The 70,167-nt window shown below is 40.1% G+C and overlaps 1 protein-coding gene and 2 pseudogenes across 3 annotated transcripts; all 3 read left to right on the top strand.

The window, feature by feature from the left end:
* The first annotated feature begins 21,406 nt into the window (after positions 1–21,406).
* Positions 21,407–22,306, top strand: LOC126955676 (WD repeat domain phosphoinositide-interacting protein 4-like; annotated as a pseudogene). Its single transcript, XR_007726042.1, has one exon. The product of XR_007726042.1 is annotated as a WD repeat domain phosphoinositide-interacting protein 4-like (transcript).
* A 3,366-nt stretch (positions 22,307–25,672) lies between these two features.
* LOC126954380 (toll-like receptor 2) lies at positions 25,673–42,672 on the top strand (annotated as a pseudogene).
* A 2,849-nt stretch (positions 42,673–45,521) lies between these two features.
* TLR2 (toll like receptor 2) lies at positions 45,522–66,561 on the top strand. Of its 2 annotated transcripts, XM_050792523.1 has the most exons (3): positions 45,522–45,601; positions 49,124–49,231; positions 64,001–66,561. In XM_050792523.1, the coding sequence occupies exon 3, from the start codon at positions 64,017–64,019 to the stop codon at positions 66,369–66,371; it is 2,355 nt and encodes a 784-aa protein (XP_050648480.1). In that variant the 5' UTR covers positions 45,522–45,601; positions 49,124–49,231; positions 64,001–64,016; the 3' UTR covers positions 66,372–66,561. The 2 variants fall into 2 exon arrangements, with proteins under 2 accessions (XP_050648480.1, XP_050648481.1); XM_050792524.1 differs by lacking the exon at positions 49,124–49,231.
* The last annotated feature ends 3,606 nt before the right edge of the window (positions 66,562–70,167 follow it).

Here is a 70,167-nt window from a genome sequence, read left to right as displayed (position 1 = left end):
GGGGCCCAGTGTTGAGAGGCGGGGCAAAAGAGGCAGCTGCGGGAGTTAGGAAGGAAGACTCGCTGATGAGGGAGCAGAAGCTGTGAAGGGCAGGGAGAGGTCACGTGTGTTGGTGCCACAGACCGAGTCATGTGGACAAGGAGAGGGTGTGCATGCTGGGGTGGTGTCGGTGGCTGGCGTCCTTGCAGCCAGTCCAGCTGGAGTAAGTGGAAGAGAGGACAGAAGTTGAGATGGATGCAGAGGTGGCCAACTGTAAAGGGAGCTGCAAAGGGCAGTCACTGGAGGGGATGTGAAGCTGGCGGTGGGCGACTGCTGGGGGCTGGGAACCAAGGCTCAAGCTGAGGCCTAAGCATGAACTGGAGCAGGAACGCTTCACCCTTTGGAACGCATGTGGACAAGAATGCGAGCAGCTGGACTTCATGATGGGAAGAGAAGCTTCAGCTGCGTGCATGCTTCTCAGCTTGCAGACTGGATTTTTCTGCCTCCCCTGTACCCACGTGGGACTGCGTTGCACATGAGCAGAAGTGATAGGTCAACTGTAAGGAAGGGTTGTGCTCTTCCCTGTCCCTGTCTCCACTGGGAGAAATACTCAGCAGACTGGGTGCTGATGAGGACAACACACTAGGGCCTTGCTAAAAGAGTGGTCTGTCCACTGCTTTGACTTTATCCCAGGGCCTGTTGGAAACGCAGATTTACTGCACCCGAATTCTCATTTCGGCAAGCTCCTCAGGTAATATGTATGCACATCGAAGCCTAAGGAGCATTGCCATAGTGGGAGGATCAGCAGATTATGGCCTGTGGCCTGCTTTTTGAATAAAATTATATTAGAACACAAACATTCAATTACCCGCAAATACAGAGTTTTGACAGGCACAGCCTAAAATAATGACTCTCTGGTCCTTTACGGAAATTTTGCCGACACCTGCTCCAGGGTATGGAAGAGCAACAAGGTAAGTGCCTGGGCCTCCTAAACCGTAGAAGCCCCTGCCATTCTAAGCCCTGGGCTCCTGCCCCGGGGACTGTGAAATGGAAGAGAAATAGAGTGTCTTGTTTCAACTACTACTGTTGGAGATCTGTGTTGCAGTATCACAACTAATACAGCCTTGCCTGCTTGTCTGAGTGTTGTCTCTAGTACCCGTGGTGCTATCTGGTGTACAGTAGTGTGTATGTGAAAGAAAAAGTATGGGAAAGGATACAATTACCTAGTGGTTAAAGAAGCGAGTCTTTTTTTCTGAGAAAGAGTCTCACTGTTGCCCAGGGTGGAGTGTAGTAGCGTGATCATGGCTCACTGCAGCCTCCAGCTCCTGGGCTTAAGTGATCTTCCCACCTCAGCCTCCCAAGTAGATGGGACTACAGGTGCAAGCCACCACGCCCGGCTAATTTTTAATTTTTGTATTTTTTGTAGATACGGGGTTTTGCCATGTTGCCAGGCTGGTCTTGAACTCCTGGGCTCAAGTGATCTGCTCTCCTCAGCCTCTCAAAGTGTTGGGATTACAGGCGTGAGCCGCCATGCCTGGCCAGAAGTGAGTTTTAATTACTAGAGAATATTTCAATTATCCTGTGGTTGCGAGACAAAGTACCACAGGCAAAGACAGGAAAAAAAATTTTACTGCAGTCTTTACGATGTGAACTTTCACACACCAGTCTCCACATATAGACATCCACGTGATGATTATTACACACTGGATTATGCTCACGCTGGGGGAAACGAAAACCACCTGAGTAATAAAGGAGGCAGCGGAGAAAACCGCTGCTGGTTTCTAGAACTTTCCATTTTAGTAGAGGTTCCATTAAACAGCATATTCTTTGGGGCCAGGCTGCCTGGATTCTAACAGTTTCACCACATAACTAACCTCTCCATGCCTCAGTTTCCTCCTCTGTGAAATGGGGATGATAACAGCAACATAACTCATGCAGTTGTGAAGTTTAACGAATTAGTGTTTGGATAGTGTTTGGCACATAGCACCCCTAATTGACTACTCACTGAAACTGACCAAATTTTCCCATAAGCAGGGTGCCCATAGAACTGAAGCTTGAGAACTTACAATGAAGCGCACCTGCTACCTGCTGACCTACTCTTCTTCCTTACTCCTCCCTAATTCCCATTTCCCTGCAGTGGTTACAAGGAGACCCTAGACTCCTCATTCAACCGTCTGCTGCCTGTTAACCAACTCATCTCCCTTGCCCCACCTGTTTTCCTTCCTTGCTATATAAATCCTTAACTTCAGGCCTGGGGAAGGAACGGATTGGAGGTTTGGCTTCTGTCTCTTCAGCTGACATCACCCGTAATGTAATAAAACCTTCTTCCCTAGCAACACTTGTCATCTCAGTGACTGGCTATCTGTTTGGTGAGCAACGGGGCCTAGACTGAACTCTGGGTGTTTCAGTAACATTATTATTCCATATAATTGCTATCATCAATTTAAATGAAAGAACATGAAACAACAGGAAAAATATAAAATTGGGCCTCAGGACTGGTGGGGGCAAGCGAGGCAGGCACTTTTATACATGGTGGGATGGGATTATAAATTGGTTGTTTGGCCGTATATGTAGTGCACCTTAAAACCTTCTAGCAATTCTAAGGAAAACAGCAAAAGATATGCACAAAACTTAGGTATTAGTGTGTGTGTGTTTTTTAATGCATTCATTATTGTAACCAACTTTCTCCCAAAATAGATTTATAGCATTTAATAATTAAAACACATACGACAAAAACATTGTGTAGATATAAACATATTTTAAAAAATTTACTAGTAAGTATGAAAATCAAAAACAATTCCTAAGGTGTCATTTTATTTTCCCTCCATTACTGGCTCTTTCCCCATTTGGAAGCTTCCTTTATGTTTTTTAAAGCTGAGCAAGGATGACATGTGTTCATGTATATTATACAATGTAAAGAACAAAACTGGCTGTGTAGTAGCTCACACCTGTAATTCCAGTGTTTTGGGAGGCCAAGGTGGGAGGATAACTTAAGGCCAGGAGTTTGAGACCAGCCTGGGCAACATAGTGAGACCCTGTCTCTACAAAAAAAAAAGAAAAAAAGGAAACCAAAACAAGGCCACATTGATTGGGCACTCTGGACAGAAAAAAAGTGATTGTACTGACATGTAATTGATATGTATGCTTGACAAAAAAAAAAAGATTCCATTTTTCATGACTTTCTTTTTAATGCTCTACATGATTCTTTGCATGGCTTTCAGAGCACAATGATCATGTCTACTTGATTTTCTTCAAAAATTAAGATAAAAATCTTTTACTTGAGAGGGTGACGTGGGAGGATTGCTTGAGGCCAGTAGTTGGAGACCAGCCTGGGAAACATAGGGAGACTTTGTCTCTATAAAAAATAAAAAATAAAAAGAGAAAGCTCTTAAGACTTCACTCAGTAGGTTTTCCTACCAAAATAACTGGTTACTGATGGTTTCATGCAGTTCACGAAATTAACTGACGATTTTAGTTGCAGCTTTTATCTTTCTGAATTCTGCCACTCATGTCTCTGCTTTCACTTCCTGTATCCACAATCTGACTGTGACATGTGATTATTAAAGATATAATCTATGTTGCCCCCTAGTGATTAATATGAACATAGGAAAAGTCCTGTAGACTTCCTCAGCTGTTCAGAGCTGTGGGGGCTTCTTATCATGCAGGATCTACCTGCTAGTTTCCATTATTTTATTGTTTAAGTCCTTTAATAGCTTGAGTTTTTACATTTTATTATATTACACAAGTCCAAGCTAAACTGTTTATTCTATGTAAAAGACAAGCAAGCAAAAGCAAACCAAGAAAACATTATAATCAATAAAATATTATCAAACAAGAAAAAGAAATACACCTCCTTTTAAAATTTATTTCTAGCTCTATTTTTGTGGACTGTTTTTAACCAGAGAAATAACCTAAATGCATGGTCTATTAAAAGTTAATTGACCAGGCGTGGTGGCTTACACTTGTAATCCCAGCACTTTGGAAGGCTGAGGCAGGCAGATCACTTGAGGTCAGGAGTTTGAGACCATCCTGGACAACATAGTGAAACCTCATCTCTACTAAAATACAAAAATTAGTTGACTGTGGTGATGCGTGCCTGTAATTCCAGCTACTCAGGAAGCTGAAGCAGAAGAATTGCTTGAACCTGGAAGGCAGAGGTTGTAGTGCACCGAGATTGTGCCACTGCACTCCAGCATGGGTGACAGAGTGAGACTCTATCACCAAAAAAAAAAAAAAAAAAAAAAAAAAAATCGATTTTCTTACTTTTGTATTTCCTGAAAATAAAGAATGACAAGCAGGATCTTGAATACCTTGTGAAAAGGTCTGAGATAACGCACAGTGATGCTGTCTATGAGCCTTGTCTTATGAGGCCTTCATCTATAAGTTTTTCCTTACCCCTTTGGTAGGCACCCCCACCCCAGCTTTTTTTTTTTTTTTTTTTTTTTTTTTTAAAGGACAGGATCTCACTCTGTTGCCTAAGCTAGAGTGCAGCAGCACAATTTTGGCTCACTGCAGCCTCAACCTCCAGGGCTCGAGTAGTCCTCCTACCTCAGCCTCCCAAGTAGCTGGGATCACAAGTATGTGCCACCACGCCCAGCTAATTTCTTATTTCTTGTAGAGACAGAGTCTCACTATATTGCCTAGGCTGATCTCAAATTCCTGGGCTCAAGTGATCTTGCCACCTCAGCCTCTGAGTAGCTAGGACTACAGGCATGCACCACCACACTCGGCTAATTTTTGTATTCTTACTGTAGAGACAGGGGTCTCATTTTGTTGCCTAGGTTGGTCTTGAACTCCTGGGCTCAAGTGATTCTCCTGCGTTGGCCTCCCAAAGTGCTGGGATTACAGGCTTGAACTATGTGCCCAACCCCCTTTGATTTTTTTGTTTTTCTTCTTGTTTGCTTTACTCATAGGAAAGAATATACACATTTATAAATACTGATTCAAAGACTACTTTTGTGTGAGGGTATTGAGTTTGATTTTTTTTCTCTTTCCATCTAGGTGGTGTGGCCTTTGGGAGGTGTGTGTGTGTATGTGTGTGTGTGTGTGTGTGCGTGTGTGGTAGGATATGTGTTTAATTTTTTTAATTTATATTTTGGTGCTGTATGTTGTGAAAGATTTGTTCATAGTGGATCAATGAACCATCTTTTCTAGGCAGTTTTGTTGAAAATGAAGGTTTCTCTTTGATTTCAAGAATGACTAAATTAAAAAACAACAACAAAGTATTAATTTTCTATTACTACCATAAAAAATTCTCACAAACTTAGTGGCTTAAAACAACACAAAGTTATCTTAGTTTTGTATATCAGAAATCTGACACCTGCCTCCCTTGGCTATAATGAAGCTGTGGCAGGGCTGTATTCCTTTCTGGAGGCTCTAGGGGGCAGTCTGTTTCTGTCCTGGCCTTTTCCAGCTCCTAAAGGCCGTCTGCATTCCTTGGCTTGTGGCCTCTTCCTCTGTTGTCAGAGCCAGCAATGCAGCATCTCCCTGACCCTGCTTCTGTCTCACATCTTTTTCTCTGAACACAGCCAGGAAAGGTTCACTTATTTTAAGGACTCGTGTGATTAGATTGGGCCCATCTTAAGGTTCTTAATTTAATCACGTATTTTATTATGCAGAGTCACATATTCAGGGGTTCCAGGGATTAGGATATGGACCCTTTTGTGGCAGGAGTTATAATTCTGCCTATTACAAATGATGTAAGAGCATATACATTACAGTGTTTAAAATAGTAATGAGTTGGAAATAAATATTCTACAATAAGAAAATGCTTAAGTTATAGGACAAATATTGGAGTACTAGGAAGCCTCTAAAAGTCATTGTAAGAGAATAACATAGGTGATGAAAGAAGTAGAATACAAAATTTATAAACAGTGTGATCCAGTACTGCATGTGGGGTGGGGTGATGCCCCACTGGGTGTGTAGAATTGTGAGTGATTTTCATTTTCTTTTTTTGTATCTTTCTTTTTTGGGGAGGGAGGGTACTGTCTGCTGTAAGAATGTGTTACTACTATCACATCCATCTCCCCCAAAACTTTTAATTAAATCTTAAGGGAAAGTGTATTTTATTTAACAGTGGTAAAAAGTAAGTATCTTAAAAGCAAATGCTAAAGTCCTAATAAAATTTACATTATGCTATAAAGGGACATAATTTAAAGGCAAAGGCAAAGTGAAACTTTCAGTAAGCATTTCCTAATAAAAGTCCTATAAAATGAGGTATGTAGTAATTACTTGGGCTGGGATTAAAGGGACATAAGAATGTCTTTACATACAAGTATAGCCAATATACAAAATGCACAACAGTCTAGTCACCATTAATCAAAATGGTGGGCAAGTATTATAAAAGTCACCATTAAAATACAGCTTTGTTAAAATATATATACCATAATATTTATGCAAACTAAAACTGACATTTCAAAATAATTATTTCTGTGTGCCCTAGACATTTGAGCAATTTAATACTTCTGCTGGAATACAGAGAGGAAGTCAGTAAGATGGAATGTATTTGGATTTCAACCAGTTATTTTTAAAGGAAAGCTATTACTTTAGAAACTAAAAACAAAACAAAAAGCAAAAACTTTAACCAGTGTCCCTTCATCTAGCTAATTAAATGTTGTTTTTTTTTGTTTTTGTTTTTTTTTTTTGAGACGGAGTCTCACTCTGTCGCCCAGGCTGGAATGCAGTGGCCGGATCTCAGCTCACTGCAAGCTCGGCCTCCCGGGTTCACGCCATTCTCCTGCCTCAGCCTCCCGAGTAGCTGGGACTACAGGCGCCCGCCGCCTCGCCCGGCTAGTTTTTTGTATTTTTTAGTAGAGACGGGGTTTCACCGTGTTAGCCAGGATGGTCTCGATCTCCTGACCTCGTGATCCGCCCGTCTCGGCCTCCCAAAGTGCTGGGATTACAGGCTTGAGCCACCGCGCCTGGCCGCTAATTAAATGTTGTTCGTTCACTATAGATATAGAATTTATTTAAAACCTCAAAATGATTGAAGTAACAGACTCAGCACTGTGACTTTGGGATTGAGTAGGCTATAAGACTAGGGTGCAATATGACCACACATTCTCTAATTCAATATTAAAACAAATTCCTGCAACCAAAGAAACAAGTAGCACTGGGTTAGGCCAGGTTCCCAAGTTCATTGTGTATTCTAGATCCATAGTGCTAATAAAGAGAAGACAATCACTTGTTTGCCTACCTTATTTCATTGTTAAAAAAAAATCACTAGGTCAAAATAATGGGTCAAGTTGTTGATTGAAAAACCCAGAATTAATTTTTTGTATTTGCTGGGATAAGCGAGATGTCTTAGTTCATTTTGTGCTACTATAAAAGAATACCACAGACTAATTTCTAAAAAAACAGAAATTTTCTTGTAGTTCTGGAGACTGAGAAGCCCAAGATGAAGACACTGGCATCTGGTGAGGGCCTTCTTGCTGTCTCATCACATGGCAGAAGGGCAAGAGCACAAGAGAGAGAACCCATTCCGGAGAGTGTTTTTCATAATGGCATTAATCTGTTCTTAAGGGTGGAGCCCTCATGTCCTAAACACCTCCCATTAGACCCCACTTCCCAGTGCTGTTACATTTCGGATTCAGTCTCTAACACATGAATATCTGGGAGACACATTCAAACTATGGCACTAGGTTATTCTGTACTAACAAATTATTCCCTAAACAGGCACAGATGACGCTCCAGGGCAACTGTCCCCTGGTGTGAATCAGCAATTCAGGTCACTTGACTCTTGTGATTGTGGCATCACAGGGAGACAAGAGGTCTCCCTGTTTTCTTTTTTTTTGAAACTTTAAGTTCTAGGGTACATGTGCACGACGTGCAGGTTTGTTACATACGTATACATGTGCCATGTTGGTGTGCTGCACCCTCCCCCCTACCCCTTCCCCACAATAGGCCCCGGTGTGTGATGTTCCCCTTCCTGTGTCCAAGTGATCTCATTGTTCAATTCCCACCTATGAGCGAGAACATGTGGTCTTTGGTTTTCTGTTCTTGTGATAGTTTGCTGAGAATGATGGTTTCCAGCTGCATCCGTGTCCCTACAAAGGACAAAAACTTACCCTTTTTTATGGCTGTATTCCATGGTGTATATGTGCCACATTTTCTTAAACCAGTCTGTCATTGATGGACATTTGGGTTGATTCCAAGTCTTTGCTATTGTGAATAGTGCCGCAATAAACATACGTGTGCATGTGTCTTTAGAGCAGCATGACTTATAATCCTTTGGGTATATACCCAGTAATGGGATGGCTGGGTCAGATGGTATTTCTAGTTCTAGATCCTTGAGGAATCGCCACACTGTTTTCCACCATGGTTGAACTAGTTTACAGTCCCACCAACAGTGTAAAAGTGTTTCTATTTCTCTACATCCTCTCCAGTATCTGTTGTTTCCTGACTTTTTAATGATTGCCATTCTAACTGGTGTGAGATGGTATCTCATTGTGGTTTTGATTTGCATTTCTCTGATGGCGAGTGATGATGAGCATTTTTTCATGTGTCTGTTGGCTGTATGAATGTCTTGTTTTGAGAAGTGTCTGTTCATATCCTTTGCCCACTTTTTGATAGGGTTGTTTGCTTTTTTTTTGGTAAATTTGTTTGAGTTCTTTGTAGGTTCTGGATATTAGCCCTTTGTCAGATGAGTAGATTGCAAAAATTTTCTCCCATTCTGTAGGTTGCCTGTTCACTCTGATGGTAGTTTCTTTTGCTGTGCAGAAGCTCTTTAGTTTAATTAGATCCCATTTGTCAATTTTGGCTTTTGTTGCCATTGCTTTTGGTGTTTTAGACATAAAGTCCTTGCCCATGCCTGTGTCCTGAATGGTATTACCTAGGTTTTCTTATAGGGTTTTTATGGTTTTAGGTCTAACATTTAAGTCTCTAATCCATCATGAATTAATTTTCGTCTAAGGAGTAAGGAAAAGATCCAGTTTCAGCTTTCTACTTATGGCTAGCCAATTTTCCCAGCACCATTTATTAAATAGGGAAACCTTTCCCCATTTCTTGTTTTCGTCAGGTTTGTCAAAGATCAGATGGCTGTAGATGTGTGGTATTATTTCTGAGGACTCTGTTCTGTTCCATTGGTCTGTATTTCTGTTTTGGTACCACTACCGTGATGTTTTGGTTACTGTAGCCTTGTCAGATAGTTTGAAGTCAGGTTTGAAGTCAGGGAGATTTTGGGCTGAGACAATCGGGTTTTCTAAATATACAATCATGTCATCTGCAAACGGGGACAATCTGACTTCTTCTTTTCCTAACCGAATACCCTTTATTTCTTTCTCTTGCCTGATTGCCCTAGCCAGAACTTCCAACACTATGTTGAATAGGAGTGGTGAGAGAGGGCATCCCTGTCTTGTGCCAGTTTTCAAAGGGAATGCTTCCAGTTTTTGCCCATTCAGTATGATATTGGCTGTGGGTTTGTCATAAATAGCTCTTATTATTTTGAGATACATTCCATCAATACCTAGTTTATTGAGAGTTTTTAAGCATGAAGGGCTGTTGAATTTTGTCAAAGGCCTTTTCTGCATCTATTGAGATAATCATGTGATTTTTGTCTTTGGTTCTGTTTATATGCTGGATTATGTTTATTGATTTGCATATGTTGAACCAGCCTTGCATCCCAGGGATGAAGCCCACTTGATCATGGTGGATAAGCTTTTTGATGTGCTGCTGGATTCAGTTTGCCAGTATTTTATTGAGGATTTTTGCATTGATGTTCATCAGGGATATTGGTCTAAAATTCTCTTTTTTTGTCGTGTCTCTGCCAGGCTTTGGTATCAGGATGATGTTGGCCTCATAAAATGAGTTAGGGAGGATTCCCTCTTTTTCTATTGATTGGAATAGTTTCAGAAGGAATGGTACCAACTCCTCCTTTTACCTCTGGTAGAATTCGACTGTGAATCCATCTGGTCCTGGACTTTTTTTCGTTGGTAGGCTATTAATTATTGCCTCAATTTCAGAGCCTGCTATTGGTCTATTCAGGGATTCAACTTCTTCCTGGTTTAGTCTTGGGAGAGTGTAAGTGTCCAGGAAATTATCCATTTCTTCTAGGTTTTCTAGTTCATTTGCGTAGAGGTGTTTATAGTATTCTCTGATGGTAGTTTGTATTTCTGTGAGGTCGGTGGTGATATCCCCTTTATCATTTTTTTATTGCATCTATTTGATTCTTCTCTCTTTTCTTCTTTATTAGTCTTGCTAGTGGTCTATCAATTTTGTTGATCTTTTCAAAAAACCAGCTCCTGGATTCATTGATTTTTTGGAGGGTTTTTGTGTTTCTATCTCCTTCAGTTCTGCTCTGATCTTAGTTATTTCTTGCCTTCTGCTAGCTTTTGAATGTGTTTGCTCTTGCTTCTCTAGTTCTTTTAATTGTGATGTTAGGGTGTCAATTTTAGATCTTTCCTGCTTTCTCTTGTGGGCATTTAGTGCTATAAATTTCCCTCTAAACACTACTTTAAACGTGTTCCAGAGATTCTGGTATGTTGTATCTTTGTTCTCATTGGTTTCAAAGAACATCTTTATTTCTGCCTTCATTTCGTTATGTACCCAGTAGTCATTCAGGAGCAGGTTGTTCAGTTTCCATGCAGTTGAGCGGTTTTGATTGAGTTTCTTAGTCCTGAGTTCTAGTTTAATTGCACTGTGGTCTGAGAGACAGTTTGTTATCATTTCTGTTCTTTTACATTTGCTAAGGAGTGCATTACTTCCAACTATGTGGTCAATTTTGGAATAAGTATGATGTGGTGCTGAGAAGGATGTATATTCTGTTTCTTTGGGGTGGAGAGTTCTGTAGATGTCTATTAGGTCCGCTTGGTGCAGAGTTGAGTTCAATTCCTGGATATCCTTGTTAACTTTCTGTCTCGTTGATCTGTCTAATGTGGACAGTGGGGTGTTAAAGTCTCCCATTGTTATTGTATGGGAGTCTAAGTCTCTTTGTAAGTCTCTAAGGGCTTGCTTTATGAATCTGGGTGCTCCTGTATTGGGTGCATATATATTTAGGATAGTTAGCTCTTCCTGATGAATTGATCCCTTTACCATTGTGTAATGGCCTCCTTTGTCTCTTTTGATCTTTGATGGTTTAAAGTCTGTTTTATCAGAGACTAGGATTGCAACCCCTGCTTTTTTTTGTTTTCCATTTGCTTGGTAGATCTTCCTCCATCCCTTTATTTTGAGCCTATGTGTGACTCTGCATGTGAGATGGGTCTCCTGAATACAGCAAACTGATGGGTCTTGACTCTTTATCCAATTTGCCAGTCTGTGTCTTTTAATTGGACAGTTTAGTCCATTTACATTTAAGGTTAATATTGTTATGTGTGAACTTGATCCTGTCATTATGATATTAACTGGTTATTTTGCTCGCTAGTTGATGCAGTTTCTTCCTAGCATCAATGGACTTTACATTTTGACATGTTTTTGCAATGGCTAGTACCTGTTGTTCCTTTCCATGTTTAGTGCTTCCTTCAGGATCTCTTTTAGGGCAGGCCTGGTGGTGACAAAATCTCTAAGCATTTGCTTGTCTGTAAAGCATTTTATTTCTCCTTCACTTATGAAACTTAGTTTGGCTGGAGAGGTATCTCTGTTTTCAACTACAGCAGAAAGCATGAGGAGTATGCAGCCCACCTCTTCTATGCTTGGCCCAGTGGTGAAATACAGTATATTTCTTCTGCTTACAGCCCATTGGCCTGAAATGGTCATGTGGTCCCACTCAAGGGGGAAGGAGGCTGGGAAATGGAAGCTTCTATGTGTCCTGAAAAGAAATGATTGGCATACTGCTGAGCACTACTTATGTTTAAACACACCCATACAATTTTGGAGAAGCTTTCCTTTATTTTTTATCCAGTTGGAGAGACTTTGGTCTCTAAACTTCAAAGCTGCGGGTAAGACCTGATCCTCATTCTAGAGAAAGTAGCTCTACTGTCCCAGCAGAAAGAAGCCTGACTTGAAGCTCCACCACTTTGGCTATCTTCAAAAGTGTTGGGTGTTCTTCAAAAGTGAGTGCCAATTCACTGTGGTACCTGGCACCTGGCCTTCCATGCTTTCATGTATTAGGGAAACTAGATATGTAGCACAGCTGCTGGAGAGTATTAGGATCCTAGTAACCTGGCTTTACAAACATGGTGTGTACTGCCTAGTTTTGCTTTTATTTCAGAAAAAATAAAATGTAAGATAATAAGAACAAATACATTTGAACTGCTGGACAACTATTCAAAAATAGTTTGCCAGAGTAACTTGTAAGCCTGAAATCTGTGTAGCCATGAAAGGGCTGATCATCAGCTTAATTCTGAAGCAGAACTTCGTGAAACACGTGGTAGTTATCTTGGAGGTAAAATGCTGGCTTTCCGATGGGAAGTGAAAGTGTCAATCAAGTTGTGTTGGGAGATGCAATAAAGTCTGAGGCAGTCTTGCAGCCCATGATTGTATGCACAGGCTAAGATGAGAAGGATGTTTCAAAAAACCAGGGGATATTATTGTAGCTTTTGAGCATGAGACAGCCTCAAAGCACTGGGAAAACTAGATGCTAGCAGGAGGCAGTAGAAGTGCAGGTGTGAGAAAAATAAAGGCTGGGCCAGCGTGCTGGCAGGAAATGGATAAAAAAGACAGGTTTGATAAATGTTTCAGAAAAAGAGAGCTGTCAGGATGAGGTAGAGTGAGCTTGGCAGCCTGGGTGTTGGCATGCCATTGATGGTCAAGACCAAATGCTGCTTATCCTATGCAGCCAGAAATTTTGCTTTAGAAATGACACTAGGGTTTTGCTCACAGCAACCACTGTCCTCTCTCTCATTCTCCCTGTCACTGGGTTACCTCCTCCTTGTCAATGACCTCTTCTGTGATACTGTCTCTTCAATCCACCATGGGCTTTTTCTCTGATTTTTTAAGAATAAGTGGAAATATCTAAATTGTTTGTTCTTTCGGTTGTAGAAAACATTGAAAACCAAAAGGAAAGAATTTAAAAACACTGTAATTGCACTACCCACCAAGAAGCGCTTATGTTGGTATACAGTCATGTGTTGCTTAATGGTGGGGATATATTTTGAGAAATGTTTTATTAGGTGACTTCATTGTTGTACAGATATCATAGAGAGTATTTATACAAACCCAGATTGTATAGCTGACTACACACCTGTGATAGATGGTACAGCTGGCTGCTCCTAGTCTGCAAACCTGTACAGCATGTTACTGTACTGAATAAGGTGGGCAATTGTAATGCAATGGGAATCATTTGTTTATTTAAATATATCAAAACACATTTTGGTACAGTAAAAATACAATATAAAAGATAAAAAGATAAAAAATGGTTCACCTGTGTGGGGCACTTACCATGAATAGAGCTTGCAGGACTGGAAGTTGCTCTGGGTGAGTCAGTGAGTGGTGAATGGATGTGAAGGCCTAGGACATGGCTGCACACTACAATTCATAAGCACTACACTTAGGCACCTGACATTTATAACAAATATTGTTCTTTAACAAGAAATTAACCTTAGCTTACTGTAATTTGTTACTTTACAAACTTTTTAACTGTTAACTTTTCGATTGTTTTTTAAGCAACATTTAGGTTAAAACACAAACTCATGTACAGCTGTACAAAAATATTTTCTTTTTAAATATCCTTACTCTATAAGCTTTTTTTATTAAAAAATTATTTTTACTTTTAAAACTTTTTGTTAAAAACAAAGACACAAATACACACATTAGCCTGGGTCTACATGGGGTCAGGATCATCAGTATCACTGTCTTCCACCTCCACATCTTGTCCTGCTGGAAGGTGTTCAGGGGCAATAACCCACATGGAGCCGTCATCTCCTGTGATAACAGTGCCCTCTTCTGGGGTACCTCCTCAAGGAACTGCCTGAGGCTATTTTAGAGTTAACTTAAATAAATAAGTAGAAGGAGTACACTCTAACAATAAAAAGTGTGTAAATACATAAGCCCAGTAATAGTCTATTATGATTAAGTGTTATGTACTATACATAAATATATATGCTGTACTATTGTAAGACTGGTAGTGCAGTAGGATTGTTTATGTACAACATCACCACAAACGTGAGCAATGCATTATGCTATAACGTTCTGATAGCTATGACATCATTAGATGATAGGAATTTTTCAGTTCCGTTATGATCTTATGGAACAACTGTTGTATCTGTGGTCCATTGTTGGCTAAAGTGTCATCAGGAGATGCATGACTGTATCTTCCTCCAGACTTGTGTTTATGTGTGTGCTTTTACAAAAATGGAATATACACACTATTCTGGGAACTCCTTTTCTCATTTAATACTCTGTGAAAAGCTAGACTTATTTATGAATGCTTATGAGACATTTTACTGGCATTTCACACTCAATGTGACAACACCATCCTTATCATTTCTAACCTATGCCTCATTTTTAAAAATTTTTCATTTCATTAACTTATCCAACATCTTTTGAGCCCACAATAGGGGCCTAACCACTTGATAATTGTCTTTGTTTTCTGTTGCTCTAACAGAATACCATGGACTGGGTAGTTTATAAAGAAAAGAAGTTTATTTAGCTCCTGGTTCTGGAGGCTGGGAAGTCCAAGAGCATGTTACCACCAGCATCTGGTGAGGGTTGTCCCATGGCAGAAGGGGGGAAGGACAGAAAGTGGAAGCAAGGGCACAAGACAGAGAGAAAATTTGGTCAAATTCATCCTCTTTATAAGGAGCCCACTCCTGTGATAACTAACCCACTTTCATGATAATGACATTAATTCATTAATCCATATAATCACGTCTTAAAATTCCCACCTCTCAACACTGTTACAATGGGGATTAAATTTTCAACACATAAATTTTTGGGAGGACACATTCAAACCATAGCAATGGTTAAAAATAAGCTCAGATACTCTCTTTTTTCCTTACCCTTCTCACATTTAATTATCTCTAAATCACTCATTCATTCAATAAATATTTTTTTTCATCTGTCCTTACATGGCCTGTATGCAGGCTGTGCCCTTATGATTTTCTCATTGAGTAAAATTGAGCACCTACTATGTGTCAGATTTTGTTTCTGGCTCTGGGCATACCAAAGTGAACCAAATGGGGAAGGTACCTTCTATCATGGTGCTAGTATTCTAGAGGGGGGATAAATAATACTTCAATGTATTAGTTATCCATTATTGCATAGCAAATCACCCCAAAACTTAGTGACTTAGAATAACGACATTTACTATTTTACTGTGTTTAAGGGTTAGGAATTGGGGCATGCTTTAGTAGGTCCTCTGCTTCAGGGTCTCTCACAGGCTGCAGTCATCTCAAGACTCGACTTGGGGAGAATTGGCTTTCAAAGTCATTCATGTGGTTGTTGGCAAGATTCCGTTTCTTGCTGTGTTGGCTACAGGCTACTGTCAGTCCTGGCCACATGCACTTCTCTGTTAGGGCAGCTCACAATGCAAGCAAGAAAAGCCAGAGAGAGACAGAGAGAGAGAGGGAGAGTGCTGGGAAGACAAGAGTCATGGTCTTTTATGACCGATCTTGAAGTGACCTCCCATCACTATGCCATCTCCTATTTGTTAGGAACAAGTCCCTAGGTGGCCCACTGAAGGGGAGGGCATTACCCAGGGTTTGAATACCAGGGAATGGGGATCATTGTGAGCCATTTTAGAAGGCTGCCTCCCACAGTCAAGAAACAAGACAATTCCAGATCATACTCAGTGCTAGAGAGAAAATAGGATGGGGATAAGACAAAGAGCATCTGGGAGTGTTGGGGAGGTAGTCTTTAGTGAGTGTTTAGAGAGGACCTCACTGAGGAGGTAACAGTGAAGGAGAGAACTAAAGGGCAAGAAAGAATCTACCTGGAAAGATTCAAGCCTTCCAGACAGAGGGAACAGAAAAGGCAAAGTGGCAGAATGAGCTCTGCCTGTTTGAGGAAGAGCGTGGAGCCCAGTGACATGGAGTGAATGAGCATGAAGGAAGTGGGCGCTGCTGAGATGAGGCCCTGGTAATGAGCACATGAGTGCATACTGTCTGTGTTTTGAAATACTGAGCAACTTCCCTATGTCACACCTTGTAAGTGACACAGCACATACAAGGATTTCAACCCAAGTCCATCTGATGCTAAAATCCATGTTTTTGCCACACTAGTGCCTTACAGAATTTACTAGAAGGGGATGCTGCTGGTGGTGGTCAGCCACTCCAGGTGCCCACCACGTAAGTAAGACTTTCAGGGCTAAAACCAGGATAGTCTTGAGGAAATTGGGATAGCGGGTCACCCTCAAGACACAACAGGAGCACTGAGTTCTCTGACGTGATATGAAACCCAGCATGAGCCGGCAGCCCAGAGTCCGCCTAACAAGAAGTCGGCTGTGTCTTTTGTTACCAAGAAAACAAAACTGTAGCATAACCCCACCTTGTTGAAACAAAATGTTTACATTCTTCTGTTCCACTTTGCTTAAGTCATTCCTGTGGGACAAGCCGGCCTAACATACAGGTGTAGTCAGGGGCTAGGAGAGACCTAGACGGCCCCTGTACATTCTCAGTCACTGAAGCGAGACCTTCCTCAGGAAGGACTCCCAGCTCCCTTAGTCATCATTCCCTCTGGGCATCCTGCTTTTGGCATAATTACTGATACGAGCACCTCATGTCCCTTCCTGAATTATACCTACCCTCCCGCCTCCCCACCCCCTGTACACACTTTGCACAGTATCTGGCCCACGGAAGTGACTTCATGGAAATTCAACGGATGAACGACTGGACAATGAACAATGCACAGCAATGTGTGGTGTGGCAGAAAAGACTGCACCAGCAAAAACTGGAAGCTAAGCTTTGCGTATTTCCTTGCCTTGGTCACTTTGCAATTTCCTGGGTGCTTGAAACAGAAAGTCACTGATTCTAAGCCCCTGTGGGATCTGGGACCTCCCATCAAGGTGTCTGGAAAGTCCTCATTCTTTACTTCTCCATGCGATCCTACCCTGCAGACTAGCCCTGCTTTCGGAAGCTCTCCTGTTACACATTCTGTGACCCTGAGACTCTCTTTTATTTTATTTATTTATTTATTTATATATTCCCATGTTTCCAAAGGCATAATAGGGCAGTTAAGTATAGCTATGACTATGCCTTTCCATAGCCCAGAAGAGTCTGGAAAACTGGGAATACCCAAAGCTCAGGATGATATTGTGTACACAAAGTACTAGGTGGAGTAATGTTTAGATAGAAAGCAGACTCAGTCATATAAAATATACACATGATAGCATGATCTGCATTTCTGTGATGCTTCTGAAGTACAGAAGCATTCAGCACTTTCGTAACTCTTATTGCAAGTTACCTCTTCAATCATTTTTAAAAATGCTTTAAAAATTTTTTAGCTTATTGAGGTATGACTGACAAAAATTGTATATATTTAAAGTGTACAACATGTTTTGATATATGTATACATTGTGAAATGATTACCACAATTAAGCTAATAAACATATCCATTATCTCACATTACATTTGTGTGTGTGTGTGTGCACGCACACACATAGTGAGAACACTTAAGATCTACTCTCAGCAAATATCAAGTATTTCAAGTATATCAAGTATGCAATATATTATTACTATACACTCACCATGCTGTACGTTAGGTCTTCAGAATTTATTTATCTTATAACTGAAAGTTTGTACCCTTTGACCAATGTCCCTGTTTCCACCATTCCTAGTGACCACTGTTCTACTCTGTTTTTATGAGTCTGGCTTTTTTTAGATTCCACATGTAAGTGAGATTATGCAGTATTTGTCTTTCTGTGACTGGCTTATTTTACTTAGCATAATGTCCTACTGGTTCATCTATGTTGCTGCAAATTGCAAGATTTCCTTATTTTTTTGAGGCTGAATAGTATTTCATTGTGTATGTATACACTACGTTTCTTTATCCATTCATTCATTGATGGACACTTACATTGATTCCATATCTTGGCTATTGTGAATAATGCTGCAATAAACATAGGAGTGTAGATAGCTCTTTGATATACTGATTTCATTTTCCCTGGGTATATGCCTAGAAGAGGGATTGCTAGATCATATGGTGGTTCTAGTTTGAATATTTTGAGGAACCTCCATATTGTTTTCCATGATGGCTATACCGATTTACATTCCCACCAATAATGTGTAACAGTTCCCTTTCTCCACATCCTTGTCAACACTTATCTTTTGGCTTTTTGGTATTAGCCATCCTAACAAGTGTGAAGTGACATTTTATTGTGGTTTTGATTTGCATTGCCCTGATGATTAGTGATGTAGAACACCTTTGTATATACCTGTTGGCCATTTGTATGTCTTCTTTGGGAAAATGTCTATTCAGATTCTTTCCCCACTTTAAAATCCAGTTATTTGTTTTTTTGCTATTGAATTGTATGAATTTTTTATGTATTTTGGATAGTAACCATTTATTATATGTATAGTTTACAAATTTTCTCCCATTCTATAGGTTCTTTTTAAAATTTTACTACAAAGTTTAAAATTTTGTTTTAATTTTTGTGGGTACATAGTAGGTGTGTATATTTATGGGGTGTGTGAGATGTTTTGATACACGCAAATTGTGTCACAGAAAATAAGATATCCATCCCCTCAAGCATTTATCTTTTGTCTTATGATACAATTATACTCTTAGTTATTTTAAAATGTACAATTAAATTATCAAATAGTAGGTCTTATTCATTTTTTCTAACTATTTTTTTAGGTACCCATTAACCATCCCCACCCCCACCTCCTCCTTACCCCCCTCTATAGGTTCTTTTTATTTTGTTAATTTTTTTCCTTTGCTATGCAGAATAACATGTTTTCAAAGCAAGTTAAAGCTGCTCTCTACTTGGATTAAGAAATCAAAACATCTGAAGTGGCTCCAGCAGAAGGAAAGGCAAGATGGGAATCAACAAAGTTTAATCTACATTCTTTCTGCTTCTCCTTTTTTACCAACACTGTATTCAACTGTATAACAATCGTACCAATAAGCACGAGAATGATAGTTTTTAGTTTAAAGACTATTTCAGTTTTAGTCAGACTACTTCAGACCTCAGACTCCACATTTCAGACTCCAGACTTTAGACAACAGACTTCACACTCCAGACAACAGACTTTTAGACTCCAGCTTCAGACTTCAGACTCCAGATTGTATACTTCAGACAACAAACCCTAGACAACAGACTCCAGTCTCCACACTTCAAACAACAGACTCCACACTCCAGACAATAGACTTTTAGACTCCAGAACACACTTTGAACTTCAGACTCACTCCAGACTTCAGACTCCAGACCAGACTTCAGATTTCAGACTCCAGACCAGACCTCTGACTTCAGACCTCAGACCCCAGACCCCAGATTTCAGACTCCAGGCTTCAGAGTTTGGATTTTGGACTACTTCAGCTTTAGTCAGACAGACTTCAGTCAGACCACTTTTCACCTCTACTATCTAATCTCATCTTTTAAACAACCCTCTAAAAAGGTAACATTCCCAAGAAACTGAGGCCCAGAAACACTGAATGACATACTCAAGACTAACCACCTAGTAAGGGGGAGGCCACAGTTTCCCGTGGCTTTCTACTCTACCATTCATGGTAAATATATCTATTTACCTCTTCACCCTTTGAAGGCAGGAGACAATTTGAAAAGCCTAGATTGTTATTCAAGCCCTTACCCTGGCAACATGCACACGGTAGACCCTTCACTTAGCTGGTAGAAAGAACACAGGCTTGGGAAGAAGATGTCTGACGTTCACTCTCTGACGGCACTCTTGCTTGCTTGTCTGATCTCTCTGAGCCTTGGGTGGCCCATCTACTAAACAGGGATAAGTTATTTCCTGGGGATGCTAAGAGCCTTCTGCCTCATGCCTGCAGTGCTGCTCATGTTGCCCCCTTGGAATTACTTGTTCAACTTCTTTCTTCCCTACTAGACTGTGAGCTTCTTCAGGGCAAAGACCAGGACTTTGTTGCTGTTAACCCCAGCAACTATCACCATGCCTGACCAAAGGGCATGCTGAATAAACATTGATTGTTCAAAACCACATGCCTGGTCCCTAGTAGGCACTTGCTGGTTACTGCTTTCTTCCCACCCTCCCTCTGCCACCCCTACCTCTCTGAGTCTGGAGAGGATGGCCATGTACTTGGCAGGAGGCAGTGTCCATAGGAAGTTCAGGTCCTTTGCAGCAGTCAGTTTCATTTCCTATGATTAAAATTTCTGTGAAACATATTATGCAAGAGCAGAATTTTAATATAGTCATTCCCTGGACGGTCTGGGCAAGACAGACCTACCCTGTACCAGTTCCTGGCACGGCTGGTGTTGGCCCAGTTATGCAAGTTTCTGAGGTTTAAAACAGAACAACAAACTTCCAGTGTTGCTATGAATGCCAAAGCAAACTTTCTCAGCAGAGTGGTTCCTCATTCTTGGAAAAGAGAGGAATGTCCTTTTCTTTTCCCTGTCTTCTCTTCTCTGAGAGAAAAGCGATAATTTATTATTGAGATTGCAGATTGGGCCTTGACCCCTTCTCCTTTGACAAAGAGGCAAAACAAAATAAAATAAAATTTTCATTAATGCATTCCTCTTTCCCCTTTCTCTGTCCCCTCCCCTTTCCTGTTCTCTATATCTCTGCTTCTGAATGTACCCCCAACTTGTTTCCAAATACTTCCTCCTGCACTGTCCCACCTGACCCTCTGCTAGGTAATGCCCTCTGCTCCCTTTTTGCCATCAACAGTCTCATTTCCTGAGAGACACTTAGCTCATCTAGTTGGTTAGAAGAAAACATTATGATTGATCTAATTCATATTGAAGTGTGAATGACTGAAAGCCCAATATATTTACATTTCTTCATATAATTGCCTTTTAACCAAAGGGGCTTATTAATCCAAGTGAACACTTTCCACGTAGAATTCCCGTAAAGAATCTTGGGCTGGTTATTCCTCTGAGTGTCCCTCAGGGAATGACAATTTCTTCATAACTTCTGTCTTTCTCTTCAAGAGTAAAATGAAGGGAATTGTCAGTGATCTCATATTGGGTCTACATTGGGGATTATACCTTCAGTGAGCTAGAGATGGGACAAGTTTAGGGACTGATTTTCTTAGAGGCAATCATTACCTGGTAATTTTCCTGGCAATTGAATTATGATCTTAGAAACAAATGCTTTTAAATAAAAGGTCAGCTGGGTATGGTGGCTCATGCCTGTAATCCCAGCACTTTGGGAGGCCAAGGCAGGCAGATCACTTGAGGTCAGAAGTTCAAGACCAGCCTGGCCAACATGGTGAAACTCCGTCTGTACTAAAAAAAAAAAAAAAAAAAAAAAACAAAATTTAGCCTGGTGTGGTGGTGCACACCTATAATCTCAGCTACTTGGGAGGCAGGAGAATCGCTTCAACCTGGGAGGTGGACGTTGCAGTGAGCCGAGATTGCACCGCTGCACTCTAGCCTGGGTGAAAGAGCAAGACTCCATCTCAAAAACAAACAAATAAACAAACAAACCTTCTGGTCTTGGTGGGTGGTAGTAGTAGCCCCAAGTTCTCAGAGATCTCAGTGCTGATCTGGGATGATGCCCGGGAGGGCAAGGACTCCAAAGAGAAGCTGGTGCTGGAGTTCACCTTCACTAAGCCAGTGCTTTCTGTGCTCATGCGCCATGACAAGATCGTGATGGTGCTGAAGAACCGCATCTGTGTGTACTCCTTCCCAGACAATCCCCGAAAGCTGTTTGAGTTTGATACCTGGGACAACCCCAAGGGGCTCTGTGACCTCTGCCCCAGCCTGGAGAAGCAACTGTTAAGTGTTCCTGGGACACAAGTGTGGGAGTCTGCAACTTGTGGACCTGGCGAGCACAATGCCTGGCACCTCGTCTGCTCCATTCACCATCAATGCACACCAGAGTGACATAGCCTGTGTGTCTCTAAACCAGCCAGGGACTGTAGTGGCCTCAGCCTCCCAGAAGGGTACCCTTATTCACCTCTTTGACACACCATCCAAGGAGAAACTGGTAGAGCTGCGCCGAGGCACTGACCCTGCCACCGTCTACTGCATTAACTTCAGCCACGACTCCTCCTTCCTCTGTACTTCCAGTGATAAAGGCACTGTCCATATCTTTGCTCTCAAGGATACCCGCCTCAACCGCTGCTCTGCACTGGCTCACTGTGGGCAAGGGCCTATCATTGAGCAGTACGTGGACCCTCAGTGGAGCCTGGCGAGCTTCACTGTGCCTGCTGAGTCAGCTTGCATCTGCGTCTTCTGTCGCAATACTTCCAAGAACGTCAATTGTGTCATTGCCATCTGCGTAGATGGGACCTTCCACAAATAGTCTTCACTCCTGATGGAAACTGCAACAGAGAGGCTTTTGATGCGTACCTTGACATCTGTGATGATGATGACTTTTAAGGACCCTGGGGGCTGTGCTAGGGACCTGCGGTGGCAGACTGCAGAGCTAAGCCTTGGCAGTGGGGCGTGCTTGGAAGCCACCAGCCAGCAAGCGTTAATGGGGCCGGTGCCCACTTTCCACTCAGCAGAGCTATGTCTAAATAAAGAGCTCACTTCCCCCCAGCACTTCTTGATGACTGTGTGCCCCAAGGGCCAGGCCAGAGACCTAGGAAGGCAGCAACCCCTTGGGATCCCTAACCTGGAGGAAATTGTCAGGGACCTAGAAGGAGTGCCCTAATCCAACCTGGGGATTTTTAAAAAGCTTCCTAGGAAGAGATGATCTCTGATGTGATGAATACAAATAAAAGACCCTTAATGGCAAACAACAACAACAACAACAACAACAGAAAAACAACAAAAAGCAAACATCAGGTACTGTTGGTAATTTACATGTGCCATCTCACCAAATTTTCATAACAACCCTATGAAGTCCATTTCACAGAGACGATAACTTGCTCAAAATCATGCAGTTAGCAAGATGGCTCAGAATCTCTATTCATAACCACTATACACACTGCCTTTGTTATGTTTCATGTTATCAGAAATGTTATCACTTTGGAATGTTATTTATCACAACAGACAAAACCTAATCAAAGACATCATCCTAACCTTCTAAAAGTCAATCTGAACAGTTTGACAAAATGAAAGCTTAATGTAGACTAAGACCCCATTGTACCCAACCTTGTATACTCAAGGTTGATGAGGTACTATGCCAGCTATTCTCTAGTTACTTGGTGAGGCCATCACTAATCTCAGTAGATTCTGGGGATTTGAAAGTAGTGACCACTTGAATCAAAAAATAAAATGTTGACTACAAGCAGAGCAAGTAACTGTATGATATTCCTTTTCCCCAGGACAAATGTTTCCACTATTTTCATTCTGATCCATCAACAATGTGATTAGACTTCCTGGTCCCACTGCAAACCAGGGATGGAACTAAGTTCTCAGTTTAAATCCTAAGGCCATTCTTGAGAATAATAGCTAACACTGAGCATTTAACCAGGTTCTAGGCACTATATTCTGGATAAGAATTACCTCCATTTAATAAATGTGAAAACTGAGTCTTGGGAGATCTGCTCAGTTATAAAGATAACATGTGGAAGAATTAAGATTTGAATCCAAGTCTGTCTGACCGCAAAACATTTGCCCTTGCAAACCACACTACATTGCTCCCATAATGTGGATGGTAGGCATGACTGAATTGTGCTGAGCCCGGGGAATCAGTGGACATAGCTTTGGATTTGAGGCGCATGGGCCAGAGTTGATGGCTGCCTTGAGACAATCCAGAAGCTGATTTATGGCAGTGATTCATAGTGGGTCCTTTACAGCAGGAGTCCCCAAGCAGGTACTGGTCCGTGGCCTGCTAGGAACCAGGCTGCACAGCAGGACATGAGAGGCAGGTGAATGAGCATCACTGCCTGAGTTCTGCCTCCTGTCAAATCAGTGGCAGCATTAGATTCTCATGGGAGCATAAGCCCTATTGTGAACTGGGCTTGCAAGGGATCTAGGTTGTGTGCTCCTTATGAGGCTCCTTATGAGAACCTAATGCCTCTGAAACCATTCGCCCCACCTCCCTGGTCTGTGGAACTGGTCCCTGGTGCCAAAAAGGTTGGACACTGTTGCTTTAGAGCCAGTATAGCATATTTTTAAGATATTATATTTTATTATTATGCAATAAATAAATGAAAAATTTGCAATGAAGAGTTCTTGCTATGTTGCAGGTCAGGGATGATGATGATGATGGTGATGATGGTGATGATGCTAGCTAACAACGATTGAATTCCTTCTTTGTGTCAAGCATTCTGTTAAGCACATTATATGCATAACCTCATTTAAACAGGAAAGAAAATCAACTGTCATTTGAGTGGTATCCTGTATTTCAGCCATTACTCAATCATCATTTGACTTCCTTCTTGGACTTAAAATAGTATATGGCATTATTTCAGGCAAGATTTGTTGTTCCTTAAAATTCTCATTTGAGGCAATCGTACCTGAATTGTGCAATGCATTTGGGCAATATTTGTATGAAGAAACCATGTGACAAAATGGGAACATGCACACACACATACAAAACAAACAACAAAAAATAAAAATAAAGAATTCAGCCTTTTCAGGAGAATTGCTTAAACCCAGGATGCAGAGGTTGCAATGAGTCGAGATCATGCTACTGCACTCCAGCCTGGGTGAATCAGCAAGACTCTGTCTCAAAAACAACACAAAATTCAGCCTTTTGTATTATTTGAATGTTTGGTTATGTTCTCATGGAATAACAAGATTATGAAGAATGGGAAGTTGGTTTATGGAGATCTAGTGAAATGTGTGGCATGTGGGCTTTGAAATCAAGTGGAGGTTCCAATCCTAACTATGTTACTTGGCAAGTTTGTGAACTCTTCTGAGCCTCCTTGACTAAAATGCAGATAATACCTGCCTCATAGACTTCTTATAGGATTAAACAAAAACACTTAAAACAACCAGAAGAGATCTTAGCTCAAGATAGGGTCTCAACAGAAGTAATTGACTTCCACTCCTCAACCTTACTTTGGATTCTACCTGCCAAACTCTACAATGTTTACTGACTTTTCCTTCCTTCACCCTCTGTTCTAGGTCCCATTTTTACAGTTTTGTATTTCCTAATTACTTTTATTTACTCATTTATTTATTCAAAGGTATTTACTGAACAACTGCTATATATGAGGTACTAGAACAAGCACTGAGGAGGCAATGGTAAGCGAAACCAAACAAAATTCCTGGTTATGGAGAGAGACAGGCATTAATCACACAAGAAGGAAGAAAGCTACAAACTGAGCCACATGCTTTGAAGGAAAAGATCACATCTCTAAACGGAAAAGTGAGGGAAGTGAAGTTGGGTGGGGTCCTGAAGAGAATGAGCATGGTCTATAATAGGTGGTGCTGGTGCTAGTGGAGGTGATGGTGATGGTAGAGTTGATGGTGGTGATGGAGGCAGTGGTGATCATGGAGGTGATGGTGGAGTTGGTGGTAATGGAGGTGGTGATGATGGTGGAGTTGATGATGATGATGGAGGTGGTGGTGATGGTGCAGTTGATGGTGATAAGGTGGTGGTGATGATGGAGTTGGTGATGATGGAGGTGGTGGTGATGGTGGAGTTGGTGGTAGTGATGGTGGAGTTGATGGTGATGATGGAGGCGGTGGTGGAGTTGGTGGTGGTGATGGAGGTTGTGGTGGTGATGGTGGAGTTGATGGTGATAAGGTGGTAGTGATGTTGGAGTTGATGGTGATGATGGAGGTGGTGGTGATGGTGCAGTTGATGGTGATAAAGTGGTGGTGATGGTGGAGTTGATGGTGATGATGGCGGCGGTGGTGACGGTAGAGTTGATGATGGTGATGGAGGTAGTGGTGGTGGTAGAGTTGATGGTAATGATGGAGGTGGTGGTGATGGTGGAGTTGATGATGGTGATAATGTGATGGTGATGGTGGAGTTGATGGTGATGATGGAGGTGGTGGTGATGGTAGAGCTGATGATGATGATGAGGTAGTGGTGATGGTAGAGTTGATGGCAATGATATGGTGATGGTGAAGTTGATGATGATGATAAGGTGGTGGTGATGGTGGAGTTGATGGTGGTGATGGAGGTGGTGATGATGGTAGAGTTGATGGCAATGATGTGGTGGTGGTGATGATAGTGGAGGTACTGGTGATGGTGAAGGGAATGTGGTAGAAAGTAGCATTCAAAACAGAGGGAATAGTATATTCAAAGAATCGGTAGAGGTGGAACCTCTGCACGTCTGAGAAGCTGAAAGACTAGTGTGGCTGGCATGTGGATGGTGAGAGAGAAGGAGCAGAGATCAAAAGGAAAGTAGAATCCACACCACAGACCCTGGAGGGCCTTGTAGAATATGTTAAGCATTTGAATCCTCATCCTAAGAACTAGATGCCACAGAAAAGCTTAAACATGGGGCGAGGTGCGGTGATCAGATTTGCATTGTGAAAAGATCATTCTAATTCTTTATGGTCCAATAATGGTAGCTACTAGCTACACATGGCTACTGAACACTTGAAATATTGCTAGTTTTAGTAGAGATGTAAAATAATCACAGGATTTCAAAGACTTAGTATAAAAAATGTAAAATATCTCATTAATTTGAAAATATTAATTATATCTTGAAAAAATATTTCAGATTAAATGTAATTAAAATCAATTTAAAAATTATTTATAAAAACAATTACTAGGCCAGGCGTGATGGCTCATGCCTCTAATCCTAGCACTTTGGGAGGCTGAGGTGGTAGGATTGCTTGAGTCCAGGAGTTTGAGACCAGACTGGGCAACATAGGGAGACCTTGTCTCCAATAAAACAAACAAAACAGTTAGCTGGATGTGGTGGCGCACACCTATGGTCCCAGCTACTCGGGAGGTTAAGGCAGGAGGATCACTCGAGCCCAGGAGGTCGAGACTGCAGTGAGCCATTATCATGCCATTGTACTCCAGTCTGGGTGGCAGAGAAAGACCCTGTTTCAAAAACAAACAAACAAAACCCATTTCTCCCACTCTCCCAAAAACCAATTACCTGTTTCTTGTCAACCTTTTAAAATATAGCTATTAAAAATTAAAAATTGGGGGTGGGCGTGGTGGCTCACACCTATAATCCCAGCACTTTGGAAGACCAAGGTGGGTGGATCACTTGATGTCAAGAGTTTGAGACCAGCCTGGCCAACATGGTGAAACCCCGTCTCTACTAAAAAATACAAAACTTAGCCAGGCATGTTGGTGGGTGCCTGTAATCCCAGTTACTCTGGAGGCTGAGAGGAGATTTTCTTGAACTCAGGAGGTAGAGGTTGCAGTGAGCCAAAATCATGCCACTGCACTCCAGCCTGGGTGACAGAGTGAGAGTCCATCTCAAAATAATTATAATAAAAAAATTAAAAATTGCATATGTGGTTCCCATTGTATTTGAACTAGATGATGCTACTCTAAGTGCAGTGTGGAGAAGGTGCTACAGAGAAGGCACAGTAGATGAGAACATTTAGGAAGTTGTTTTTGTACTCCAAGAAAGAGAGGAGGAGGTAGCTTGAATTAAGATGATGGCAGTGGGAATAAAAAGAGTTGGATGAATTCAAGGTAAAATCAGCAGGACTAAGAGCTGCAGCAGATGCATCTGGATGGATGGGGAGCTTCATGTTGAAATACAGAACACCAGAAATAAATCAGCCTTGGTGATATGATTTGGCTCTGTGTCCTCATCCAAATCTCATCTTGAGTTATACTCCCATAATTCCCAGGTGTTGTGGGAGGGACCTGTTGGGAGATAATTTGAATCATGGGGACAGTTTCCCCCATACTGTTCTCATGGTAGTGAATAAGTCTCATGAGATCTGATGGTTTTATAAGGGGTTTCTGCTTTTGTATCTTCCTCATTTTCTCTTGCCGCTACCATGTAAGAAGTGCCTTTCACCTCCTGCCATGATTCTGAGGCCTCCCCGGCCACGTGGAACTGTAAGCCCAATTAAACCTCTTTTTCTTTCCATTCTCGGGTATGTCTTTATTAGCAGTGTGAAAATAGACTAATATAGTAAATTGGTACCAGTAGAGTGGGGTGCTGCTGAAAAGACACCCAAAAATGTGGAAGCAACTTTGGAACTGGGTAACAGGCAGAGGTTGGAACAGTTTGGAGGCCTCAGAAGAAGACAGGAAAATGTGGGAAAGTTTGGGACTTCCTAGAGACTTGTTGAGTGGCTTTGACCAAAAGCATAATAGCAATGTGTACAATAAAATCTAGGCTGAGGTAGTCTCAGAGGGAGATGAGGAACTTGTTGGGAACTGGAGCAAAGGTGACTCTTGTTATGTTTTAGCAAAAAGACTGGTGGCATTTTTTCCCTGCCCTAGAGATTTGTGGAACTTTGAACTTGACAGAGATGATTTAGGGTATCTGGCAAAAGAAATTTCTAAGCAGTAAAGCATTTAAGAGATGACTTGGGTGCTGCTAAAGGCATTCAGTTTTATAAGGGAAGCAGAGCAGAACATTTGCAGCCTGTCAATATGATAGAAAAGAATAACCTGTTTTCTAAGGAGAAATACAAGCCACTACAGAAATTTGCATAAATAATGAGGAGCCGAATGTTAATCCCCAAGACAACAGGGAAAATGTCTCCAGAGGTCTTCACAGCAGCCCCTCCCATCACAAGCCCAGAGGCCTAAAAGTAAATGGTTTCGTGGGCCTGGTCCAGGGTCCCCATGCTGTGTGCAGTCTAAGGACTTGGTGCTCTCTATCCCAGACACTCCAGCCATGACTTAAAGGAGCCAAGGTACAGCTTGGGCTGTTGCTTCAGAGGGTGGAAGCCCTAAGCCTTGGCAGCTTCCACGTGGCGTTGAGCCTGTGGATGCACCAAAGTCAAGAATTGAGATTTGAGGAACCTGCACCTGCATTTCAGATGTCTGGAAATGCCTGGATGTCCAGGCAAAAGTTTGCTGCAGGTGCAGGGCCCACATGGAGAACCTCTGCTAGAGCAGTGCAGAAGGGAAATGTGGGGTTGGAGCCCCGACACAGAGTCTCTACTGGGGCACTGCCTAGTGGAGCTGTGAGAAGAGGGCCATTGTCCTTCAGACCCCAAAATGGTATATCTGGCAACAGCTTGCACCATGCAACTGGAAAAGCCACAGACACTCAACACCAGTCCATAAAAGCAGCCAGGAGGGGAGCCATACCCTGCAAAGCCACAGGGGCAGAGCTGCCTGAGTCCATGGGAACCCCCCTCTTGCATCAGTGTGACCCAGATGTGAGACGTGGCATCAAAGGATACCATTTTGGAGCTTTAAAATTTGACTGCCCTGCTGGATTTCAGACTTGCAAGGGGCCAGTAGCCCTTTTCTTTTGACCAAGTTATCCCATTTGGAATGGCTGTATCTACCCAATACCTCTATCCCCATTGTATCTAGGAAGTAACTAACTTGTCTCTGATTTTACAGGCTCATAGGTGGAAGGGACTTGCCTTGTTTCAGGTAAGACTTTGGACTGTGGACTTTTGAGTTAATGCTGAAATGAGTTAAGACTTTGGGGAACTGTTAGTTTTGAAATGTGAGGACATGAGATTTTGAGAGGCCAGGGGCAGAATGATATGGTTTGACTCTGTGTCCCCACCCAAATCTTATCTTGAATTGTACTCTCATAATTCCCATATTATGGGAGGGACCTGGTGGGAGATAATTTGAATCATGGGGACAGTTTCCCCTATACTGTTCTCGTGGTAGTGAATAAGTCTCATGAGATCTGATGGTTTTATCAGGGGTTTCTGCTTTTGCATCTTCCTCATTTCCTCTTGCTGCCACCATGTAAGAAATGCCTTTCACCTCCTGCCATGATTCTGAGGCCTCCTCAGCCATGTGGAACTGTAGGTCCAATGAACCTCTTTTTCTTTCCAGTCTCAGGTATGTCTTTATCAGCAGTGTGAAAATGGACTAATACACCTGGCAAAAAATATTTTGAGCTCAGATTGGGACATATTGAATGTGCATGCTCTGAGACACCCAAGCAGACAAATGTCTCAAGTAGGCAGTTGCCTATCTAGATCTGGAGCTCAGGTGAGATATTTGGGCAAGAGATTTAAATTGGAACGTTATTGGGTTATGGACAGCATAAATGAGATCCATTAAGAAGAAAGCAGCCCGTGAGAAGTGGCCTCGGACCTAGACTTGGGAAATGGGGCAGGGAAGGATAACCTTGAAAAAGAGGGTTTAAAGGAAAGACTAAGTATATGGGCTCATACAAGCAAAATGAGAGAATGTTTAAGAAAGGAGTGGCCAGCTGGGTGCAGTGGTTCACACCTGTAATCTCAGCACTTTGGGAGGCCAAGGGGGGTGAATCACCTGAGGTCAGGAGTTCCAGACCAGCCTGGCCAACATGGTGAAACCCCTTCTTTACTAAAAATACAAAAAATTAGCCAGGTGTGGTGGTGCATGCTTGTAATCCCAGTTACTTGGGAGGCTGAGGTAGGAGAATTGCTTGAACCTGGGAGGTGAAGGTTGCAATGAGCCGATGAGCCAATCAGCCTGGGTGACACAGCAAGACTTTGTATCAACAACAACAAAAAAAAAAAAAAAAAAAAAGAAAAAGAAAAAAAAAGAAAAAGAAAGGAGTGGCTAATCACATCTGCTCTGAGAAGTTAAATAACATGAGGACCAAAAATTGTCTGGGGGAGTGAGCAATGCAGTGGTCCCTGGTAACCTTTGCAAGTGCTGTTTGGATGGAGTGATGGGTTGGAAGCCAGACTGGAATAGAGGGAAGACTGGGTAAAAGGAGAGGAGATAGAGACTGTAGGTACAGAAAACTCTTTAAAGGTTTTGGGCTGTGAAGTGGAGAGAGAGAGAAAGAGAAAAGCCTGAAAGAGACCAAAAAGATTTTTTGCTTGTTGTTCATTTTAAAAATAAATATGGAAAACTTGAGCATGTGTGAATATTGGTAGGAATGGTCTGGATAAGATGGAATTGTAGAACACAAGAGAAAAGGGAGGGATAATAAGCAGAGCATCTAGATAACATCTACATAGGACAAGTGGGTACCAAGCATCCTGGGAGGTCCCCTCTTCTACTGTGGTAGGAGGGTGGAGGGGGTGTGTGGGTAGAAGTTCAGGTCTGAGAAGTTAGAATTTCTCTAGATGGCTATAATTTTCTCTGTGAAATAAGCAATAAAGTCATTCCTGGAAAGGGTGTGAGAAGGCAGAGGCTGCTAGTGGCTGGACAAGAGTGGAGTAAGCTTGAGAAAGCATTGCAGGAATTGCAAGAGAGCTGGCTCAAGAAGTACAGTAAAGTGCCTGGTCTCCTCTAAGAAGGCAGGTCACAGGGTTCTTTTAGGTTGGGGGTTTTGTCATATAGGGACATAAGGAAAAGAGATAGTGGTGGCTCCAGAATTTCTATTTGGTAGAGCTTTAGAAGAAGCAATCTGATTTGGGGATAGGAGGGCTTGAAGCATCTTGTACAGTATTTTACGTTAGGTATATTAAGAAAACATCAATTGTTCATATAGAAGAACAGGGAAGATGTAGGAAAATTGAGAATGAGGTAAAGCCCTCTCCTGCAATCTTGTGTTCACCAACACCACTGGAAAGAGAGTTTCTGGTTTTGGCAAGGGTGATATGGAGATTCTGAAGCCCGGGAGCTCTTCCAAAAGTCAGTAGGAAGGGCTGTGCACTGTCTGAACTTCCCTGAAGTAGTTCATTCCAGAATACCTGGCAGCTGGCATTCATGTTCAGACCATCTGGTGGCAACACTCAGGATGTTTTTTTCCCATATAAAAAGGGGTCAGATATCTCTTTTGCAATTAGCAATTTGGGGGCCAAGTATGACTCCCTATAGTATGCTATGAGAATGGGAAACCCAGGGATCTGCTGATTCTTCTGCTGTGAGCTCTAACTTGAACCAAGTGTTTGAGAAGAATGGAGGTAATAAATGGATTGGAGAGAGGAGGGATCAGTGGACTCTGATCAAGATGTAGGAAGTTTGAATGAGTCGTTTTGAAGGCTGGTTAACTGTAGGTAATGACAAAGTCCAGGGCGTGGCTGAAGTGGCAAAGAGGAGAAGATCCCTGCAGAGGAGAAGGTAAAGGAACTGAGCAGCCAGGGTGTTGGGTAGGTAATCTTTGGGAACACTGAAGGCATTGGGTCTCCTGGAAGATCTTGAGAAGAAGAAGACTCTGAGCAGGTCTTAAAGTCTTCAAAAAGTAAGAGGAGTAACTAGGAGGTCAGCAGATGGTGACAGAGGTTGAAGGGCATGAGGACAATGTGGTCCAATGGCATAAGACCAGAGCCTCATGGGAACTGGTTTTCTTACACCATGTTGCCCAGGCTGGTCTCAAACTCTTGGCCTCAAGTGATCTGCCCAGATGGACCTCCCAAAGTGCTAGGATTACAGGTCTAAGCCACCACACCTGGCCTATTTTTAGTTAATTTTTTTTCTCTAAGACAGAGTCTGGCTCTGTAACCCAGGCTGGAGTGCAGTGCCATGATCTTTGCTCACTGCAACCTCTGTCTCCTGGGTTCACGTGATTCTCCTGCCTCAGCCTCCTGAGTAGCTGGGAATACAGGCACCTGCCACCATGGCTGGTTAATTTTTGTATTTTCAGTAGAGATGGGGTTTCACCATGTTGGCCAGGCTGGTCTGGAACTCCTGATCTCAGGTGATCCACCCACCTCGGCCTCCCAAAGTGCTGCGATTACACACGTGAACCACCGTGCCTGGCTATTTTGAGTTTTTAAAGGAACCTCCATACTGTTTTCCACAGTGGCTGTATTAATTTACATTCCTACCAACAGTGTACAATGGTTCCCTTTTCTTCACATCCTTACCAGCTCTGATATTCTGTCTTTTTGATAAAAGCCATTCTGACTGGGTGAGATGGTATCTCATTGTGGTTTTGATTTGCATTTCTCTGATGATTCATGATATTGAACATTTTTTCCTATACCCATTGGCCATTTGTATATTTTCTTTTAGGAAATGTCTATTCATATCTTTTTTCCCATATTTTAATCAGGACTTTTTTTTTTTTTTTTTGCTATGGAGTTGTTTGAGCTCCTTATATATGCTGGTTATTAATCCCTTGTCAATGGATAGTTTGCAAATATTTTCTTTCATTCTGTGAGTTGTCTTTCGGTTGTTTTTCTTGCTGTGTGTAAGCTTTTTAGCTTGATAAAGTTCATTTGTTTATTTTTGCTTTGATTGTCTGTACTTTTGAGATCTTATGTAAAAATTCTTTGCCCAGACCAATGTTCTAGAGTGGTCCCTAAAGGTTTCTTCTAGAACTTTCATAACTACAGGTCTTAGACATAAGTCTTTAATCCATTTTTATTTGATTGCTGTATATGGTAAGAGATAGGAGTTTAGTTTCATTCTCCTGCATATGGATATCCAGTTGTCTCAGCACCATTTATTGAAGAGACTGTGCACTCCCCATTATATGCTCTGGTGCCTTTGTCAAAAATTAGTTCGCTGTAAATGTGTGGATTTATAGCTGGGTTCTCCATGCTGTTCCATTGGTCTGTGTGTCTTTTTTTAATGCTAATATCATGCTGATTTTGTTACTATGGCTTTGTAGTATATTTTGAAGCCAGATAGAGCTATGCCTTTGGCTTCATTCTTTTTCCTCAGGACTGCCTTGGCTATTCAGAGTCTTTTGTGGTTCCATATAAATTTTAGGATTGTTTTTCTATTTTTGTGAAGAATGTCATTAGTCTTTTCATAAGGATTGCACTGAATCTATAAATTGTTTTGGGTAGTATTGTGATTTTAACAATATTAACTCTTTCAATACATGAGCATGAAATATCTTTCCATTTTTTGGTGTGTGTTCTCTTTAACTTCTTTTTCCAGTATGTTATGATTTTTCTTGTATGGATAAATGAAATTACTTTCTTTATTTCTTTTTCAGATTGTTCACTGTTAGTATATATAAATGCTACCGATTTTTTTTTTTTTTTTTTTTTTTTGAGACAGGGTTTGGCTCTGTCACCCAGAATGGAGGGCAGTGGTGTGATCTCAGTTCACTGCAACCTCCACCTCTGGGGCTCAAGTGATCCACTCACTTCAGCCTCCCAAGTAACTGCAGGTGCATACCACCATTGCAAGGTAATTTTTATATTTTTTTGGTAGAGACAGGGTTTCACCATGTTGCCCAGGCTGGTTTTGAACTCCTGAACTCAAGCCATTTGCCTGCCTCTGCCTCCCAAAGTGCTGGAATTGTGAAGTGAGCTACCGTGCCCAGCACTACTGATTTTTTGATTTTGTATCCTGCAGTTTTACTGAATTTGTTCATTAGTTCTAATAGCTTTTGTGTGTATGTGTGTGTGTGTGTGTAGTTTTTTCTAAATATAAGATCATGTTATCTGTGTACAAGCCAGATTTGATTTCTTCCTTTCTAACTTGGATGCCCTTGATTTCTTTCTCTTGCCTAAATTCTCTCACCAGTACTTCCAGTATTATGTTGAATAAAAGCTGTCAAAGTGGGTATCTGTGTCTTGTTCCAGGTCTTAGAGAGAAGACTTTCCATTTTCCCCCATTCAGTATGATATCGCCTGTGGGTTTGTCATATCTGGTGAGTTATATTCCTTCTATACCTAGTTCATTGAAGCTTTTTTATCATAAAATGATGTTGAATTTTTTCAAATGCTTTTTCAGCATCTATTAAAAAGATCATATGGTTTTCGTTCTTGGTTCTGTTAATGTGACAAATCACACATATTGATTTGCTTACGTTGAACCATTCTTGCATCCCTTGGACAAATCTCACTTGATCATAGTGAATGATCTTTTTAATGTGCTGTTGGATTCAGTTCGCTAGTATTTTGTTGAGGATTTTTGTGTCTATGTTCATCAGTGATATTGACCTGTAGTTTTTGTTGTTGTTGTTGTTGTTGTTGTTGTGTCCTTCTCTGGTTTGGGCCTCAGGACAATGTTGGTTTTGTAGAATAAGTTTGGGAGAATTCCCTCTTCGTCAATTGTTTTTGAAGACTTTGACTAGAATTAGTATTAGTTCTTTAAATATTTGGTAGAATTTAGCAGTGAAGCCATCAGGTCCTGGGGTTTTCTTTGAGATAAACTTTTTATTATGACTTTGGTCTCAATACTTGTTATTGGTTTATTGAGGTTTTCTATTTATTCACAATTCAGTCTTGGTAGGTTGCATGTATCTAGGAATTTACCCATTTCTTCTAGGTTTTTCAATTTGTTGGTGTATAATTGTTCATACTAGTCTGTAATGATTCTTTGTATTCTGTGATATCAGTTGTAATGTCCCCCTTTTCATTTCTAATTTTATTTATTTATTTCTTCTTTTTTCTTAGTCTAGCTAAAGGTTTGTTGACTTGATCTTTCAAAAAGCCAACTTTTTTTTTTGTTGGTCTTCTATATGGTTTTTTTTAGTCTCAATATTATTTATTTCTGCTATGATCTTTATTATTTCTTTCCTTCTATTAATTTTTGGTTGGTGTGAAAGTTAATAATGAGTGTCAACTTGATTGGATTGAAGGATGCAAAATATTGATCCTGGGTGTGTCATGAGGGTGTTGCTAAAAGAGATGAACATTCGAGTCAGTGGACTGGGAAAGGCAGACCCACCCTTAATCTGGGTGGGCATAATCTAATCAGCTGCCAGTGGGCTAGAATATAAGCAGGCAGAAAAATGTGAAAAAGAGAGACTGGCCTAGCCTCCCAGCCTACATCTTTCTCCTGTGCTAGATGCTTCCTGCCCTCTAACATTGCACTCCAAGTTCTTCAGTTTTGGAACTCAGACTGGGTCTCCTTGCTTCTCAGCCTGCAGACAGCCTATTGTGGGACCTTGTGATCATGTGGGTTAAAACTTAAAAAACTTATATACATAAGTTTATACATATATAAACTTATATACATACATTTTAAAATATATATATGTGTGCATCTATATACAAATATTCTATTAGTTCTGTCCCTCCAGAGAACCCTAATACAGTTGGTTCTTGCTTTTCTAGTTCCTTGAAGTGCATCATTAGATAAATTTATTTGATGTGTATTTACTTTCTTGATGTAGACATTTATTGCTATAAACCTCCTTCTTAGTATTGCTTTCGCTGTCTTATAGATTTAAATTTGTTATGTTTCCATTTTCATTTGTTTCAAGAAATTTTAATTTTTTCTTCTTAAGTTCTTCATTGTCATTCAGGAGCATGTTTCATTTTTATGTGTATGTGTAGTTTCCAATATTCCTCTTGTTATTGACTTCTAGCTTTATTCCATTGTGGTCAAAAACAATACTTGATATGATTTCTCCTTTTTTGAGTTTGTTGAGACTTGTTTTGTGGGCTAAAATATGGTAGACTCTGGAGAATGTTCCATGTACTGATTCAAAAGAATGTATACTCTGCAGCAGTTGGGTGAAATGCTCTGCAAATGTCAGTTAGGTCTATTTGGTCTAATGTGTAGTTTAATTCTGATGTTTCCTTGTTGATTGGCTGCCTGCATGACTTGTCCATTGAAGTCCCTTACTATTACTGAATTGCAGTCTATCTCTCCCTTGAGCTCCATTAGTATTTGCCTTATATACTTTGGTGCTCTGGTATTGGGTGCATAGATATTTATAATTGCTATAGCCTCTTGCCAAATTGACCCCTTTATTATTATATAGTGTCCTTATTTGTCTCTTTTTATAGTTTTTTACTTTATTTTATCTAAGTATAGCTACTCCTGGTTTTTTTTTTTTTTTTGGTTTTTACTTACATGAAATATCATTTTTCATCACTTTCAGTTTATGTGAGTCTTTATAGATGAGGTGGGATTCTTATAGTTGGATCTTGTTTCATTATCCAGTCATTTTATGTCTTCCAATTGAAGAATTAAATCCATTTACATTTAGTGTTATTATTGATAAGGGCTTACTACTGCTATTTTGCTGCATGTGTTCTCCTTTTTAAACTCCTTTCTTACTGTCTTCCTTTGTGGTTAAGTGATTGTTTTGGTAGTATGTTTTAATTTGTTGCTTTTTATTTTTAGTGTATCTATTATAGGTTTTTGCATTGTGGTCACCATGAGGCTTACAAAAAATGTTTTATAGATATAACAAGTTATTTTAAAGGGATGAAAATTTATCTTAGATCAGAAAAAAAGAATAGAAACAAAGAACAAACTAAAAAAACCTTCTATACTTTAACTCCAATACCCACCACATTTTGACTTTTCTTTTCTCAATCTAAATGTTTTTATATTGCCTATCTCTAAATAGGTTGCTATAGCTATTATTGTTTTTCATATACTTGCCTTATAGGTTTCCTACTAGAGTTTGAGTGGACTGCATACCATAATTATAGCACTGGAGTATTCTAGGGTTGTCTTTGTACTAGTGGGTTTTATACCGTCAAATGTTTTCTTTTGGCATGTTATTGTTTCTTTTTCTTTCAAATTGAAGAACTCCCTTTAGCATTTCTTGTAAGACAGGTCTGGTGGTTGTGAATTCTCTTAGCTTTTGTTTGTCTGGGAAGAGTTAATTTCTCTTTCATATTTGAAGAACAGCTTTTCCAAATATAGTATTCTTGGGTGGCAGGGTTTTTTTCAGAACATTGAAAATGTTGTTGCACACCCTCCTGGCCTGTATGGTTTTCGTTGATAAGTCTGTTGCCAGATGAACAGGAGTTTCTTTATATGTTACTTGCTTCTTTTCTCTTGCTGCTTTTAGGATCCTCTCTTTATTCTTGACGTTTGGGAGTTTGATTATTTTATGCTTTGATGTAGTCTTATTTGGGATGAATCTGTTTAGTATTCTCTGACCTTCCTCTACATGGATATTTCTATCTTTCTCAATTTTTGGAAAGCTTTCTGTTACTATTTATTTGAATACGCTTTCCATCCCTTGCTCTTGCTCAACTACCTCTTGAACAACAATACATTTTAGATTTGGTCATTTCCATGTTTTTTAGGTAATCTTTATTCCTGTTCAATCTTTTTTCTCTTTTGACTGTGTGATACTGAATAGCCTACCTTCAAGCCAACTGATTCTTTCCTTTGCTTGATCTATTCTGCTGTTCAGAGCCTCTAATAAATTTTTCATTTCAGCAAATGTATTTCTCAGTTCCAAGATTTCTGTCCGATTTTTAAAATTATTATTTCAGTCTCTTTTTTAAATTTCTCTGATAAATTTTGGAATCACTTTTCTGTGTTATCCTGAAGGCCACTGTGTTTCCTTAAAATTGCTATTTTGAATTATTTGTCAGAGAGGTCGTGTATTGCCATCTTCTTAGGGCCTGTTACAGGTATCTTGCTTTGTCCAGTTAGGGAGGTTTTGGTTCCCTATTTGCTGTTGTTTTTTGTGGATATACATCTATGTCTTTGCATTGAAGGATTTGTTATTTATTCCAGTCTTTTCTGGCTTGTTTTGGTTTTTACTTGGTATATTTGCCTAGAGATTCCTTGTAATTTACTTGTTAATTTCTTATTTCCCCCACCACTAAGTTGCTGCCTCCTTTTTGATGCTAGATGATGCCTTAAGCACAGGTTTGCCTCAGCTCTAGCAAAGAATCAGAGTGCTGCGAGTCCCAAATGGAAGAAGTTTGGAAGAAGTCCCAGTGGGGATATCTTGCCAGTGTGGGAAGGCTGGCTAGAGGTTCATGCCCAAGGGACCTGTGGAAAGTACTTCCTACAGTTGGTGCTGCTCAACAGTCACTCTGATTTGGCATCTCCTTAGGCTTAATTACAGAACAGAGTTTCCTGGGCTAGGCAAGGTAGTCCCACCTCTCACCTTGTCTTTTGCTGTTTGCAGGGATATTTCTCTCTTTAGGCACTTGTGATGTTTTCTGTGGATTGAGGCAGGTACAGGTCTCCTGCTAGGGAACTCAAGGTGATGGGGAAGCTGATTGTCTACCTCTATCTCACTTTTTCCAGGGTAGAAAATGTGAGTTGGGAGGAATTTTTCCCATGCTTCATGACAGGCAGATTGTGGGGGGCGGCATCGTGGATGTAGAAATCTGATTCTCTTAGTCTATTCCAGGCTTTTTCACTTGTCTGTGGCCCCCAGAACTGACTCAACCTCATATTTGAGTTCTGGGGTATTGCTGGTGATAATCTCTGCACTGTCCATTTGTTTTGAGTTTTCTGTGGACAGGAAAATGAAGCTAGTATGCCACCATTTTGGAACTGAAATTCTCCAAAGTATACATTTTAAGTCACTATGATAAGAGACTCTTATAGGCCAAATTCTTTTAAACATGACAAGTCTTAAAAATCAAGTATCCACAGATTCTTTAACACAAAATAGTAATATAAATACTAATTATACATCTTCCAGAGGTTGCACCTAGAAACTTTTTGGAGTGAATAAGACTGTCCATATAATTGCCCAATAGGACAGCAACCTTGCAGGCTTTGAAAGATTCTTACGCACCCATAGGAAATGATTACATCATTGTATGTAATTTGGGGAATTCCTTCCTAGATACTTGGCAAGCGATATTGGGTGAGAAGCTGACAGGACTCTTGTCTACGACCCTGACCAGTCCACACTGAGCTCTAGTTATACTTAATAATAGGAACTGAATGAAAAGAAAACAGTGGCTACACAGCTTGTTCCCGACTTTGAATCATATCATGACTCATTGTTTTTCCATCTACATGGAAGTTGGCAACCCCTACACAGACTGGCATACCACAAAGAGAGAGAGAGAGGGAGAGAGAGAGAGACACACACACACACACAGAGAGAGAGAGACAGAGAGAGACAGACAGACACGCGGAGTCTTGCTATGTCTTGCCCAGGCTGGAGTGCAGTGGTGCGATCTCAGCTCACTGCAGCCTCTGCCTCTCGGGTTCAAGCGATTCTCCTGTCGAAGCCTCCCAAGTAGCTGGGAACACAGGCCTGCACCACAATACCCAGCTAATTTCGTATTTTTAGTAGAGATGGGGTTTCACCACGTTGGCCAGGCTGGTTTCAAACTCCTGATCTCAGGTGATCCACCTGCCTCGGCTTCCCAAAGTGTTTAGATTAAGGTATGAGCCAGGCTAAGATATTTTAACACATTTTCAAGGTGCTCCAAATAAGTTAGAACTTGATAAAATTCTGCTTTCTTTTCATATTCTTCTCTGAAGTGGTCTGAAAGGCCATATAACCCTTATAGATACTAAAATGATGCCAGTCACTCATGGTTTTGCTTGACTACGTGGGTGAAAATAGTGCACTATATTTCTTCATTCCCATTTTTAAATGAAGTCAGCTCTTGTGCGGTGGAGGCAAGATGTTCAGTCAAGGGGCCTGGTCTAGGCTTCTCTCCCCTGAAGTCTTGTCTCTGCAATGGCCACTTCAGATGTTTATACTCCATTCCTCCAGGCCTAGCCCATATTCTGAAAAGGCAAGGCAATCCACCACTCAACAAGTATTCATTGAGTGCCTGCCATGTTCTTAGTGATGAGAACAGTTTAGTGCATAAAAGAAAACAAAATCCCTGCCCCCATGGGATTTATATCCAGTTACACTTAGCAGATGTGTGTGAATCTGGAAGGACCTTTTCTATAGCCTGACAGAATTCTTACAACAGGTGAAAACTACTTGCCTTGTCTTCGAGAGTCTTGTGCATTTGGATCTATCCCTTAACAACTAACCTTGTCTATCATCCTCACAGTCTGGCCCTTTACTTCTGGGATAGTCCATTAGAGACTTGAGGAAAAGTTTCTTTTTCTTTCTTTTTCCATTTTTCCAAATTTAAATTCATGAAAAATATACAAGTTCTCAAAATTAAAAAACAACAGGATATTTTACCGACTTTCTGTTCTGAACTGACTTAAAATTTATGTTTCTAATCCCCAGACATATGAACTAAAAAGCCTGAAATAAATATAGATCAGTCATGTGAGCTGACATATGAAGCAGTCAGCTTTACTCTGAGGGGTTTTGGTTGATCTTTCAAGTTTCTAAAAGTATTTGGAAGTGAAAAGCACTGTTCTTCATATGAAATAAAAGGAAGAAAAAAGGACCTTACAGTCAGACTCATTGTCAAAAAACTAATATTAAGAGAAGCTGAAGCAATCAAACAAGAGCATTTGCAAATCACTTGTTGGAGGTAAAGCTGGAAGCCTGTGCAGTTCAGGAAAATGGAAGATGAGATGGCTGAGATCCCATGAACAGACCAGGCCCAATAGAAACTATAATAACAACAGAGCTCAGTTACAGGAATATTCGATGATGACAGAATTTTAAAGACATGCTTCTTCCTTTGTATTGACTAAAGATCTTCAGGTTGAAAGTGTCAGGATCTGCTTAATTGAATATCCTCTGTTGCAATATTCAAAATCATCAGGATACTTAGATCTCAGTGAAAAATTGATGGTTGAAGAATAACTGAAGTATTCATAAGGAAGCCTGAAGCTCCCTACACACCTTGAATTTCATGCTAAATAATCTACAAGTTCTGGAAAATGCTGCTTACTGTAGAAAAACTGACTAACCTTGATCTTGGTCAGCATATACTTGGTTCTTTACATATCACTTATCAATGTTCAGAAAGGGAAGAATACTTGAACTTATCCAATACAAAAATTCACAATTTAACCAATTGTTTCCCAGATACGAGGCTTACTAGATGTGAGCATTGTAAACTTTTATTTAGCTGCAACTTAAAGAACTTTACATTTTCAGATATGTGTTGAAGACTCTCCCAGATGCTTTCTCCCTCTTTGAGAAGAAGCAGGAAAAGAAAACTTTCTCTAAAGGGCAACTTGACTCTTTTCACACACTGAAGACTTTGGAAGCTGGTGGCAACAACTTCATTTGCTCCTGAGAATTCCTCTCCTTCACTCAGGAGCAGCAAGCGCTGGCCAAAATTCTTATCGGTTGGCCAGAAAACTACCTGTGTGACTCTCCATCCCATGTGCACGGCCAACAGGTTCATGACGTCCGTCTCTTGGTGTTGGAGTGCCATAGGGCAGCACTGGTGTCTGGCATGTGCCGTGCCTTGTTCCTGCTGATCCTGCTCATGGGGGTCCTGTGCCACCGTTTCCAAGGCCTGTGGTACATGCAAATGATGTGGGCCTGGCTCCAGGCCAAAAGGAAGCCCAGGAAAGCTCCCAACAGGGACATCTGCTATGATGCAGTTTCTCATAGTGAGCAAGATACCTACTGGGTGGAGAACCTTATGGTCCAGGAGCTGGAGAACTTCAATCCCCCCTTCAAGTTGTGTCTTCATAAGCGGGACTTTATTCCCGGCAAGTGGATCATTGACAATATCATTGACTCCACTGAAAAGAGCCACAAAATGTTGTGTTTTCTGAAAATTTTGTGAAGAGTGAGTGGTGCAAGTATGAACTGGACTTCTCCCATTTCCGTCTTTTTGATGAGAACAATGATATTGCCATTCTCCTTCTTCTGGAGCCCATTGAGAAGCCATTTGCCTTAGTCAATCTGGGCTGCTATAGCACAAATGCCAATAGTCTGGGTAGTTTATAGATAACAGAAATTCATTTCTTACAGATCTAGAGGCTGGCAAGTCCAAGATCAAGATGTTGGCAGATTTGGTATCTGGTGAGGAATTCTTCCAGGCTCAAAGATAGCTGTCTTCTCACTGTATTCTTACATGGTGGAAGGGGTGAGGGAGCTGTCCGAAGTTTCTTTTGTAAGGGAACTAATCCTGTTCGGGAAGCTTCTGCCCTCATGACCTAATCACCCACCAACGGGCCCACCTCCAGTACCTCACACTGGGGGTTAGGATTTCAATAGCTGAATTTCAGGAGGACACACGCCTTCAGTCTATGGCTAGGATCATTCCCCAGCACTTCCGTTAAGCTTCAGAAGATAATTAACACCTAGACCTTTCTGGAATGGCCACTAATGAAGCTCAGCAGGAAGGGTTTTAGTTAAAGAAAAATTCTAGTTTTTAAAAGGAAGATATATACAACATGAAATATTCTCAGTTTTCAGAACTAGGTTCTATGTTAATTTAGAAGTTTACTACTATTATTTTGCATAGGCAGTATTCTTGAAATGTCTCCAAAAATTAGACATATTGACATCTGTTCAGAGTAAAAAAATTTTGAAGAATGTATGTTCATGTATAAAGATCTGTAAAATAATGCAGGATTTCTGACATATTTTCATTAAGTGGTTTTTGGTGGATGAGTTTGTTATTATTTTATTTGACAATTACAAAATACTTTATGTGAAAAAGACATAGACTGTGTGTTTTGTTTTGTTTTTTCGAAACAGGGCCTCACTCTTATCTCCCAGCCTCAACCACCTGGACTCAAATAATCCTCCCACCTCAGCCTCCTGAGTAGCTGGGGCTACAGGCACAAACCACCATGCCTGGCTAATTTTTCAATTTTTGTAGAGATGGGGTCTCCCTATTTTGACCAGGCTGGTCTCAAACTCCTGGACTCAAGTGATCCTCCTGCCTTGGGTTCCCAAAGTGCTGAGATTACAGGTGTGAACCACTATGTTTGCCTTGTGTTTTCGGATAACTTTTGGATAACAGTTTAGGATTTCAGTTAGGTGCTCAAAACTATGAATCTATGCAATGAAAGTTACCCTTTCCCCAAATATTAATACATTTCATATGCCGTGTTGATTTTCTAACTTTAATCAACTTTTTTTTTCTTTTTTGGTAGAGAGTTATAGGAGGTGTTATATCTAGATACAGAAGGAGATTTGGAGTCTAACCTGGGATTTGCCACATGTTAACTGTGAGCCATGCAACTCTGGGTAAGTTCTCTAATCACTTTAACCAAAGGAATAATAATATCAGAATTATTTATTGCATGTGTTATTGTAAGATTCAGATGAAATAATAGATGTGAAGGTGCTTTGAAAATGTCAAGAACTAGGCTGGGTGCGGTGGCTCACACCTGTAATCCCAGCACTTTGGGAGGCCTAGGCGGGTGGATCACATGGTGCCAGGAGTTCGAGACCAGCCTGGTCAACATGGCCAAAACCCGTCTCTACTAAAAATACAAAAGCTAGCCAGGCATGGTGGTGTACGCCTGTAATCCTACCTACCTGGAAGACTGAGGCAGAGATTTGCTTGAATCTGGGAGGTGGAGACTGTAGTGAGCCAAGATTGCACCACTGCACTCCAGTCTGGGTGACAAAACGAGACTCCATCTCAGGGGGAAAAAAAAAAAAGAAAATGTCAAGAACTGAACAAGTATAAGGACTGTGAGTTGGATGTGCTAATAGCTTTGTGGACTGTGTACAACCACCTTCAGTATACGCAGAGGACACTGATAATAATTTGTGGCTAAATAAATGATTTCTACTTGACTTTCCCAGAATATTCTAATTGACTTTGGGATTATAGAGCAATAGCATCAAAATTCATCTTAGGCAGTTCAACTAAGGAAGAGAAATAGAGAAAAAACAAGTTTTTAGTTTCAGGAGAAATAATTTGAAGGAAGTTTTCTTGTGTCAGAAATCATAAGGTAGAGAGCTGGAGATTTGGAATTAATAAGAAAGCATGTTCAGCCAGCTGGACAACCTGATGGTCAGGATAAAGAAAAATAGTAACATAGTGACCTGTATACAAAAACCTCTCAATTTCATGTTTATGTCTATTGATTAAGTTTCCCTGATGTTCCAACCATCAGAGAGGATTAGGGATGTGGAACAGAGTAGGAGAAGCAGCCCTGGATTTAAGGTAAAATTCTGGTTTCAACTCTCAGTTCTGTCATACATAATACAATTCGTATGACATTTTCTTGTGTAAGGGAGGAACAAGGATGCTTCGTCTGCTTCATATCTCACTTTGTGAAAATCAAATGTAATTATGAATATAAAGGGTAGATTATTAATATTAAGGCAGTTGAATTTTAAAAGCTTGTTTCTTCCCTTATACGTATTCCTAACCGTGGAGACAGCTAGGTTCTGTGGCAATGAAGAAAATTGATCAATGACTGTGTTTAGTATTACTTTGGGAAATAGGGATGGAATGGGGGCAAGGAAAGGACTTAGCTTCAAACTGTAGATAGAAGTGGGAAGCCCAGATCTTTTCATGATGAGAACTCGGATGGAATGTACGTGCTAGAGATGGTGCCCCAGTAAGGACTGTCACAGGATTGGGGAAAAAAAATCCGGGGCTGTCCTTATCTGTTCCCTTAGGCAAAATCATTCTGTGTTAGTCTGGAGGGTGACTGGTGAACCTATTTTAATGCAGGAGAGCACAGACTTCTGGGTGGAAGTGGACCCTGGAGATGTACTGGCAGGTGAATAGAGTGTGGAAAAGCGGGGAAAGGAGAAGTGTGATTCACGAGCCTGAATTTGGGCTTCCATGGATGCAGAAGCATCAGGAGTGGAGTTTAAAGACGGTGTGTTTCAGGTGATGTGAGGTCCTGGATACCCAAAGCTTCAAGAAAATACTGGTTGGACACGGAGCCTTCCCTCTGATTGCCATTCCCACGCAGGCCTCCTCTGGCCTGTCGCTTCGCTTTTCCCTGACCGGAACCTCCGCCAAGCCCCCAGCTCTCTTCTTCGACCCAGCCTTCCACGGGACAGCGATCCGGGCAGGACCTGCCTCTGGCCTGTCGCAGCCTAGCTCACGGTCCGGGCGGGAGCCTGCCGGGAAGCGCCGCCGCGGTGGCTCGCTCTGGGCTACCTGCCTGGAGCGTGGCGCGAGGTCCAGCGCTCCCTCCTGCTGCGCGGCGGCGCGCGTGCCCCGTGGAAGGGGCGTTCCCGCACCCCAGAAGGAGGGGGCGCCTGGCCGCGCGGACTTTCCCTTTCGCTTACTTCCTAGTCCGGGGCAGGCCGGCTCGGAGGCAGCGAGAAAGCTCAGCCAGGCGGCTGCTCCGCGTCCTCCCAGGTAAGTTGCGCGCGCCGCTCGTGTGGTCTCTCTGCACCTCTTCCTGGGGTCGGGTCGGGAAGGGGCGGAAGGGAACCGCGGCCCGGTCACGGACTCCGGGGACCCCGGGCTCCCGCTCGGTTGCACCTGGGCCCCTAGCTCCTGTCTGGGCGGGGACGGCGGGGAGTGCATCAGGCCCCCGGGATGCCGGTGCTTCTCTGCGCCGCCCGGTGCGGGAATGTGGACACTAGCGAAGCCGGCTCAGGTTGGCTCTCGGGAGAAGCAGGAACTACACGGAAAGGGAGCCCACGGGTCCTGCGGAGCCCGAGGTCCGGACCCCGTGAGTGCAGTGCCAATGGGCTGTGGCTGGGCGGAGCGCCCTTCTAGCCTTGCAGGCCCCTGGGGGTCGCCGTGGCGAGCTTACGCCTGGGCTCCGGGCTGCTGGCTGCCACCTCCCTCGGGAGGCCCTGGCCCAGCCCTCCCGCTTCCCTGATTCCCGGTAGGGTCGCCCTCCCCGCCTCTTGGCCCCTCTTGGCTCTGAGCGTGGATGACAAAGATTGGGTAAAGGCTTTCAACGAGCCAGTGGAGTTGAATGCTAGCGTCTCGCGGGGGGTGTGTCCTCTCTCACTGGTTACTGCTAGGATGGAGCTTGGATTTTGGTCACCGTGGCTCAGAGGTGGGAAAGGTTCCGTGCTCTGGGTCTGTCCAGGACCCTGGCTCCCTAACCCAAGTCTGGCCTCTGCTCCCTGGCAGGCTTCACCCCACCTCTGCGTTCCTTCATTAGGATGTGCGAGTTAGGTCTCTGATTAGAAAACAACTTACAGCGTTTAAGCAAAGTCGAATTCTTCAAGTAAGGATGCTTTGAAGTGCCCTTTATAACTTCTTCAGTTTCTATAAATATGAACTTGTATTTAGAGCTTAAATGCAAGCCAGGAAAGTCTTTTTCCTGTTTGAAAGACAGAGAAAAAGAGAGAAGAGGTGATCGGAGGTGGTGGGTGGGAGAGGAGAAAGAGAAGGAGAATAATTGTTCTGGGTGTAGACAACTCAGTTTGCTGAGATGACTTTTATCTTTTGACTCTGTTATTAAGATTTTTACCAAAGAGCAACTGTAGATATGGTGGCCTGACTTGAAGGGACAGACCAAACAAAACACAAAACAAAACAAACAACAACAAAAGCAAGAGCAGAAAATATTGGAAAATGATTTATTCACCAATATTTTAAAGTTTCTTCCTATTCTAAGCGAAGAACATCTTTAAGTTCTTTATAATGTACCCATTTTACATTTACAAAAAGTTGACAGCTTGTTTTGGGAGTTTCTAAGCTATCAGTTAATTTTTTGGGGGTACAGTTTTATTGATAAACTAATAGAGGAAAAAAAATCTAATGGAATACCCCCAAATTTAAAAGAAGGCAAGAAAAGAGAGACAATAGAACATAAAACAAATGGGACAAGAATAAAGTACATAATTTTCACAGTCCCTTTGGTGCTGCTGTAACAAAATACCTGAGACTGGGTAATTTACAAAGAACAGAAATTTATCCATTCATGGTTCTGGAGTCTGGGAAGTCCCAGACTGAAGGGCTGCATCTGGTGAGGGTCGTCAGGCTACATTATAACATGATGGAAAGCATCACATGGTGAGAGAGAGCAAGAGAGGACAGAACTTAACTTTTATAACAAACTCATTCTGACAATAACCTGCTCCCTTGGTGATAATGTTAATCCATTTCTGAGGGTAGAGCCTTCATGACCTAATAACCTCTTACAATAACCTGCTCCCTTGGTGATGACATTTCTGAGGGCAGAGCCTTCATGACCTAATAACCTCTTACAAGGTCCCACCTCTCAACACTGTTGCATCAAAGATGAAATTTCCAATACATGAGCTTTGGAGCACACATTCAAACCATAACAATAGTTCAATTACTTTAAAGCCCAAAATATCAGTAATTATATTAAATGCAATTTAATATATCAGTAATTAAATGAAAAAGACTAAATTTTATGATAATCAGACTAATATTGTCAGACTAGTCTTCAAAACAACCCAACAATCATATGCTGTTTACAAGAGACACATTTATGGATACTAAAAGGTATAAAGTGAACAGATGTAACCATTTATCAAAAGAAAGCTGTCATGGCAATATTACTATTAGACAAAATAGAATTAGGAAAAAAAGTAAAAAAGTCATAACTGTAGATAAAGAGAAACATTTCACTAAGTTAAAGGTTTCACTGAGAAGAAATAAAAATTCTGAATTTATAAGTACCTATAATAACACATTAAGAAACTAGAAAATAGAAAAAGAATAGAGCCAAATTGACAGAACTAGAAAAATATAGAAAAATAGAAAATTCATAGAAAAATCCACAATCATAGTGGGAGATTTTATCATACATCTCTCAGTAACTGATAGAAAAACCAGACAAAAGATCAGTAAGGATAAAGAAAGTGCGAACACAATGTAGTTGACATAAGGAACCTATACTACTTCCAACAACTGCTGAAATCACAGAACGTACTTAAAATCTGACCATATACCGGCTCATAGAGTAAATTGCAATACATTTTAAAGAATTTAAATCATACAGAATATGTCTTCTGACCATAATGCAATTAAAATAGAAAAGAACAGAAAAACTCTATAATTCTCATATATTTGGAAATTAGTAAATACATTGCTAAGTAACCCATGGGTCAAAAAATAATCAGAATGAAAATCAGAAAATATTTTTAATGAATTATGAAAAAAATTACATATAAAAACTTGTCAGATGCCCTAAACTACTGCTTAAAGGAAACTTATAACCTTAAGTGCATATATTAGAAATGAAGAGTGACTAAAAATGAATGAGCAAGCAAATACCTTAAAAACAAGAAATGGAATAGTAAAATAAATCCAGAGAAATCAGAACAGGGGAAATAATAATATAACAACAGAAATTAATGAGCTAGAAAATAGAGGATCTATCAAGTCAGAAGTTGATGTTTTGAAAATGCTAATAAAAATGACAAACCTCTAGCAAGACAATAAAAGCTGGTACAAATAACTCATCTAAGGAATAAAATTGAGGACCTATCTTTTGTTAATGACATAAGCAGGAAGCCATTAGCCTGAGACTGTCTCTATACTTTTAGTTGTTACATAATAAACTGCAACCTAACTTAGTATACTACATAAACAAACTGAAACCTTACTTAGGAGTAATTTTTTTTGTAATTAATAGCCAAATTTCTACCAACCATAAATAGCCAAGCTTTAGCCAGTCACAGGCAGCCAGCTGATCAGACTATGCGCAAACAAGGTAAATGCCTATTACACCATGCGCAAATAAGACAGACTTCTAGCTGAAGCAAATCAGGTGATTACTATGCTCTTGTGTTTGGCCTATAAAAGCTCACTGCTCACACTGTTGGGTGCTCTCTGAAACTTCTGCGAATCTGAGTGCTGCCTCATTCATGAATCATTCTTTGCTAAAATAAACTCTGTCAAATTGAATTTGTCTGAAGTTTCTCTTTTAACTGTTGCAAGCAGGATCCAAAGGAGACCTATAGTGACCCTCAGGAGCTCGTAGTGACCACGTGAAGGTACCTGCGGGGCTCATTGTGCCCATTGCTCTTTCACTGCAACTGGTAGTTGTGGGTAAGTTCATGCTCAGACTTGAGTGCTATACATTTGCATTTTCAGCTCTCTGACTTTATTTGAGCAGTTATTTGACTGGATTGGCTCCAGAATTGGATTGGATTCAGTGAAGAAACTGAAACTGGACTGGTGCTCTAGGAGGCCTCCAGTAGATAAGGTTACTAGAAGACAGGGAATCATGGGCTTATCTGGATTTAAGGAGTCTACAACTCCTCTATCTGCAACTCCAGCTGATTTCATTTATAAGAATTATGGACCAAGAACCTGTGCTTTTCTAGAGAAATGTGTGAGCCTTACTAAAGGTAACTTAGAATTACAGTGGACTGCCGAGACCAGCTCAGTTGTGGAGACCCTATCCCAGCAGCACTAGAGGAATTAAAGACACACACAGAGAAATATAGAGTGTGGAGTGGGAAATCAGGGGACTCACAGCCTTCAGAGCTGAGAGCCCTGAACAGAGATTTACCCACATATTTACTGACAGCAAGCCAGCGATAAGCATTATTTCTATAGATTATAGATTAACTAAAAGTATTCTTTATAGGAAACAAAGGGATGGGCTGAAACAGAGGGATGGGCTCGGGCTAGATATCTGCAGCAGGAACATGTCCTTAAGGCACAGATTGCTCATGCTATTGTTTGTGGCTTAGGAATGCCTTAAGTGGTTTTCCGCACTGGGTGGACCAGGTGTTTCTTGCCCTCATCCCGGTAAACCCACAACCTTCAGCGTGGGCATCATGGCTGTCAGGAACATGTCACAGTGCTGCAGAGATTTTGTTTATAGCCAGATTTGGGGGCCTGTTCCCAACATGTCCCCCTTTTTTGTTTTGCAAAGCAATAAAAGCAAAGACAACTTTGTCACGGTGGGCTACTTCTCGCAGGAGTCAGGATTCGCATCTGCATACTATTCAAAGACAAACAACACAGATTAAAAGCACAATCATCATTGAAATCACAGAGCCTCCAAGTGTCTTTATCTATTTTAATGGGTTAATTGCTGCTAATCTGTCTGCAGCTCCTTCAAGCACTCCAGTTCCTGGCATTAAGATCAGGTGTGCCTGGGATACTTTAAATATTTGTTCTTTTAATTTTGCAATATCCAAAGACAAGTTTATAGAGTGTCCTTCTAGATGCTTTTTTTTTCTTTCCTGAATTTTGATCTTATTTAAGAGCCATTAATAGTTTCCACAAATCCTTATGTTTAGCTCCTACAGCGGGCCATATCATTTGAGAGTGAGGTGCCACTATACCTTCATGTTTCCAGATAATAGGAACTCTTGCCATATTTCTTACTATTTCTACCATCTGACCATTTTGTTTAGACCAGCTGAACATAGTGTGGCCATGGGATGCAGACTGAGAGGTGCAATTTAAGCTAAACATCCCCTTAGGGAACCAATCAATAATGATTCCAGAGGAATTGTTGCACAGCACCTCTGCCTGTTCTGCAATGCAGTCTTCCCAAACAAGTATGTTCATTATTTCTGGCCAGGTCCAATTCTGTTTACAAATAGGTTTTTGAGGATGGTATGCCTCAATTATAGAAACAGATTTATTGTGGTAAATACTGAGATAAGAAAGCATGTGTAACTGTGTCATAGAGTGATTACATCCAGGCATTATTGCCAGCCAAGATTGATAAATATGGCCAATAAGTATAATTGTTCTCTGTGTCAGCCCTTGTTGAAGGAATACTCATGGCAATGGTGATCACCACTATCATAGCTATCATTAAATTACTCATTGTGACTGGTTGTCCTGCTTTCCTCAGTTTTGTTCCACCATCTGTGACAGTTTCTTGATCTGTCCCCAAGTAGGTGGCTGTGTTCGATGGTTGTTGCTCATGATAGTTGGGGTCCTCCTTAGCATCATTCTCAACATGGCTCCAACCAGGGGGTCCTCGGGATCCTCCCAGAATCTCTTCTTTGGCATCTGGCTCATGATAAAGTTTCAGGTGTCTTGATGGTGTCCAAATCGGCTGTTGATTCTGGCCTGGAGAAACACAAGCATAACCTCTACCCCAAGTTATTATTTTACATATTTCCCAACTTTTTGTTATCAAGTCTCTCCGCCAAGCCAGTTGTTTTGCTTCTGTCTTTGCAGCTTGTTTCTGTAGATGCTGTTCAGCTGTTGATAGCATCTGGCCCTTTAAAAAAATTTAAAGTCAATAATGCTAGATTCAGTTGTACATGGGGTGTCCCGTAATCCCTGTTTCTCCCTTTTTGCTTTTGCAACTGCTGTTTCAGGGAGAGATTCATTCTTTCTACAATGGTTTGTCCTTGAGAATTATATGGGATGTTAGTAATGTGTTTAATATTCCATATAGACAAAAATGTAGCTAGAGCTTGGCTAGTATAGCCTGGGGCATTATCTGTTTTAATAGAAGCTGGAATGCCCATCACTGCAAAACACTGCAAAAGGTGACACTTAACGCAGGCAGAAGACTCTCCTGATTGGCGTGTAGCCCAGACAAGGTGAGAAAAGGTATCCACCGATACATGTACATAAGCTAGTGTCCCAAATGAGGGAACATGTGTGACATCTATTTGCTAAAGATAATTAGGTTCCAATCCTCAAGGATTAACTCCTTCTGTAAAAGATGAGGAATGCACCATTTGGCAAGTTGGGCATCACTGGATAATAGCTTTAGCTTCTTTCCAGGTACCATTGTATCTGCGTTTGAGACCAGAGGCATTAACATGTGAAATTGTGAACTTGTCTAGCATTAGATATTGCAGCAGCTACTAGGTGATCAGCCATATGATTCCCTTCAGTTAAAGGTCCTTGAAGAGGCATATGAGCCCTAATGTGAGTGATTTAAAAAGGGTGCATTCTATTCCTAACTGCTGTTTGCAATTGGGTAAATAAAGTCGTCAGTTGTTCATCTGTATGAAATCATAACTGAGCATTTTCAATTAATTGTGTGGAATGAACCACATATGAAGAATCAGAAATCACAAAAGCAGTCAATATCTCAATTACAGCTACAAGCTCTGCTTTTTGAGGTGAAGTATAGGGCATCTGAAAAACTTTACCTTTCGATCCAGAATAAGGGACTTTACCCTTACTAGACCCGTCTGTAAAAACATTCTCAGCACCTTCAATTGGTTTAAATTTAGTTATTTTAGGGAGAATCCAATTAGTTAATTTCAAAAATTGAAATAATTTTGTTTTAGGAAAATGATTATCGAGAATACTCACAAAGTCAGCCAAATGGGTTTGCCAAGTAAGACTATTTATAAAAGCTTGCTGTATTTATGCCTTCGTGAGGACAATAATTTTTCTGGTATCATATCCATGTAATTTAACAATCCAAGTTCTCCCATTTCTTATCATCATAGCGATTTGATCCAATTAGGAGTTAGAGTCTGTGAATTATTAGTATGTGGAAGAAAAAGCCACTCTACAAAGTCCTGCTCTTGTACAATAACACCAGTAGGTGAATGCTGAGTTGGAAAAATTAGCAAATCTAGGTTCTTTTCTGGATCTATTCTATTTATTTGAGCTTTATGGACTTGCTTTTTGATTAGCTGCAGCTCTGCCTCAGCTTCATTTGTTAATTGCCGAGGGCTAGTGAGACTAGTATCTTCTCTAAGGATAGAAAATAGATTACTCATGGCATAGGTAGGAATGTCTGGAGCAGGTCTTATCCAATTAATGTCCCTTCATAATTTTTGAAAGTCATTTAATGTTTTCGATTGATCCCTATGTATGGTTACTTTCTGTGGCACAACAGTAGTGTCATTTACTAAGGTCCCCAAGTAGGAGTAAGGAGTAGTAGTCTGAATTTGGTCAGGAGCTATAATTAAACCGGCATGAGAAATCAAGTTTTGCAAGTGATCATAACATTGGAGTAACATTTCTTGAGTGGGGGCAACACAAAGAATACTATCCATATAATGAATAATGTAACACTGAAAATTTTTTATGAGTAGGTTCAATTGCTTGCCCTACATAAGTCTGGCAAATTGTTGGACTGTTTAACATGCCTTGTGGCAATACTTTACAATAAAAATGCTTTAGCAGGCTGCAGGTTGTTTACTGCAGGAATTGTAAATGGAAACCATTCAGTCTTGCTCAGCTAAGGGGATAGTAAAGAAACAGTCTTTTAAATCTATGACTATTAAAGGCCAATTTTTTGAAATCATAGCAGGAGAAGGCAGTCCTGGGTGCATGTCCCCATAGGTTGTATAACTGAATTAATGACTCTTAAGTCAGTTAACATTCTCCATTTACCTGATTTTTTCTTAATTATGAAAACTGGAGAATTCCAAGGGGAAAATGTTGGAGCTATGTGTCCTTTTTTAATAGTTCAGCAACTAAGTCCTCTAAAGCCTCCAGTTTATCTTTACTTAGCGGCCATTGTTCTATCCAAATTGGCTTATCTGTTAACCACTTTAAAGGTATAGGTTCTGCAGGCTTAACAATGGCCACCATCAAAAATGATATCCTAAACCTTGGTGGGAACTTTATCTTTCCGTTTGAAGCATTTCCTTCAAAACTTGCAAATTTTTCCTAGTCCCATACCAAGGACGTACCTCATTTCATGCATCATATATTGACTTTGAGGGCTATATAATTATTCTGGAATTAGAACTTGTGCTCCCCATTGTTGTAATAAATCTCTTCCCCATAAATTTATAGGTACAGAAGTTATAATTGGTTGAATCAGGTTGTCCATTGGGTCCTTCACAATGCAAAATATAACTACTTTGATATACTTCAGGGGTTTTACCAACTCCAACTATGTTAAATTGATCAGGTTGATTTGGCCATGCAGACTGCCAGTGCTGTAGAGAAATGATTGAATTGTCCGCTCTTGTATCTACCAAACCTTTAAATTTCTTTCCCTGAATAGTTATTTCACAGGTATGACATTTATCAGTAATTTGATTCACCCAATAAGCTGCTTTGCCTTGTTTATTTGTGCTTCCAAATCCTCCTGTTCATTTAATTTCGCTTTTCCCCATTTCCACATATGACATAATCAGGAGCTGTGCTATATGCTTTCCTGGCTCTGCTTTCTAGGGAACAGAAGTAGATATAACAATTTGAATTTCCCCATTGTAATCTGAATCAGTGACTCCTGTTTGTACTTGTACTCTTTTTAAATTTAAACTAGACCTACCTAGAAGTAATCCTGCCATCCCTGCTGGCATCATCTAACTGGAGACAGCAACCTTCTTTAACAGTCCCATTACAAAAGGAGAACCTGGTCCATATTGATTAATAGCTTGTTTAAATTCTGTGAGTAATTTAAAAGGAAAAGGCTCAAATGTAGCTATGACATTTCCCTGTTGATCTGGGGGGTGTATTCTAACAGGGAACTGCCAAGCCTCTATATCACCCTCTCTTCTAGCTTACTAAATTCCTGGCTGAATAGAACTGAGAGTGGTCGCTCGAGGTGCTATTCAAACAGTCACTGGGGCAACTACTTTTTGCCCAGTGTCCTCTGGAAAAGAAAGATCTGGAGGGTCAGGCCACTCTTTTTCTTCAAAATAATGAGGGCATGCAGAAGGGTAGGGACAGACCTCTCCCTCTTTTGCCACTTTAGCTGGCAAACAAACCTGCTTTGTCACCTCTTCTGTTACTTCGTTATACTTTCCTTCCTCCTCATCATTAGTGTGAAAAGGTTCCAAGATGGAACGAACCAGAGCCCACACTTGTCCCATTGTTACCCGGATGCTTCTGAGTTCCCCTTCTTACTCACCACAGGGTTTGCTTAAGAGTACTTGGGTGTCCTCCAGCTTAGTTCCATGTTTTCCAACTGTCGCTCTGGTGAGCCTTTGACCTAGGTTTGAGCCCCCACATTGGGTGCTGCTTGATGAGACCAGCTCAGTTGTGGAGATCCTAACCCAGCAGTGCTAGAGGAATTAAAGACACACACACAGAAATATAGAGTGTGGAGTGGGAAATCAGGGGACTCACAGCCTTCAGAGCTGAGATCCCCAAACAGAGATTTAGCCCACGTATTTATTGACAGCAAGCCAATGATAAGGATTATTTCTATAGATTATAGATTAACTAAAAGTATTCCTTATGGGAAACAAAGGGATGGGCCAAAACAAAGGGAAGGGCTCTGGATAGATTATCTGCAGCAGGAACATGTCCTTAAGGCACAGATCACTCATGCTGTTGTTTGTGGCTTAGGAATGCCTTGAGCAGTTTTCTGCCCTGGGTGGACCAGGTGTTCCTTGCCCTCATTCTGGTAAACTCACAACCTTCAGTGTGGGCATTGTGGCCATCTCGAACATGTCACAGTGCTGCAGAGATTTTGTTTATGGTCAGTTTTGGGCCAGTTTATGGCCAGATTTGGGGGCCTGTTCCCAACAGTGGACAAAGAAGAAAAGCTTCTTAAGGCAAACAGGCACATCTTTTTTAAAGCTACAATAGCTAGACAAACCAAGAGAATCTTGTGTATGTTTTACTTTTGTATTTTTATTTTTAATATTTGTGGATACATAGTAGGTGTATATATTTATGGGGCACTTGAGATATTTTGATACAGGCATACAATGGATAATAACAACATCACGGTAAAAGGGGTATCCATTACCTCAAGCATTTATCCTTTCTTTGTGTTATAAACAATCCCATTAAACTCTTTTAGTTATCATAAAATGTACAGTAATTGTTGTTGACTGTATAACCCTATTTTGCTATCAAAGAATAAATCTTATTCATTCTATCTAACTATATTTGTGTACTCATTAACCATCCCAATCCCCCTCCAACTACACTTCCCAGCCTCTGTTAACCGCCATTCTATGTACTCTCTTATCTCCATGAGTTCAATTGTTTTAATTTGTAGTTCCCACAATTAAGTGAGAGCATGGGATGTTTGTCTTTCTGTTCCTTATTTTATTCCACTTAACATAATATCCTCCAGTTCCATCCATGTTGTTGCATGACAGGATCTCATTCTTTCTTACGGCTTAATAGTACCCCATTGTATATATGTACCACATTTCCTTTATCCAGTCATGTGTAGACAGACACTTGGATTGCTTCTAAATCTTGGCTACTGTGAATAGTGTAGCACTAAACATGGGAGTGCAGATATCTCCTTGATATATTGATTTCCTTTATTTTGGGTCTATATCTAGCAGGGGGATTGCTGGTCATGTGGTAGCTCTTATTATTAGTCTTTTGAGGAACCTCCAAATTGTTCTTCATAGTGGTTGTACTAATTTACATTCCCACCAACAGTGTACAAGAGTTCTCTTTTCTCCACATCCTTGAAGCATTTTTATTGCCTGTCTTTTGGATAAAAGCCATTTTAACTGGGGTGAGATGATATCTCATTGTAGTTTTGATTAGCATTTCTCTGATGATCAATGATGTTGATCTGTTTTCATATATCTGTTTGCCATTCATATGCCTTCTTTTCAGAAATGTCTATTTACATCTTTTGCCCATTTAAAAAATTGGATTACTAGATTTTTTTCTTATTGAGTTATTTTATCTCCTTATATATTCTGGTTATTAATCCCCTTTCAAATGGATAGTTTGTGAATATTTTCTCCCATTCTGTGTATTGCCTCTGCACTTTGTGGATTATTTGATTTGCTATGCAGAAAGTTTTTAATTTGGTGTGATCCCTTTTGTTCATTTTTGCTTTGGTTGCCTATGCTTGTGGGGTATGACTTAAGAAATCTTTGCCCTGACCAGTGTAATGGAAATTTTCTTAATGTTTTCTTTTAATAGTTTCATAGTTTGAGGTCTTAGATTTAAGTCTTTAATCTATTTTGTTTTAATTTTTATATATGGCAAGATATAGGGGTCTAGTTTCTTCTGCATATGGATATCTACTTTTCCCTGTACCACTTATTGAAGAGACTGTCCTTTCTGCAATGTATGTTCTTGACACTCTTATTGAAAATGAATTCACTGTAGATGTATGGATTTGTTTCTGTGTTCTCTATTCTGTTCTATTGTTCTGTGTGTCTGTGTCTGTTTTTATGCCAGTACCATTCTGTTTTAGTTGCTATAGCTCTGTAGTATAATTTTAAGTCAGATAATGTGATTCCTCTAGTTTTGTTCTTTTTGCTTAGAATAGCTCTGGCTATTCTGGGTCTTTTGTGGTTTCATGTAAATTTTAGGATTATATTTTATTAACATACTTTTGTGAAGAATGTCATTGGTATTTTGATAGGGACTGTATTACATCTATAGATTACTTTGGATAGTAGGGACATTTTAACAGTATTGATTTTTCCAATCCATGAACATGGAATATCTTTCCATTTTTTGGTGTCCTCTTTAATTTCTTGCATCAGTGTTTATAGCGTTTCTTGCATCAGTGTTTATAGTTTTCATTGTAGAGATCTTTTACTCCTTTGATTAAGTTTATTCCTGGGTACTTTATTTGTAGCTATTGTGAACGAGATTACTATCTTGATTTCTGTTTCAGATTGTTCAATGTTGGCATATAGAAATGCTACTGATTTTTGTATGTTGATTTTGTATACTACAGTTTCACTGAATTTGCTTATTACAGAGAGATTAAAGGTAGTTGAGTCTGTTACTAAATGTGTTTTCTGCCACATTGAAAAATTATACCATGAGAAGGCACATGCTTCTAGAAATTATAGCTCATAGATATGTCAATGTACAGAATGCTGGTGTGACAGTTCACAATTGTTTACTTTCTAGTTTTCACTGGAAATTAAAGTTACTAAGGGTAAAGCAATCCCAGCATTGTGGGAAGCTGAGGCAGGATGATTGCTTAATGCCAGGAGTTTGAGACCAGCTGGGGCAATGTAGAATGACCTCATCTGCAAATAAAAAAAAAAAAAAGAATTCTAATTAATATATGGTACTAGAATTACCAGAAATAATAAGGGAAACAACTCTGAAAAGAAGGTAAGATGTGTTTTGGGTAAGAACAACTATAAAGTATGAGGGGATGTTTGTTTTGTTAAGGAAAAAATAAAATAATATTTGTCCCAAAGTAGAATGCCTGGTTGTTAAGACAATGAGAAAGAGAAAGAGTATAGAAGAAAAACTGAATGGATATTAGAAAGTTGTAGAAGGTTGTGGGATAGGAATACTGGGAAGGGAATTTTATATGTGATCAAGCTAAGATTTGAAGAAAATTCTAAGTTTTTTTTTTAAAAATTAAGCATTAATATCAAAAAAATACTGATACAGAACTAGAAATTTGTCCTCTATGTTAAATCAACAAGGTTTTCTTGGAGTATTGGTCTGTTCTTAATAAGAAATTGAAAGACTTTTCTTTACCTGCTAAGTAATTGGCCTAGGAAATGCGATTCTGTGTTTTATCAAGATAATTTATTGTGCTTCATGTTGTCTTTATTAGATCTTTGACTGCCTCAGAGACCTGAGTCCACCCTATTAAAAGAGCAAGAATTTCTACAATTATGTGGCTTTCTTTATTTGCCTTTGAAGTCTTTTACCAATCACTCTATTTAAATGAATAAATATTGCTTCATAGAGACCTGTGATCCTATTTTAATCAAATATTTTAAACCTTTTGATATTTTTGACATCTCAAAATCAAATTCTAAATTAAAACCTTTTGACGTTGAACAAACTTTGGAAGCTTCTAGATGGGCTTCTCGAATATCTCAAAAGAAATTGTTTTCTCTCCTGATTAAAAAAGAGAGATGTTAAACTAATTAGGCTTATTTGATATGTTATATTACATGGGAAGCATTGTCAAATTGTAAGTGATGCTGAACTTTCTTTAAGTCATATTGTATGGGTATGTTATTAATGTATGCTTCAGAAATAATATAAAATTCTTAGAAACCAGATAGTCATGGTATAACACTATCAGCCAAAATTCTAATTATCATGAAATATTATACGTTGTAGAAGTAATACAATTTCCTTATCAATTGCATTATTGTGAACTCTCATCATATCTTTAACCAAGTCCATTTTAAGCCTTGTCATCTACAAAGAGTTACTTTTTTTACACTGGTACTTTCCAGAACACTGTGAAAAACAATTATATAAAGTGTGTGGACCTATAGACAACCAACCAACCAAATCATAAAGTATTCTTTTAAAAGATTCGTGGAAAGGACTCTGCCAAGTATAGGTTTCTGATAACTTTAAGATCATACTACTGGACTGGGTAAGAATTTCCAGAACTCTAGTGAAGAAATGGATTGGTTCATAAAACTGCCAAACCAACATCAAGCAGAATCAGAATTAATTGAATACCAGGGAAATGCTTTGGCAAATTTTCATGCTAAGTCAGCTAGTACTGAAATTGTTAAGATATGCAATTAGAAAAACACCATAAGATTTATCTGAATTAAATTATCTATGATAACCTATTTAAACGAACAGCATCATGCACCTGAATTGGAGAAACAAAACTGATATTTAAAAGGATATAAATTTAGTGTTAAATGTGGCCTCATGGATCAGACAGCTATCTGGTCCTTTCTGAGTCCATATAGCTGCCATTATTAAAAGTTCTGCACTCTGACTCATCATAGACTAGATAACATGAAATTATGAAAAAAGATTGGTGTTATGACTGTTCTAAAATTGCTAAAATGGCTTATAACCAATGTTTTGTTTGTCAAATCCACAATTTTTATAAGACAATAAAAACCTCAGTTGGTACATTTCTACCATCCACTGGACTATTTGAACATTTACAGATGGATTGCATTCAGTTGCCTCATTGGGAATCTGCAGGAAACTTAGGTATGCTGGATATGTCATGTTGAACCAAATACTAATATGCTTTTAAAGATCTCCTAATTCACCCTATAACAGATTTCAACTGATATTCCAAGGTGACTGCCTATTCAGATTGAACATCTGGTCTTTCTATAGGGTTAGGCTTTTTGAGTCACATATTCAGATTTCGTGTTTAAAGCTAACAGTAGACAAAACATAGGAGAGGCTTTACAGTTAAATTCTTCCAGAAACTGAATAAGAAAACCAAAAGGAGAGATAATTAGATAGTTTGTAGACGAATTCATAACCCTAATTCTCTAATTGTTGGTAGCCTCCATTGATGACAATTAATAGTGGAGCCTTAGATAAATACGACTATTGCTTCCCTGTTGATGACCCCTGTAGCACACAGTGGGAACAGGGAACAGGGAACTGTCTCTTGTGCCCCTCCAGCATATGTTTTTATCTGTGAAGGATTTAACTGTCAATCATAGGCACAGGCAACTCCATGTCCCAATCAGTAGGAAATAAGAAGTCAGTGTGGATTAGGGATTCTAACAGGAACACTGTCACTCCATAACCAACTGGAAATTTGACATTATTCTGTACATCTCAATTTGCACTATGGCATAAAAAGGAACTTTCTAGCAGGTGCAAATCCCTCTAAATGGGCATCTTTTGTTCAAATGCTCCTTCCCTGGCTTGGAATAAATGTAAATGAGGTTATTATTAGAAATCCCTTTCAAACATTAGCTATTACAGCTGACTCTACTGCAAAGGCTATAGTTGCCCAGTGAAGTTCTCTAAATTCTCTTGCTAAAATTTCTTTAAATAACAGGATTGCCTTGAACTATCTGTTGGTTCATAGTGGGGGTGGGCGTGTGTGATAGGGGATACTGTGTATAATAGCTAATATATCCTACTGCATTTGCGTAAAGGAATCTGTTATAAAGAAAATGAAATAAGGTATAAAAGTTGGAAAGAAGAAAACCATCATTATGTCTTGAGGATGACTGGGGATACAGAAAATGAAAAGAATCCACAAACTATTAGAATTACTAAGTTAGTTAAGCAAGGGTACTCAATGCATGGTCAGTATACAAAATTTAATTGAATTTTGACATATATGTATATGCCATATTGTGTTAGATTGTTTTACATTGCTATAAGGGAATACCTGAGGCTGGGTACTTTATAAAGAAAAGAGGTTTATTTGGCTCATGGTTCTGCTGGCTGTACAAGCATGGCACTTGCATCTGTCTGACCTTAGGAAGCCTTTACTCATGGTGGAAGAAGGGGCAGCAGGCATGTCATATAGTGAGAGAGGGAGTGAGAGGGAGGGAGCAAGAGTGAAGGGGGAGGTCCCAGACTCTTTTTAAACAACCTGAAATCCTGTGAACTAACAGAGTGAGAACTCACTTATTACCATGAAGAGCACACCAAGCCATTCATGAGGGATACACCTTCATGACCCAAACACTTTCCACCAGCTCCTACCTTCAACACTGGGGATCACATTTCAACATGAGATTTGGAGAGGAAAAATATCCAAACCCTATCACATATATAAATATGTAAAACTATTTAAATGTTTTAAAAGTATCGAATAAGAATAAATCTTACAAAATATGCTTAAGAACTTTAAGCAAAAACCATAAAATACTACTGTGATAAGTTAAAGAAGACCTAAATAAATGGAGAGATCTGTCATGCTCATGGATTAGAAGGTTCAATACTGTAATGATGTGAATAGTTCCCAAATTGTTCTATATATTCAATACATTGCCAATTAAAATCTCAGTGGACTTTGTTTTTTGAAACTGACAAGCTGAGTCTGCCATTTATAATAATATTCAAAGGAGCAAGAATAACAAAGACACATTTGAAGAACAAGAAGGAGGAAGGAGAACGTATTTGAGGAAGAATAAGGAACTTTATTAAATATATATCTCCTAGATATTGAGATATACATTTGAAATACATCTATTGCCTAGATATTGAGATATATTATACATTTAATATAGTGTGTTGCTGGTATAGGGATAGACAAATGAACATTGGATCAGAATAGAGAGCACTGAAACAAGATCTACCCCTATATGGACATGTGCCTATTGACAAATAAAATACTGTTGATTATTTCCCCAAGATGGTCTGTAAAAAATAGGTTAATCGAACATCCATATGGGAAAAAAGTGAATCCTTCTGCTACCTCAAATATCAACCTCAGGTAGACTATAGATCTAAAAGTGAAAGGCAAAGCAATAAAGATTTTAGAAAATAACAAAGAGAATATCTTTGTGAAAATATAGGAAATATTTTAAAAATAGGCCAGAAAACTCACTATTAAAATATATGAAATATAAGAACATCTGTTCATCAAAGTACTATAGTTTGAATAGTGTGTCTCCTCCAAAATTCATATTGAAACTTAATCCCCATTGTAACAGTACTAATCCTAAAACTAAGTATTAAGAGGTGTGACCTTTGGGAAGTTACTAAGTCATGAGGGCTCTTTCCTCAGGTATAGGATTAGCATCCTTATAAAAGGGCTTGAGATTGAAGGTAGTGCCCCCTTGCCCTCTTGCATTCTCCCATGTGAGGACACAGCAACAAGACACCGTCTTGGAAGGAGAGAGAAGCCCTCACCAGACACCAATGCACATGCCTTGATCTTAGACTTTTCAGCCTCCAGAGCTATAGTAAATACATTTCTGTTTTTTATATATTACCCAGTCTCTGGTATTTTGTTATAGAAGCACTAATGGACTAAGACAAAAATATTCCATTATGAAAGTGAAAAGGCAACCACAGAGTGGCAGAAGCTTTTGGAGATGATGAATATATTTACTTTCTGGATTTTGGTGATGATACCATGAGTGTATACATATGTATGTATACATAATGTGTACAAATTATGTACATTGATTATGTATAATGTACATAAGTTTCTTTGTATACCAATTATACCTTAATAAAGCTAAGGAAAAAAAAGAGTATCCAGAATAAATATGCATGGAATGGCCCATTTATTTAAAAAAATAAGAGGAGGGAATACGAAGCAGTGGTTTTGGTGCAAACATAAAAATTCTGGCTCCAACAGCATTTACATTCCCAAACCAAGCATATTTATGTTTTAATTCTTTGTGGCCATAAATTGTACAGCTCAGGCCTTTATAATCTCTCAGATTCTGTGAATGTGGGAAATTAGTTTTACCCATAAAAATGTTTTGTTCTTGGGGATAAATTTGAAAAAAATTTTTGCATAGTTAGCACACTGAGAAAATACAGACAAAGGCATACAGATGCAAGGAATGGGGTAGCTGAATAGAGCCAAAGAATGATATAGGGCCCGGAAGGTGGGCAAAGAGGAAGTTGTTGGGTTTATGGTTACAAGTAAACTAGCAGTTGTGGTACAGATAGTTTTATTTCCCCCACATTCATCTGAACAGCCCATCCAGACTTAAACACTGCTTTCTGCCTTTACTTCTAGGCAGTAAGACAGGGTTCTAATGGTGTGAGTCTCCTTCAACCCAACAAACCACCTAGGTCTGCCTGGAGTTTCCCACACCCCTCCTGCTTGCTAGTGATAGGTGCGAGGCAAGTTGATGCACATGCAACTTTTGTCTTTTGGTCCCAAAGCATGCTACTCCTGGAGTTTCCTTCAGTGAATGAGAACTATAGTTTGGTTCTGTGAGATCTGTATGAATCAAGCGGGGCATTGAAGCAGAGAAAAGAAATGCTTAAATGTTAAGAAAGTTTGAAGTGCAGAAAAAGGTGATTGTAAATCCATATGGTTAAGCCTAACCCATTTCTTAAAAGGCTTGATTGCTCATTCCTCCATTCATTGATTTACTCATTCTTCCAGTCTGTGTTATTGAGTCTTGCTCTGTATTTCCAGATGGTTGTGCTCTTAAGTACTGTATAGTGGTTGTATATCTGTGTTAGTGTTGCTGAATGTATCAGGGAATTAATTTTTTATCCCCATTCATTCTTTCCATTTGTCTGTTTCTCTCTCTCTCTCTCTCGAAAACATTTCTCAAGAATTAGAATTATGATATGCTGTCAAACACAATGACTCATTTGAACCTCTTTTATTTGTAGGTTGAATCACTGGACAATGCCACATACTTTGTGGATGGTGTGGGTCTTGGGAGTCATCATCAGCCTCTCCAAGGAAGAATCCTCCAATCAGGCTTCTCTGTCTTGTGACCACAATGGTATTTGCAAGGGCAGCTCAGGATCTTTAAACTCCATTCCCTCAGTGCTCACAGAAGCTGTAAAATGCCTTGACCTGTCCAACAACAGGATCACCTACATTAGCAACAGTGACCTACAGAGGTATGTGAACCTCCAAGCTCTGGTGCTGACATCCAATGGAATTAACACAATAGAGGAAGATTCTTTTTCTTCCCTGGGCAGACTTGAACATTTAGACTTATCCTATAATTACTTATCTAATTTATCGTCCTCCTGGTTCAAGCCCCTTTCTTCTTTAAAATTCTTAAACTTACTGGGAAATCCTTACAAAACCCTCGGGGAAACATCTCTTTTTTCTCATCTCACAAAATTGCGAATCCTGAGAGTAGGAAATATGGACACCTTCACTAAGATTCAAAGAAAAGATTTTGCTGGACTTACCTTCCTTGAGGAACTTGAGATTGATGCTTCAGATCTACAGAGCTATGAGCCAAAAAGTTTGAAGTCAATTCAGAATGTAAGTCATCTGATCCTTCATATGAAGCAGCATATTTTACTGCTGGAGATTTTTGTAGATCTTACAAGTTCCGTGGAATGTTTGGAACTGCGAGATACTGATTTGAACACTTTCCATTTTTCAGAACTATCCACTGGTGAAACAAATTCATTGATTAAAAAGTTTACATTTAGAAATGTGAAAATCACCGATGAAAGTTTGTTTCAAGTCATGAAACTTTTGAGTCAGATTTCTGGATTGTTAGAATTAGAGTTTGATGACTGTACCCTTAATGGAGTTGGTGATTTTAGAGGATCTGATAATGACAGAGTTATAGATCCAGGTAAAGTGGAAACATTAACAATCCGGAGGCTGCATATTCCACAGTTTTACTCATTTTATGATCTGAGCACTTTATATCCACTCACAGAAAGAGTTAAAAGAATCACAGTAGAAAACAGTAAAGTTTTTCTGGTTCCTTGTTTACTTTCACGACATTTAAAATCATTAGAATACTTGGATCTAAGTGAAAATTTGATGGTTGAAGAATACTTGAAAAATTCAGCCTGTGAGGATGCCTGGCCCTCTCTACAAACTTTAATTCTAAGGCAAAATCACTTGGCATCATTGGGAAAAACCGGAGAGACTTTGCTTACTCTGAAAAACTTGACTAACCTTGATATCAGTAAGAATACTTTTCATTATATGCCTGAAACTTGTCAATGGCCAGAAAAGATGAAATATTTGAACTTATCCAGCACACGAATACACAGTGTAACAGGCTGCATTCCCAAGACACTGGAAATTTTAGATATTAGCAACAACAATCTCAATATATTTTCTTTGAATTTGCCGCAACTCAAAGAACTTTATATTTCCAGAAATAAGTTGATGACTCTACCAGATGCCTCCCTCTTACCCATGTTACTAGTGTTGAAAATCAGTAGGAATACAATAACGACATTTTCTAAGGAGCAACTTGACTCTTTTCACACATTGAAGACTTTGGAAGCTGGTGGCAATAACTTCATTTGCTCCTGTGAATTCCTGTCCTTCACTCAGGAGCAGCAAGCACTGGCCAAAGTCCTGGTTGATTGGCCAGCAAATTACCTGTGTGACTCTCCATCCCATGTGCGTGGCCAGCGGGTTCAGGATGTCCGCCTCTCAGTGTCGGAATGTCACAGGGCAGCACTGGTGTCTGGCATGTGCTGTGCTCTGTTCCTGCTGATCCTGCTCATGGGGGTCCTGTGCCACTGTTTCCACGGCCTGTGGTACATGAAAATGATGTGGGCCTGGCTCCAGGCCAAAAGGAAGCCCAGGAAAGCTCCCAACAGGGACATCTGCTATGATGCGTTTGTTTCTTACAGTGAGCGGGATGCCTACTGGGTGGAGAACCTTATGGTCCAGGAGCTGGAGAACTTCAATCCCCCCTTCAAGTTGTGTCTTCATAAGCGGGACTTCATTCCTGGCAAGTGGATCATTGACAATATCATTGACTCCATTGAAAAGAGCCACAAAACTGTCTTTGTGCTTTCTGAAAACTTTGTGAAGAGTGAGTGGTGCAAGTATGAACTGGACTTCTCCCATTTCCGTCTTTTTGATGAGAACAATGATGCTGCCATTCTTGTTCTTCTGGAGCCCATTGAGAAAAAAGCCATTCCCCAGCGCTTCTGCAAGCTGCGGAAGATAATGAACACCAAGACCTACCTGGAGTGGCCCATGGATGAGGCTCGGCAGGAAGGGTTTTGGGTAAATCTGAGAGCTGCGATAAAGTCTTAGGTTCCCACATTTAAAGCCAGTCTTTGTCTAGTTGGGATCTTTATATCACTAGTTGTAGATAAGTTCATTCAGACATAATTATATAAAAGCTACATGGATGTACCGTCATTTGAGGACTTCCTTACTAAAACTACAAGACTTCAAATTTTGTATAGGGTGCTGTTTTGTAAACATATGCCAGATTTAAAAATTAGTTTTTGGTTTTTCGTTTTTTCTATGAGATAACCATGATCATTAGTCTATTATTGATATCTGAATATAGTCCCTTGGTATCCAAGGGAATTGGTTGCAGGATCCTCGTGGATATCAAAATTCATAGATGATCAAGTCCTTATAAGAGTGGCATAGTATTTGCATATAACCAATTTACATTCTCCTGTATACTTTAAATAATCTCTAGATTACTTATGATACCCAATACAATGTAAATACTATGTAAATAGTTGTACTGTCTTTTTATTTGTATTATTATTGTATTATTTTTTATTTTCAAATTTTTTAAAACATACTTTTGATCCACAGTTGGTTGACTTCATGGATGCAGAACCCATGGATATAGAGGGCCAACTGTAATCTGTAGCAATTGGCTTAGTTCATTAGGAAATAGCACAAATGAACTTAAGATTCTCAATGACTGTGTCATTCTTTCTTCCTGCTAAGAGACTCCTCTGTGGTCACAAAAGGCATTCTCTCTCCCACCCAGCTGTCACTTCTCTGTGCAACTGATCTCAAGAGCAACAAGGCAAAGTATTTGGGGCACTCCCCCAAACTTGTTGCTATTCCTAGAGAAAAGTGCTGTATATTTCCTATTAAACTTTACAGGATGAGAAATACCTAGAGGGTGTATTTTCATGTGATCTGGATCTGTCTTTCTGGCCATTTGATGGGTTTCTCCAGCCATAGTTACTTGAGAGAGTGAGTACACAGCGCAAGGTACAGTAAATTATGTATTTCTGTAATTTAACAAAATAAATACTCAGTTCAGGAGAATTTGAAAGATAGTTCCCACATCTGGACTCTGGTCTTCCTCAGCCTCTAACTATCTTTTGAGTTCTAGTTATTGTCCAATCACTCTGACTCTCAGTTCCTGTTTTTTAGTCTATTTCCCCAGCATCTTGTTGCTTTTTCCTTCTTTGAAAAGTCTTGTTTTTAATTCTAAAAAGGCCTGCCCTTTTCCCCCTTCTGAATATTTTAAAAAGTACATGTGAGTTAAATAGATTTTTAAGCAAATATATACCTAGAGGTTCCTCATAGTGGCTCAAAAATAGTTTGATACACAATAATTTAAAGGTAGATACTATTACCATATGTTAATTTTGCAATCTAGGCATAATAATACCACACATTAAATTTTGATGCAACGTTCTTTGGTAAGAGCTATTTGCTGATTCTATGCAACTTTCTTCTTAAGCTGGGAACCACGTGAAAGGAAGTGAGCCTTCTTTGACCCCTGCTCAATTCTCAACCAGAACTGGGTTTATGTGGTTAATTGGGCACTGGAGTCAGAAAGACCTGGGTTAGTAGACGTGTTATCTTTGGCAAGTCACTTGACATGACCTAAAAAGTTTTTCTGTCTTTAAAATAGGGAAGATGATCTCTATATCCTAAGGTACTGAGAGTATGAAATGTAGGAATGTAAGTAAACCATGAGCCTAAGCTCCTTGATTCCCATTTTCTCTGGAGGGATGAGGAGGGCAAGAGTACCACGCCTAAGAGAATGGGCACCATGGGTTCGTGTGTGGGGTGAGGGGGATGTCTGTAGTAGATGTTAGCTATTATTATTATTTTCCAAGAAGAGATTTCATTCCCTGATATATTATGGCTTGTAAATGGATATTTTTCTGTTATGGATACTAGCAGGGATATAAGGGATCCTGCTGTTTGCAGAAAAATACCACTAAGAAATATGCTCATTAAGTGCAGAACAAGCTTGTCCTTGGGGAACTCACACAGGGCTGCTTCTGTTTCATGCAACCTCCCAGAAGAGTGTTATGGAGGAAACGGTAGCCAGCCTAAAAAAAATCAGGCCCAGTGTAATCCCAGCACTTTGGGAGGCTGAGGCAGGAGGATTGCTTGAGCCCAGGAATCAGAGACCAGCATGGGCAACGTGGCAAAACCCTGTCTCTACCAAAAAGTACAAAATATTAGCAGGGCATGGTGGCATGTGCCTCTGGTCCTAGCTACTCAGGAGGCTGAGTTGGGAGAATCACCTGAGCCCAGGAGGTCCAGGCTGCAGTGAGCTGTGATTGCACCACTGCACTCCAGCCTGGGTGAAGAGCAAGACACTGTCTCAAAAAAAAAAAAAAAAAAAAAAAAAAAAGTTTAGAAGAAGGAAACTTGAGGAGATTCCACAGACACCAAACACAGCAATGGACTTTCTGCTTTACTTCTCTGTTTCCTACATTAAGCACCATGTTAATTATGAGAACAAGGTAGATTTAACATTGACTTGATCTATATTTAATTTCAAGAACTTAAAATAGCAACTGAAATAGCTTCATAGTTAATTGATAGATTTAAAATAATCTTCAAAAAATCTTTAGGACAGGCATAGTGGCTCACGCCTGTAATCCCAGCACTTTGGGAGGCTGAGGTGGGAGGATCACCTGAGGTGATGTGGTGCCTATTCACATTAAAGGTGGGTCTTCCTCTCCCAGTCCACTGACTCAAATGTTAATCTCCTCTGGCAACACCCTCACAGACACACCAGAAACAATACCAGCTATCCAGGCATCCTTCAATCCAATCAAGTTGACACCTAGTATTAGCCGTAATACTCTCCAATCTTTTTTCAGTGTATATATACATAGTACTTGACAAAATTGGGATTAGATTGTAAATACTTAAATTTTATAAAGAAAATGGCATCTTCATTTTTTTTTCTGAGGCTGTTTAGTGATTATCTGACGTTCCTGAACTCTGAGGGTCATTGTGAATCCCATTCAGATAAATACTGGCTTATTTGCCCAGAGTTCTAAATGGTTCTAAAAGCTACCATTGCGGCTATCCATAAAAGATAAATGGGAACTAAATTAGAGATCAGTTTAAGGGTTCTTTTTTTGTTTAACAGAAGAGAAACTAATTTTTTGTTAGTGCTTTATCCAAATGCGAAGTCTTTTATTTGTCAATAGACTACAAGCTCAAGAATCTTGTTTTATCTTCCTACCCCTTGGACATGCCTACTATGTAATAAGTGTTGAATTATTGGAACGTTTTCAGAGCAGAGAAATAATTAGTAATTCTATAATCTGGATGCTGAATCAATCATAATGAGAGAGGAGAACATGAAAAATCAGTTGTGTAGACAGCTAAGGCTAGTCTTCAGAGAAGCAGCCTGCCTGAAAAATCACAGCTACAGGCAAAAATAGAGCAGCCTGGGGAAAACTCAGACTGCACCTGCACAGATAAGCAGGCAAGGTCCAGCATAGGAGCCTTTTGTTCTTTGTGTGATTAGCAGGCTTCCAGGAAAATGTTTCCTCCCCTCTCAGACATGAACAAGGGGGACTCCATAGGAGATTGCACTGCAAACAGAGGGGCTTACCTAAAACAAACCCACAGTTATTCAAATGAGAAAAAAAGCTATGCTTTGTGCTTACCTAGAGACATCTCACAGCTGTATAGACAGGTGGAGTTGTGAAGACAGGTTTCCAAATAAGAGAAGTTACTCAAACAGCTACAGGGATGAGAGGAGTTTCTTATATGAAAGCTTTTACATTCGACTGTAAAATGGCACCCCCCTTGGGCTCTCCTCTCCACTGTGGAGAGCTTTCTTCTTTCACTTATTAAACTTTTGCTC

This window comes from Macaca thibetana, chromosome 5, assembly GCF_024542745.1.
Source record: "Macaca thibetana thibetana isolate TM-01 chromosome 5, ASM2454274v1, whole genome shotgun sequence".
NCBI classification, from domain to species: domain Eukaryota; kingdom Metazoa; phylum Chordata; class Mammalia; order Primates; family Cercopithecidae; genus Macaca; species Macaca thibetana.
This window is presented reverse-complemented; position numbering and strand designations above follow the sequence as displayed.

Bases quoted from the DNA above. Each gene is read 5' to 3' on its own strand.
- TLR2 (XM_050792524.1), top strand. From the start codon at position 64,017: ATGCCACATACTTTGTGGATGGTGTGGGTCTTGGGAGTCATCATCAGC.